Source organism: Cervus canadensis, chromosome 1 (genome assembly GCF_019320065.1).
Source record: "Cervus canadensis isolate Bull #8, Minnesota chromosome 1, ASM1932006v1, whole genome shotgun sequence".
In the NCBI taxonomy this organism is placed as follows: Eukaryota; Metazoa; Chordata; class Mammalia; order Artiodactyla; family Cervidae; genus Cervus; species Cervus canadensis.
In genome coordinates this window covers 67,054,768-67,126,856 of record NC_057386.1, presented here as the reverse complement: position 1 = coordinate 67,126,856, position 72,089 = coordinate 67,054,768, and the positions used below count along the sequence as shown (strand labels likewise).

Sequence of the window (72,089 nt, the reverse complement as noted above, 5' to 3'; positions counted from 1 at the left end):
CTCATCCTCTGTCGTCCCCTTCTCCTCCTGCCTTCAATCTTTCCCAGCATCAGGGTCTTTTGCAATGATTTGGCTTTTCACATCAGGTGGCAAAAGTATTGGCGCTTCAGCTTCAACATCAGCCCTTCCAAGGAATATTCAGGACTGATTTCCTTTAGGGTGGATTGGCTTGATCTCCTTGCAGTGCAAGGGACTCTCAAGAGTCTTTTCCAACACCACAGTTCAAAGCATCAATTCTTTAATGCTCAGACTTCATAAAATGGGTAGGTCTTGCAAATGATTACTAAAGATGAGATCTTTATTAAGAATGTACATAGAGGGATTAGGGTAAAGAACCTAGAATCTGAGCCTCTGTTGAAGGGTCTAACCCTTATAGGAAAGAAAGGAAAACACTTTTTATGCATTTCAAATGCACAATTCACACATTCATTTATTGAATAAATATCTAATGAAAATGTTAAGCACTGTTGTAGAAACCATGGACATACAAAGTAAGTACACAGTCCCTTTCCTCAAGGAGCTTATAGATTCATAGGAAGACAATCATGTAAATCAACAATTACAATACAGTAAGTACAACAAGAGAAATATTAGAGGTATTAACATAAGGGGTCCCGTGAGAGTATGAAGGAGAGAGGACCAGTGTCTGCCTAGAAAGTGCCAGGCAGAAGTTTACAAAGGAAAATAATGCAAATTTTTTCTCAGCCTGAAAATGATCAGAGGGCACCCCAGGTAAAAGGAATGGCATTTGCCCAAACCTGGAGGCATAAAAGACCCTGTTGGATGTGCTGCAAAGAGACTGATGCTGCCATCAAGAGGTTGAAGTTTGGATGGAGAGTCAGAGCTGAGAGAAAACCAGAGTGGGTCAGAGGACACAGGCCAATCATACCTGGCCACAGAATTCAGACTTTAAATGTATATTGCTGATCCTGTTCTTGACACCAGCTGTCTTGCTGTATCTCACTGTGCACCCTGGTAGGCAAGGCGCAAGCAAGGAGGCTGGAAGAAAATGCAAGGAGCCATAGGAACTGCAGCCAAGGGAACTACATTCTCTCTTGGCTAACACAGCAGATGTAGCAGCAGACATAACATAACACAATATAACCGCATGCAACCCTTCAGGGCTTTCCAGGTGAAGCTTACATATGCTTACAGAGCAAAAGTAGCCCATGGCCAAGGGAGTACCTCATGAGGCACATGCACAGTGCCATAAGCAAACTCAGCTGTTACACACAACTGTGCAAAGTCATTGCTTACAGGACGTGGGGCAAGAAGGCATGAGAACATGGAGTGAGAGAGCCTGTTAATTCCCCCACAACAGGTGATACAGAAAGAAGCATTACAAATGCGACCAATACTAACTGATCTCAAAACTGGAAAGGTCACTCTAGCCACAGAATAAAGACCAGTTCAGAGGAGAGGTGGAAGAATCCCAGGCTGGCAATGGTGAGTGCCAAAAATAAAGTAGGTGTCAGAGTAGACAGAAATGAGGGCTTGCTGAAACACAAATTTAGGGGAATGGATTTACAGAAGTTGATCATTGATTGGATTTAGGCATCAGAAAGAGGCAGGAAATGAGAATAATTGCAAAGCTTACTTCTCTCTTGATTAAAACAGGTGAGAGATGAAGTCAGGAAAAGAAGGTTTATGACTTCAGGTGAGTTCTCTGCGGAATTTCCAGGTGCAGATGTTGAATGTGGTGGAGTTCAGGAGAGAGACTGGGGTTAAAGATAGAGCTTTGGCTCTGATGAGAACAGAAGAGATGGATGAGTGAGTTTGCTCAGCAAGAGTGTAGAGATGAAAGGAAAGGGGACCAAAAGGGCAGCATTAGAATTCTCAGGGAAAAGCTGAGTCACGGAGACAAAACAGGAGGAGCAAGTGGTCAACAGTTCCAACTGTCCCCGCCAGCAAGTGAAAAAGCACAGGGAAAAGGTGTCTATCACACGCCCTAACTGAGGAGTCATTAGTCACTTTGCGGGGAACGGAGAGGAAAAAGAGTTGGGTTTTGCGGGCTGAGGATTAAATAGAAACTGAAGCAAGTAGCCATAAGTTGACTCAGCTTTCTCTAGATGAATGCATGCATCTTATTCCACACACGGTGCATACACCGTCACACTTTCAGTCCATGTGTTACCTCCATGCTGGCTTGAGTAGAGTAAGCTACTCTCTGTGTGGTGTGATAGTAAAGATGCCAGGGACCTCCCTGACGGCACATCGGATAAGAACCTGCCTGCCAAGGCAGTGGACATGGGTTCGATTCCTGGTCCAGGAAGATTTCACAAGCCAAGGGGCAACTAAACCCATGCACCACAACTCCTGAGCCTGCACGCCAGAGCCTATGCTCCACAACAAGAGCTGCCCCCACAGGGAGAAGCCCACCACCACACCCAGAGTCGCCGCCACTCATCACAGCTAGCAAAGGCCTGCATTCAGCCACGAAGCCTCATCCCAGCCAAAAACCAAATAAATTATTTTTAAAACGTTTTAATAAAATAAAGATGCCAGGAAGCTCCTTTTTTTCCCAGAAGAATCTTTTCACTAATTGACTAATGCCTGAAAATCTGACAGAACACAAAGCCATTCTTTCACACAATAATTAAAAATAAAATTTTAAATGTAAATTGCTTCAGGAGATGTAAAACATGGAACATTTCAAAGCAAGCTGGAAATTACCTTTACCTGACCCTCTTTTGAAAAGGGGTTTGAGCGGGGCAAGCTGCCAGAAAGAATCTGAGAGAGTCCTGAAGAGACTAAAACAGAGGACCTGAAAGCACTGAAAACAACATTTTACCAGGTCCTTAGTATTACCCCATCCACATTATCATAAACGCTAGGAGGCAGATCCCCAACTGTTGAGAGAAAAACTCTTTCCTTTGATTATAGAAGGGGGGAATTATCATCATTAATACTTTCATTGTCTAAACTTGAGAGAGCTTTAAATAAAAAGTCTGCCCTCATTCTCCAACCCACATGTTCATTTTCAACGTCTACCTAATAATCTTGACATATTTCATTTGGTTTTATGAGGTTTTTTTTTAATATCTCTCTAACATTAGTTAATATTTTAATTGCCAAGAAGGTTTTTTAAATCTATTATGGGTATTAGGATATGGAACTATTAAGTTTATATATATGTATATATACACATGTATCTGACTCTGAGATATTTTTGAAGCCTGTCATAAAGTCTTAACTTTTAAAAAGACTCTACTACTTTCATGAGCTTTCTGCAAAACCACTCATCAGAGCCATTTAGAAAGAAATATGACATTAAAAGGAGGTAAATTTTCCTCATGTTATACTATGATTTAGTTATGCTCTCCCATTAAGTCTAAATCTGTCTTCCAACCGGTGTGAAGTAGGCATGATTTATTTAAGCCTGATGGTAAAGGTCTATTAAAATAATAACTTGAACATAGTCATTGGAGAAGGGGATGGCAATCCACTCCGGTATTCTTGCTTGAAGAATTCGATGGATAGAGAAGCCCGGGAGGCTACAGTCCATGGAGTCGCAGAGTCAGACACGACTGAGCAGCTAACACACACACATAGTCATGGCTAACACGTCACTCCTCAAAGAGACCAGGGCAGGGATTCCATGGAGGGCTGTGGGTCTCTCCATGTCAAGGAAAAGAACAACCAAAGGGACTAAAGATATCAACCCCTCAGGAACTTCCTTGGTGGTCCAGGAGTTAAGACCTTGCCCTTCAGTGCAGGAGGTGTGGGTTTGATCCCTGGTTGGGGAGCTAGGATCCCACATAACTTGCAGCCAAAACACCAGAACACAAACAGCAGAAGAAATATTGTAACAAATTCAATATAGACTTAAAAAAAGCGATGTCATGTACAGAGAACCCCATTCTCAGAGGGTCTCAAGGAGCCAGGAAGCAGCCTGTTGGAAGTGGGGGGCTCCAAATCTGTGCCTGACACAATCATGAACCATCATCACAGACCAGCTCTGCATTTAACAAAGAAAATGTTTGCAGTTGGATAAGGAAAACAACAACAACAACAGAAATCCATGGCGTTTAAATCTTTAAAATAATACACAGCAGTGTTGCTTTACAATGCACCTTGCTGATGCATGGATTTAGACGTTCTAAGGATCAAATTCACATCCCCTGAGGGTTTTCACTATGACTACATCTACAAACTTTCTCACAGTCCTTTAAAATGTTAGGGCTTTTTAGGTACTTGAATCCAACAATGACTTTAATCAGTCATTCCACTTTTTCTACAGCCATACACCTATTTCATCACCAAACTTCTCAAAGGCAAGTTCTATCCTTATACTATCTACTTCTTGCTCTGTCTTCACTATCCACTTCTTCTCAGTACAAGGACATAAATCAAATCATTGCCTCGACACTCTCCTAAAACTGCTCTAGTTAAAATAACCAGTCATATACACACACAAAAAAACAACAGTCCTAAGTATTCCCTGGGGGTAATCACCTTTATCAGTTCTACTCTCAGAAATAAGTCCATTAAATTTTATGAAAATAGCTTGTAATAGCAATAGATGTTAATTCTGTTCCATCAGAAGTTAATGAAATGGCTGATATTCAGAGTATTCTCCAATGCTGCCACAAGAGTTAGAACTCTTGGTGGGAAACTACACAGGTGATTTTTTTCCTCCAGGAAAAGCTTTGTCTCGATCAATGAAAACTTTGAGCCCAGAATCAGAATTGTAGGAGCGACGGAGCATGATTTTATGACTCTCTTTCTAGCCAACCTACATAAAATTCTCATCAGATAAAATTCAACTTACCTGCTTTTTTTAATGAGTTTCTGATTAACTTATTTATTTAGAGTAATTAAATAACAGCAGAATGTTACATATTTTTGATTCTCTGGTATAAACCTGAAAAGCATTCTTCTTTGAATAAAATAGCAAATTAACATGTAGAGAAAGAGGACTGGCTTACCTCCTTTTATGTGGAGTGGTACTTTGCTTTTGTTAAGATCCATTACCAATTTCACTCATCACATAGTAGGCCAAGCTGGGCTCCAGGTGGAAACCCTGAACATTACTAATAGGTAAGTAAGTCTTGGAGCAAAAGACAGCAGAACTCTCCCCATTCAGAAGAGGGAAACACATCAGAGGCTTCCTCGAGGTGAACCAGAAGTCAAAGAGAGTTAATCCATTTGTGATTCTGAACAGATAAGAGTAAGTCAATGAGTAAGCACAAGGAGTAGTAAATAAATCAAGCACCCACTACAGAACACTTCAGGAACAAAGGATGGGAAGCAGAAGATCAGAGTGAGAAGCAAAGTTGTTGGAATCGTTAAAAAGCAAATCTCCAGAGGAGAGCTGGGGGACTCCAACCTGGGAGGACTTCTCCAGTGGTTCAGTGGTCGAGAATCTACCTGCCATTGCAGGGAGCTGGGCTCAATCCCCGGCCCAGGAAGATTCCACATGCCACGGAGGGACGAAGCCCTAGCGCTACACGCCTGCGGGCGCCTGGAGCCGGGGCTTCTTAGCAAGAGAAGAAGCTGCTCATCACACCTGGAGCACAGCCCCCACTCACCGTACCTGGAGAAAGCCCACGGGCAGCAGCCAAAGACCCATGCAGTCAAAAATAAACAAACCAAGAAGATTCAGCAGCTGGGGTTCAAGAGCCAAAATCAGACAGTGAGAAGACCTCATCTTTTAAGCAGCTTGGAAGAATCAAGAATGGCCTCATAAACTTTGTGAAGAGCTTGCCTTATATTCACTGTACTAGACCATCGCTGCCCACCTCTGTTTGGCAACTATTCCCACAAGTGGGCTTAGCAGTTAGCAGGCATCTATAGTTGTGTGGATTCCTATCAGGACCCATTTCCTTGCCTCCTCAGGGGATGTCAGGGGTATTTTTTTTTCCCCAAAAATAGTACATGAATCCTGAATCACCATTACCAAAGCAAACTTAGTTTTCTTTTCTTCTGCCAACATCTGTGTTAGCCTGTTGACCAATACAAAAAATAGTAGCCTTGTCTTCACACATGATCATTTAGTACCATTTTGAAAAACCCAGTTGTTGTCTCCCTTTTGAAGGACAAAGATGCAACATTCTGGAAAGAGAAGAGAAAGAAAAGAAGAGTAACAGGGGGACCACTAGCATGCCAGAGGGGAGAAAAGAAGGAAGTCATTTATTTGATTCATTTCCTGGCAGGATTAATTTATAATTCTTGGAAATTTTTGGCAGGAAAATGGGAGGAAAGATTTCAAGAATTCATAGAATCATTAAAAAGAAGAAGCATGAGGAGGGGGATATACATTGCTTCTAGTCCAGTTCTTTCATTTCACAGATTTGGAAAAATGAAGAAAAGAGGAGCAGAAACAAGATGGTATTTACTTCCATCCCGGTATTTCCCAATTACTTTATACTTGTCATTTCATTTATCCTTTTAAAAAAAAAGTATGAAGTAATGAAATCTCCATTTTATGAAGAAGAAAACTAAGGCTAAGCAAGGTTAACTACATTTTCTAAGGGCACACAATTAGTAAATGAAAAAAGCAAGATTTAATTCAGATTATTCTGGATCCAAAGCTTCTTTCTACAAAGAGGTATTAGAAGGTTAAAGGATTGTCCCAGACAATGTAACCAGTTAACAGGGGCGGCTGGGTCTCCTTCCTCCCTTCCTCCCTGACTCCCAGTTTCTGTTACACTGTGATTTCAGTTTTTTTAACAAGAGACAGATGACACTGTGAATTAAATTATCCCATTCATTCAGCGTGGTGTCCATTATGTTCACCTGCCTAAGACTTGCCTTCCCCACCTTCTCTCCAGTCCGCACTTGGTATCTGTCCCCATTTCATGATTTTACTGCCTGGCCACGGACCCTTACTTTACAATTTCCCTTCTCAGTTCCTCCCCTCAAAAAAGTTTTCCTTTCTCTTACTCCCTGAGGACTCAAGGGTCTTTTAAGGAACTGATACATCCATGTAAGGAATATGTTAACTGATAATGGCTCCATGCCTTACTGTATTATAACTACCCGGACATTAATTACATGTCAATGTCCAGCTACAATGTAGCAGCTCCAGGGATTCCAGTGCCAGAAATTTCAAGGAAGGAAAGAGGCTTGGGGCTTTTTGCAGCAATTTTAAGAGTTAGGCCGGTACCACCTTCCCCTAAATCTGGCTCCAAAAGCAATATATATCATCAATTAATATGTATTTCCTGAGCACCTACAATGTGCTCAGTACTGTGCTAGGGCTTGGGAGAGTGGAAAGGTGAAAATGAAAGATTTCAGACACTGTTTCTCACATTTAGTGGCTTCCATAATAACGCTCTTGAGGTCAGACAAACTGGCACACAGTAACCTCTGAGATGCTCCCTCCTCCATGCCTCCCTGGAAGCACCTCAGACTCGACACATCCTCCCTTCCCCAGTCAAAAGCTGCCTCACCTTCAGCATACACGAACACCTACATACTTACTTTGGTTAATGAACATCTTCCTCCCTACCACTAGATGCAACACCTCTGCTCTTTCATCAGCCAGTCAATTACCTGGTCCTGCTGGTTCTAGCTCAGCCATGTCTTAGCCAGTTCAGTCACTCAGTCGTGTCCGACTCTTTGCGATCCCATGGACTGCAGCACACCAGGCTTTCCTGTCCATCACCAACTCCCAGAGCCTACTCAAACTAATGTCCATCGCGTCGGTGATGCCATCCAACTGTCTCATCCTCTGTCATCCCCTTCTCCTCCCACCTTCAATCTTTCCCAGCATTAGGGTCTTTTCCAAGGAGTCAGTTCTTCGCATCAAGTGGCCAAAGTATTGGACTTTCAGCTTCAACATCAGTCCTTCCAATGAATATTCAGGACTGATCTCCTTTAGGATGGACTGGTTGGATCTCTTTGCAGTCCAAGGGACTCTCAAGTGTCTTCTCCAACACCACAGTTCAAAATCATCAATTCTTCGGTGCTCAGCTTTCTTTATGGTCCAACTCTCACATCATACATGACCACTGGAAAAACCATAGCTTTGACTAGATGGACCTTTGTTGGCAAAGTAATGTCTCTGCTTTTTAATATGCTATCTAGGTTGGCCATGGGCTTCCCTTGTAGCTCAGTAGGTAAAGAATCTGCCTGCAGTGCAGGAGACTGGGTTTCGATCCCTGGGTTGGGAAGATCCCCTGGAGAAGGAAATGGCAACCCACTCCAGTATCCTTGCCTGGAAAACCTCATGGACAGAGGAGCCTAGGGGGATGCAGTCCATAGGGTCACAAAGAGTCGGGCACAACTGAGCAGCTAACACTTACTTACTTACTTTAGGTTGGTCATAGCTTTTCTTCCAAGGAACAAGTGTCTTTTAATTTCATGTCTGCAGTCACCATCTGCAGTGACTTTGCAGCCCCCAAAAATAAAGTCACTAGACCATTCAGGTATGACCTGAATCAAATCCCTTACAATCATACAGTGGAAGTGAGAAATAGATTTAAGGGACTAGATCTGATAGACAGAGTGCCTGAAGAACTGTAGATGGAGGTTCATGACATTATACAGAAGGTAGTGATCAAGACCATCCCCAAGAAAAAGAAATGCAAAAAGTCAAAATGGTTGTCTGACAAGGCCTTACAAATAGCTGTGAAAAGAAGAGACACAAAAGGCAAAGGAACAAAGGAAAGATATACCCATTTGAATGCAGAGTTCCAAAGAATAGCAAGGAGAGATAAGAAAGCCTTCCTTAGAGATCAGTGCAAAGAAATAGAGGAAAACAATAGAATGGGAAAGACTAGAGATCTCTTCAAGAAAATTAGAGATACCAAGGGAACACTTCATGCAAAGAGGAGCACAATAAAGGACAGAAATAGTATGGATCTAACAGAAGCAGAAGAAATTAAGAAGAGGTGGCAAGAATACACAGAAGAACTATACAAAAAAGATCTTCATGACCCAGATAACCCTGATGGTGTGATCACTCACCTAGAGCCAGACATCCTGGAATGTGAAGTCAAGTGGGCCTTAGGAAGCATCACTATGAATAAAGCTGGTGGAAGTGATGGAATTCCAGTTGAGCTATTTCAAATCCTGAAAGATGATGCTGTGAAAGTGCTGCACTCAATATGCCAGCAAATATGGAAAACTCATCAGTGGCTATAGGACTGGAAAAGGTCAGTTTTCATTCTAATCCCAAAGAAAGGCAATGCCAAAGAATGCTCAAACTACCACACAATTGCACTCATCTTCGGTTCAGTTCAGTCGCTCAGTCATGTCCGACTCTTTGCAACCCCGTGAATCACAGAATGCCAGGCCTCCCTGTCCATCACAAACTCCTGGAGTCCACTCAAACTCATGCCCATCAAGTCAGTGATGCCATCCAGCCATCTCATCCTCTGTCGTCCCCTTCTCCTCCTGCCCCCAATCCCTCCCAGCATCAGGGTCTTTTCCAATGAGTCAACTCTTCACATGAGGTGGCCAAAGTATTGGTGATTCAGCTTCAGCATCAGTCCTTCCAATGAACACCCAGGACTGATCTCCTTTAGGATGGACTGGTTGGATCTCCTTGCAGTCCAAGGGACTCTCAAGCGTCTTCTCCAACACCACAGTTCAAAAGCATCAATTCTTCGGCACTCAGTTTTCATGCTAGTAAAGTGATGCTCAAAATTCTCCAAGGCAGGATTCAACAGTACGTGAACCGTGAACTTCCATATGTTCAAGCTGGATTTAGGAAAGGCAGAGGAAGCAGAGATCAACTTGCCAACAGCTATGTCTACCATCTTTCTTTTCTCCATGCTGCTATTACATTCATGCTTTGGTCATCTCTCCACTTGACTATTGCAATGACCTCTTCATCTATAGTTTCTTCCCTCTCAAAGCCATCCTATGTGTTATTGTTGTTCAGTTGTTAAGTCATGTCTGACTCTTTGCCACTCCATGGACTACAGCACACCCCAGTCTCCCCTGTCCTTCACTATCTACTGGAGTTTGTTCAAACTCATGTCCATTGAATCCGTAATGCTATCCTATGTACACACTGGTTTAGTTTAATGTTCTTTAAGTATACCTCTATCCTTGTAACACTGTTGAAAACATCAGTGGTTCTCCATTTCCAGATGTCTAAACTCCTTAGCCTGGTACTCAAAACCCTTCATAATTTGGCCAGGTCCCACCTTTCCAGTCCTACCTCTCATTAAGCGTTCTTTGACAAACTTTGTTGGGCTGTATTCATTGAGCCAATTACTATTTCTTGGAAGACTCCTGCTCCCATGCCTCCATCTATCCCTTACCCTGGCAAGACTTCCATTCCTCTTCCTTTTTGCCTCCCAAAGAGTATCCATTCCTCAAGGGCTCACTCCCAACTCTGCCATGAAGTAGTCAGAAGTAACCAATCTGTTTCTAAATACTCATATAACTTTACCTGATTATCTGGAAAGGTTATTAATCAGCCTCTACTTTGTGTCAGAGTTATTAGCATATATGTCTCCCTCTTCTACTGGTCTGTAAACTCCATGAAATGCAAGATTAACATTTACTGCAGATATAGTCAAAGTGCTTTGTGTGGAAAGAAGTTAGATAAACTTTCCATCTGAGAAAGTAAGAGACAAAAATAAAGAAGAGGTAACCTTTGAATTCAGCCTTGAAGAATGAGGAAAGTATGAAGACAGAAAAGCCCTGCTGATGAGAAGGGGGATTCTTGGAATAAGGCTAACTTATATATGCCATTTATGTGGAAAAGACCCTGATGCTGGGAAAGATTGAAGGCAGGGGGAGAAGAGGATGACAGGGGACGAGATGGTTGGATGGCATCACCGACTTGATGGACATGCGTTTGAGCAAGCTCCAGGAGTTGGTGATGGAGAGGGAAGCCTGGCATGCTGCAGTCTGTGGGGTTGCAGTGTCAGGCACAACTGAGCGACTGAATTGAACTGATGAAGAAAAGAAGGTTTTCCAGTTAGGTTAGAGATCAGAGTGTCTGATAAACTGCTATCAGAATATCTTCAAGGATAGATTTTTAACTTGCATAGCTCTTAAGCACAAAACTTGGGCAAGCACTTCAGAGGAAGCTTGACTAGTGATCTATAGACTGAGCAACTAACACAATCTGTACCTCAAAATGATTCTATTATTAAGCCTATAGAGTAGAAGATGAATGTAACTCTTACCTGGTTACATATTTTTCTGTAAGTTTCTTTAGTTACATTATGAATATAAAGATTTTTATGAGGTATTTTTATTGTTTAACAATGTTAATTTCTGCTGCCCAACAAAGTGAATAAGTTATATATATATATACACATATCACCTCTGTCTTGAGCCTCCCTCCCACCATGTAAAGTGTTTTTAAACATCTACCAAGACTCTTGAGAGTCCCTTGGGCTGCAAGGAGATCCAACCAGTCCATCCTAAAGGAGATCAGTCCTGGGTGTTCATTGGAAGCACGGATGCTGAAGCTGAAACTCCAATACTTTGGCCACGTCATGCGAAGAGTTGACTTATTGGAAAAGACCCTGATGCTGGGAGGGATTGGGGGCAGGAGGAGAAGGGGACGACAGAGGATGAGATGGCTGGATGGCATCACCGACTCGATGGGCATGAGTTTGAGTAAACTCCGGGAGTTTGTGATGGACAGGGAGGCCTGGCGTGCTGCGATTCATGGGGTTGCAAAGAGTCAGACATGACTGAGCGACTGAACTGAACTGAAGCTTTAAAGTCCTGTATGTTGCCTCACTGAATTTGTGTTCCTTCCACTATTTCAAAGAAAATGAAAAAAAAAATTTCATTATTGCTTGGAAAATTGAGGAAATTTTGATTATATCTTCATTCAACAAATATTGATTGCATATTTCCTTTCGGCCAGGCACTTTTTCTCGGCACTGGAAATACAATAATGAACAAAACTGACAAAAAAAATCCCTGCCCTCATGGGGTTTACATCCTAGGATAGGGAGACAAGCAATAAACAAAATTAATAAGTAAGGCACATAGTCATTAGAAGACAGTAAGTGCCACGGTGAAAAATAAAATGGTAAACAGGGAGGGGATGCTGGAGACTTTGTGGAAGTGGAGGGAATAGCAATTTAAGATAGGATGATCAGGGATGTCGTCACAGATCAAGCAATATTAGAAAAAAAAGATTTGGGAGCACTAGCAAATTAGTCATGTGATTGCCACAAGGACCAATGTTCTGGACAGAGGGAACAGTCACGATAAAAGTCATGAGGCAAGAAAAGGACAAACACCATATGATATCACTTATATGTGGAATCCAAAAAAATGGCACAGAGGAACTTATTTACAAAACAGATACAGACTCACAGACACAGAAAACAAACCGGTTACCAAAGGGGAGGTAGGGGAAGGGATAAACTAGGGGTCTGGGGGGAACAGATACACACCGCTACACATAAAATAGACGAACAACAGGGACCTGCTGTGTTCTGTGTGAGCTTCCTCAGTCACTCAGTCGTGTCCGGCTCTTTGCGATCCTATGGACTCTCGCCTGTCCGGCTCCTCTGTCCACGGAACTTTCCAGGCAAGAATCCTGGAGCTGGTTGCTATTTCCTACTCCAGGGGATCTCCCCCACCCAGAATCAAACCCATGTCTCTTGAGTCTCCTGCCTCCTCTTTACCACCATCGCCACCAGGATAGCTCTGGGAACTATATTCAATATCTTGTAATAACCTATAATGGAAAAGAATCTGAAAAGAATAGATGTACGTGCATATTTATGTAAAACTTTGAATCACTCTGCTGTACACCTGAAACACTGCAAATGAACTATACTTCAATTTAATTTAAAAAAAGAAAATGACTTCCCTGGTGGTCCAGTGGCTAGCATTTTGTGATCCCAGCACAGGGGGCACCAGGTTTGATCCCTGGTCAGGGAACTAGATCCCACATGTCACAACTAACAGCCCACATGCCACAATGAAGACTGACTATCCTGTTTGACACAACTAAGACCCAACACAGCCAAATCAATAAATAAACTTTTTTTTTTTAATCCTGAGATGGGAACAGGTAATTGAGGAAGGGCAGAGAGGTCACTGTGACTGCTGCTGCCACTGAGGACCGCAGGCAGAGGGAGGGAAGCCCCTGGCACGTCACCACGGATAGGGGAATACATGGTCTAGAATGATGGATTGGGGTAGGGAAAGCAAGGTGTAGTGAATGGGACTTCCCTGGTGGCTCAGATGGCAAAGCATCTGCCTATAGTGCGGGAGACCTGGGTTCCATCCCTGGGTCAGGAAGATCCCCTGGAGAAGGAAATGGCAACCCACTCCAGTACTCTTGCCTGGAAAATCCCATGGATGGAGGAGCCTGGAGGGCTACAGTCCATGGGGTCACAAAGAGTCGGACACAACTGAGTGACTTCACTTTCTTTCACTTTTCCAGAAAAGAATAGCCAAAGAGAGGAACTGGCCTCACAAAGGAGAAGGGAGGGCATTACATAAAATGAAACTTCAGCCTTCCTCCTGGAAGAGCCATGCCAACTGGGCAGCAAGTCGACACCCGCGGAAGGCATTAGCCCATCCCTGTGCCGCCTGCAGGCCCAGCACCCCACACACTTGTTTCTCCCTGCTGCCTGTTGTGGAAACGACACAAACGCCAACCAAACAGGGCTTTATCAGGGCGCGAGCATTAACCTGCAATCTGCATGCTTCGTCTTTGCTAGGCTGATAATATTTTCCCTGATAGTTTAATGTTCCCTAAAATTTTTGTGAAGGGACATAATGACAATTTAGGTTGTCAGTTTGTCTCTTTCATATAGTAGAAATTCCTAAAGATGCTGAGGGGGAAGGCATTCCGATAAAAAGCACTATACCTAATCTAGGAAACTAAAGGGCCCTGGGGAGAGCTGTACCTGACCCAAGTATTAATAAAATATATAAAAAACTGTCTAAACAAAACCTTGATTTAACAAATGCCTTTACAAGTAGTTGCTTTATTGAACAGCATTCCTCTAGTATGTTCTGATAAACAGTTAATCATAAATTTAAACTTCATATTTAATCCCACTGCAAGCATTGAACTCTTACTAAATATTTTAAGATAGAGAACAAAGACCAAATTTTTAAATTCCATTAACAAGTGTTAAAGATAAGCTGCTAAAGCCCATTAAAATATATATGCTTGAATGCCCCTTCATTTCAAAAAGTTGGAAAACAAAAAATGAAAAACTTTGGCTCACTAAAAATAACCATGCCAAATTGCAAATATGTATGGGGAAGTTGTCAGTTAATAAAAGCCAGGCAAACGCTTTTAAAATACCTGAAACCAATATAACAATAATTATCATTCACTTGAAAGCTCTGAGCTTAGCGTGACTTTCTATATTTGTGTGAGCTTTAGGTGATCACATTTGATTCTGTCTCATTTCACAGTAAAGCAATGTCATATATAATGATGTTATCAACTCAGAAAAAAATGGAACTGTTGTAACAGGATATCTTAATCCTGCTAAATTAGTGGTTTGTCACTAATTTGCTACAGCACTAATTTTGTCAAAGTACAAACACCTTGTATAGCAATTCACCTGCATTTACTGGAATTAAAATCTAAGCCTTTTCTTCAACAACACTGCCACCTTCTGTTTAGTGTGGGTTTACTTTCATTTCTACGCCTTCAAGAGTCAGGAAATTTACTTTGGAATTGTATATTTTGGGGTGTTTTAGGTTTTTTGTTTTGTTTTTTTCTTTGTTGTTGAAGTATAGTTTATTGTATCATGTTTATCATGTATATAGTTTATTATGAATACAACATTGTATTCATTTCAGATGTACAGCAAAGTAATTCTGTGACTGATTAGACATTCTTTATGGCCTCTTCCAATTTTCAGACTATACGAATATTCTATAGATGAGAAGACTGAGGCCCGAAGATATTAAGCCACTTGCTCATTGTCCTACAGCCATTTTGTCCCAATTAAAATCCATAAGGTATCGATTTTATCTGATTCCCTTGCCATCTATATATCTATTAAATCGAACATAGTGGAAATGTTTTATCAACTGCTTAATAATACTTTTCTCCAAGTATAGAACTTGCTTACTTATGTTTCATAAATTTTGTACAGTAAGAAATACAGTAATAAATAATTCCAAAAGATGTATATTTGTTCAGTGTGTGGCTTCAAGGTAAGCAATTACTTCAGGCCAGAAAAGCAGGGCTAAAAATTTTCGTTTTACTTACCTCTGTTTTTCTCCTCCTCAGTTATGAAAATTTTGTATAAGTGGGGCACAATACCAATGTTAATGGGAAGGTTCTAGAAAAAAAAAGGACAAGAAATATATCACATGGATTGAGAAGTAATTAAGCAAGAATTGTGTTGTTAAACTTTAAACTTGTAGATATATTTTAGAGTAAGCCATTTTAAAGTTAGCAGGGTTTTTTTTTTTTTTTTAAGCTTTACATCAATTTAAATATCTCATTTAGCTAGGTTGGATGTAAATAAGATAAGCATTTCTGGTTTAAACCCAGTTAGTCATTCTAACATATTTTGCTGCATTGTGCTAAGTCGATTCAGCCATGTCCGACTCTGTGCCTCAATGAAACGTAGCCTGCCAGGCTCCTCTGTCCATGGAATTCTCCAGGCAAGAATACGGGAGTGGGTTGCCATTTCCTCCTCTAAGGGATCTTCCCGACCCAGGGATCGAAACCGCATCCCTTATGCCTCCTGCACTGGCAGACAGGTTCTTTACCACTAGTGCCGCCTGGGACGCCCTACTCCTCTGTCCATGGGAATTCTCCAGGCAATAATTCTGGAATGGGTTGCCATGCCCTTCTCCAGGGGATCTTCCAGACCCAGGGATTGAACCTGGGTCTCCCCCATTGATTCTTCACCATCTCAGCCACCAGGGATCCCACTCTAACATATTGCATATTTGTTAACATTTTAAGTATTTTTGTGTTCATATATATAATTTTTTAATTAATTAATTTATTTATTTTACTTTACAATATTGTAGTGGTTTTGTCATACATTGACTTGAATCCACCATGGGTGTACATGTGTTCCCCATCCTGAAACCCCCTCCCACCTCCCTCCCCATCCCATCCCTCAGGGTCATCCCAGTGCACCAGCCCAGAGCACCCTGTCTCATGCATCGAACCTGGACTGGCAATTAGTTTCACATATGATAGTTTATATGTTTCAGTGCCATTCTCCCATATCATCCCACTCTCGCCTTCTCCCACAGAGTCCAAAAGACTGTTCAATACATCTGTGTCTCTTTTGCTGTCTCACATATAGGGTTATCATTACCATCTTTCTAAATTCCATACATATGCGTTAGTATACTGTATTGGTGTTTATCTTTCTGGCTTACTTCACTCTGTAGAATAGGCTCCAGTTTCATCCACCTCATTAGAACTGATTCAAATGTATTCTTTTTAATGGCTGAGTGATATTCCATGGTGTATATGTACCACAGCTGTCTTATCCATTCATCTGCTGATGAACATCTAGGTTGCTTCCATGTCCCGGCTATTATAAACAGTGCTACGATGAACATTGGAGTACACGTGTCTCTTTCAATTCTGGTTTCCTTGGTGTGTATGCCCAGGAGTGGGATTGCTGGGTCAGGCAATATTTTAAGTATTCTATATTCATAAAAAAATACTGACCTGTAGGTTTTTCTTGTAATAAAATAATGTTGGCCTCATAAAATAAATTTAGCTTCCTCCTCTGTTTTCTGGATGAGTTTGTAAGATAAGGAATATTTCCTTCCTGTATGTTTTATAGAATTCACCAGTAAAACTATCTGGGCCTAAAGTTTCCTTTAAACCAAAGTTTCTATTTATGAATTCACGTTAATAAATATAGATATAGGTCTATTTTTATTTTCTATTTTTTTTACTTCATGTTGGTAATTGGTGTCTATCAGGGATTTGTCCATTTCAGCACATTGATTGGCATAAAGTTGTCCATAAATAACCTCTACTATCTTCTCAAAGGATCTGTAGTGATATCCTCTCTTCCAATCTTAATATTGGTGATTTATTTCATTTTTTTCATGATTAGTCAGGTCAGAGGTTTATCAATTACATTCATTTTTTCAAAGAACCAGCCTTTGATTTTTATCTAGTATTTGTCTGATCCTTATCTCACTGATTTCTTCTCTTATTTTCTTCCTTCTGTTTACTTTGTACTGTTCTTTTTCTAACTTCTTACTGTGGACGCAGAGATCACTGAATTTAAACCGCTCTTATTTACTAATATAAGCATTTAAAAATACAAATATATTTCTAAGCCTTCTTTTAGTTACATTTCATAAATTTTGATGTATTATATGTCCTTTAACATTCAGTTCTACTTTCTAATTTCCCTTGTTTTTTCTTCTCAGACCTATGTGCTTTTTTAGAGCACGTTGTTTCCTTTAAAAGTAGTTCAGAACTGTTTTATAGTCAAGCAAATGATATGTCTCACAGAATTTCTATGTGCACTTGAAAAGAATGCATATTCTGCCATTGTTTAGATGTGTATTCTATTAATGACAGTTCAAGTTGATTTATTTTTTAGATCTGCCAACTCAATAGTCAATACCTTTACTTTCAAAATTTTGTTTCAGTAATTTTTAGATCATTGGACTCACCCAGGAGGATTACCGAATTGGAGCTGAATATCATTGCCTAAGGCAATTAATTAATCAGTGTGAAAGCTAGTGACCACATGATTTACCATGGTGCCTCATTGCTCTAAATTTTTGTGATTAAGCACAACACTGGAAAATGTAGACTGCTTTATTGAATGGTCACTGGAAACTTGCTCTAAAATAAAACATTAGGAAAAAACAAGGTAAAATTAAGAATTATTCATACTTTTACAAACTAAAATAAAATTAAACTGCACAGTGGCCAGCTAATTTACCCTCAAGGGGTTAATTCTAATTAATCTAGATTATGTGATAACAATTTAAGAGCCTTTGCTCCAAAACCAGTGGATTATTATGATTCTTTACTTCATTTTCCTAAAGGCAATTGAGCCTTAAATTCTTTGTGCTGTGGTTTCTTGCATATTACACTCCATAGAATCTAGACTGTAAATTAGGGTTAGAAATGACTGAGTTTCTCAGAGATAGCATAGAAACAGAGCTAAGTATCCTACTGGAAAAAATACTTTCATTTCTGTATCACAGCTACTCTCCCCATTCTGCTAATCAACAATCATGGCAGGACAAGTTTTAATTAAGGTTAAAAAGCCAAGTGTGATTCATAAAGTAAGAATTTCAATGTATTTACTCCTAGAACTTCAATCACATTATAATTAAATTATTGCACACTAATGAGTCCTTACTGAATTGAGGTGAGAATATTCCAGATATTCTTCCTGTGCATCACCCCTACTTATATGACTTTATTTCTGGGACAAAGTTTATCATTGTTTAATAGATAAAGCACTTCGTAGGCAAGCTTTTACCTCCTGATAAATAATGAGGAACAATTAATAGCAGAGCAATAGAAATTGTAATTGGCTCTGACCAGTAACTTAAAGGAAAATATATATAGATAGTAAGGATCCACAAGGTAATATGCAGCAGCTTTTTGCCATCCATTATTTCACAGCTGAGAGGGGAAAAACTTGTCTCTAAAAATGCCAAGATTTCTCAGTATAGAAATAATTGCTTTCTGTTGGAAATTGGTATGTCCTAATTAATAGAAGCGGTTTGGGAAAATTGAAAATTACTGTATAATGACATGGAGGAATTCATCAGCTTTCAAACTATTAGAATACACAAAAATACACTTAACACCAAAACTCTACTGAACATAATTTAATTGTTTTCTGAATGTTGAATAATTTCAAAATCTTGTGCTTCTCTGTCATTGTTATGAAAGCAGTGACCATTAGATTATTCATAAAGAAGGAGTTAGAGATTCTAGACTAACTCATCTGATCAATCACGGTGCCGGCCATGCCTGCAGCCGTGTAAGTTTCAAGTGGAAACTTCCCATTCCTACAGCTTCTTAACAGTGGCAGCTCAAGGTAGCTCGGTTTCAAAGTTAGGGTAGCATCTGCTGGTTGGACTAAAGTGATCATTTGATCCTTAAGAAGCCAATTCACAGTGTAACCAGCAATCTATCATGTGCTTTGACATGAAAAAAATCATCTACTTTAGGAAATTTAAACTTATTTTTTAAAATTATACATCTGTGTAAAAATGATCACTTTGGTCCAACACACAGGACTTCCCAGGTGTCTCAGTGGGTAAAGACCTACCTGCCAATGCAGGAGACTTAAGAGATGTGGGTTCGATCCCTGGATCAGGAAGATCCCCTGGAGGAGGGCATGGCAACCACTCCAGTATTCTTGCCTGGAGAATCCCATGGACAGAGGAGCCTGGCAGGCAACTGTCCATAAGGTCACAAAGAGTTAGACACCACTGAAGCGACTGAGCACACACGCATGCACACACACACACACATGCGCACACACACGCATGCAAGCACACACGCACAAACACGCACACACACGCACATTTGTCAGAGAAAACCAGGGAAGGTTAATGGGAAAATACAGGGTAAAGAAAATTGTGACGGCCAAAATTACAAGTAAATCAAAATTATGACTAAGCAGAAGGCAGAAGGTAAAGAAAAGAGAGAGAGTAGAGGGTGATGAATATAGTAAACAGAGTGAGGAGAAAGGAGCAGACATGAGAAGTAACTGAATCACGTTAACAGTAGAACCCTTGATTCAAAATCAATAAACTCCTATTGTCCAAATGTTTGGAACTGCCTGGGATTCTGAGCTGACATCTAGTTCTGTTTTTCTCTTGATTTTCATATCTTCTGGGGTCCTCCCTTCACCCCAAATGACTTGATAGAAATTGGGTTTCAAATCTTTTCAACAAATCAGTATATGAGAATAAAAGATGAAACCCTACTGCTCCTGGACTTCCCTCATAGCTCAGTTGGTAAAAAAATCCGCCTGCAGTGCAGGAGACCCCAGTTTGATTCCTGGGTCGGGAAGATCCGCTGGAGAAGGGATAGACTATCCACTCCAGTATTCTTGGGCTTCCTTTGTGGCTCAGCTGGTAAAGAATCTGCCTGCAATGGGGGAGACCTGGGTTTGATCCCTGGGTTGGGAAGATCCCCTGGAGAAGAGAAAGGCTACCCACTCCAGTATTCTGGCCTGGAGAATTCCATGTACTGTACAGCCCTTGGGGTCACAAAGAGTCAGACACGACTGAGTGAATTTCACTACTGTCCCCATAGCATTCTTAATTGTATTGAATAAGCCTCTGCTGGTAATTTGTCACTGGTCTTTCCCTCATAAAACATTACGACAGTGATAGTAATAATTTTTACTACTATTTTTTGGATTTCATTTTAAGTAGCATGTAGACTCTCTGTGTGTAGCTCTTGGGTAAAGGGCAGGTTTTATCCAGAAATATATAATTTAGATTGAGAATCAAGGCTAAACTTCCCATGCAGACCAAAACCAGCTCTACAAAGAAAGGAATTCCTGGTACTATTGTTATAAGTACTTTGAAAAATTCAGGTACCATTGGTCTTAGATGTCCAGGAAAAAAATAATTACATTTGCACAAAGTTTTATACATAGCTTATGTTAAGATCATATATCTCTAACTCTAATACACAAAATATAAGTGGATACATCTAATGAAATTGCAATAGGCACAATATCTAGATGATCAAATTTGAGAAATAAATATGGTAAACTAAATGCAACAGAAATGCCAAGAGAGGAGAGGAGAAGAAAAAAGAAGAGCAGGGGAGAAAGGAAATTGTAGGAGGTAAAATTATGATCCAAAGCCTATATACAAATACACTTTAGACTCCACAAGGAACACCGGGCACATTAACTGGACCAAGAGAAAGGCAGGCTGAAAAACGGAAAAGATGGAGACTCCACTCATCCTTTACCCTTGCAGATTCTTTATGAACAGGCAGTGAAAGTTTAGTTCAATGTTACATTTTGACTATAAAGAGAAATTAAAGGAGCATTTATAGTCAATGTTAAAAACTGAAGTATTTTACTCAGGGAATCTTATTTAGACTGTATTGAATTCTGTTTATACACCTATGTATTTGCTGAGAACCTTTATGCTCTCTTTTAATTTTCACTATAATAAGAGTTTCCCATTTGACTTTGGTTTTCTCAGATTATCCTACATCCCCAGGATACATGATGGTTTGTATTCTGTATACACAACAAGGAAAATCACCTCAATGTTATATGTAGCTAGCTGTAACCAGCTGAGATGGCTCGAGCGTGTCTTCATCACGATCCTTCCACACTGGAGTCCAGAGTCATTCTGCAGGGAGATGTCAATGACAGGCCTTGCCAACCGCACCTCCATAACCATCATCACTGCCAGATATCAGAAATAGTGCTCATATAAGAAACGCTATCAAAAAAAAGAAATATTATCAACGGATGTTAGACACAGTGATGTAATACTGACATTAGGGCCAAATGAGCTTTAACAGAACATACCCACCACCCACTTTATGGTTATTATGGGGAAATGCATTCCATATCCTAGTCAATGAGCCAACATTTTAACTTCCAGAAGGTACAAGTTGGTTGCAGCATGCATATGTGCATGTGTATGTAGTACATAAGAAAGACTTCCAGATTTTCCCTGGGAATACAGGCAAAGGTTTTTAAAAATTTAAGGAGCGTCGGGGCGGGCTGGGATGGGGGAAAGCTAATGTGCTAATGCTTTTAGCTTCTCTTCACTCAGAAATATTAACACATTTGCTTTGAGAAGTCAAAGATTTGACCACAATTAGTGAAATGCTGTTTTTACACATTGCCTAGAGGTGAGTAAAAAAAGAAAAGTGCCAAGTGTTCATGTCATTTTAAATGTTTCAAGTTTTGTGGATCTATTACAAAGTTTAGATGACAGGGAAAATACATTTTTTAATGGCAAGAGAGGAAAAAAAACTAGATTCACACTTTGGGAGTCTATTAAATTAAAGTGATTTTTACCACAGTCTGCATTCTCCTTGCTTGAAAGAGAAATAATAATTCACAGACCAGCCCTTTTTTTATCCCTCTGAGAGACATAAAGAAGAATGACTGAAATGACTTTGAGAGGAGAAAAAGAAGCAACAGCCAGCAGGGAGAATGGATACTGCTGTGAAGAAAGGACTTAGAAGGAAAAAAATGTATCTTGGGTAAGGAAGTAAAAGTGGAATGGAAAATGGAGAAACAAGATAGAAGAATGGATGGGTCAGGGGAAATCAGAAATAATACAAAAGTTTTGCCTTCAAAAAACATATAATATAATGGGCACCATATTGGCCAGAAATAAACTCTCAAAAAAAAAGGTTACATTCAGTGCCCATAAAATATGTTCAAATTATGAAATTTTATTAGTCTACTCATTATTTCCAAATCTAGTATCAAAATTAAATAAATGGTCAAATTTATTTATTCTTAACATTGAGTCACATATTCTTAATATTGAAAACTCCAGGTTGCATTTCATTAAGGAAAAATAATTAAATGGGAACACAGTCTGGACTTCTTTAAAAAACCATTTTCTTCCTTTATCCAAGGCATTGCAAGAATTCCTTCATGAGCAAATCATTAAGCCTTGAGAGTTTCCTTTCTAAACTTTTTTCTTGAATATTATAACCAATGCCCAACTGAACATTTGGAAGTTAATTAGCTACCCTTATCTGATACACATTCTCTTTTTTTTTCCATGAAGTAATAAACTGAGAAAAAACATATCACAAGTTTCCTAAAATACAACCTTAATGAGTCCTATTTTATGTGCTAAAAGAAATCCTAAAACTAAGCCCAACAATGCAGTTCCTCTCATTAATCGTAAAGTAAGTATATCTGCATTAGAATGGTTTCTTTTATTCCCTCAAAACTTTGCAATGCTGGTGGCTATTTGTAGTATTAAATGTCATCATACTGCACAAATCCAGAGAAGCATCATTGACTTTGTGACCATATAAATGGTACTTCCTGGAGTAAGTGTGTTTCCTTTTCAGGTTAATAAAGTATTGTCCTAGCACAATTTTGCTAAGAGATTTTTGTTGTTGTTGTCATGGGTAGGAAGAATGTTATCTAATGCTTTTCCCCTCCACCTATACAGTAATCAAATACATTTCCTCTTTTAATCTATTGATGTGATCAATTATACACAATCATTCTTATGTTACTGTTATAAACCAAACATGAGGTTTTTTTAATACACTACTGAATTTGGATTGATATTATTAGGCTATTTGACAGTACATGAAAATCTTGGCAGTATTTACATTTTACACAGTCAGTTTTTCCAGAGGCCTATATCATCTGTTTCCAAAAGTAACAGCAACAAAATTTACTACTTATTACCAAAACTGATTCTCAGTCTTTGTCATCCATTTCCCAGTAAAATGCTGTGAAAAGGACAAGAGCTCTTCTTCATTTAGTTTAAATCTCAAATCTCCCACTCACTATCCCTGAAATTTTGTACAAATTATCCAGCCCTAGGTCTTACTCATGTCTAATAGGATTAGCCATCTCTCCAATAAAAATATAAGCATAGGTACACTTCCTGATATAGAATATGTATCAAACAAATATTACTTGTTTTATCATGCCATCAACATACCACAACTTATCTGTTTGGACTATAAAAAATTCCAAAAGCTAAAGGGTTCAGGATTTATGTTGGGGCTTAGAATTTAAAACTATACCCCTGGTTAGATATATTCATGACATTATATATCTTTATATTTGTGTGCTATACATGTGTCATGGATTGGTGCATTTTCATCTTCACATGCACAAATAATCCTCTGTAACAAAAATTTAAGTTCAGGGATGTTAATATATGTAACAGAATCTATTAAAAGAAGTTCATTCATGAAAAATATAACTGTAGGTTCCATGACAAGAAGTAAGTTGGAAGCGGTAAGTTCCACCAAACATTCAGAAAACATACAGTCTTATACAAATTATTTCACTAACTTATAAAGCGACATGGTGCTGGTGTCCAACTCTTTTAATGAAGCTAACAATAACCTTTAAATCAAAATCAAGATATTTTAAAATAGAAAATTCTAGTTTAATAACACTTATGAGTATAGACATAAAATCCTAAACCTAATACTATCAGTCCAAATACAGCAGTGTTTAAAAAAAGTTTTATTTACTTAAGAATGATTGTGTGACAAAAATATATTTATGTAATTGATCACAGTAGTACATTAAAAGAGGAAATGTATCTGATTATCTCAATAGGTAGAAGGGAAAAGCATTAGATAATATTCATTCTACCTATGACAACAACAACAACAATAACAATAACCTATTGGCAAAATACTACTAGGAAAACATTTTATTAACATAAAAAGGATATACCCCAAAAACTTAGAGTGACTGTTACACTTACTAACGGGAAGCCTGAGGCATTCTCTTTAAGATAAGGATGTTAATTCTACTCAGCCACATCCTGGAAGTCTTAACTAATGCAGCAAAATTAAATAAAACAAAAGATTTCAGAATTGAAAAAGAGTAAGCGTAAGTGTCATTGCTTTGAAGATGTTTAGCCTACAGAACTCTAAGAGACTCTACAGACAAATTATAATCAGCAGACTTAGGAGGTGAAAAAAGCAATATATAAAGTTTATAGTATTCCCACACACCAGCAACAATTATAAAATGCAGCTTTTAAAAGACTTCATTTATAACAGTAACAGACATTAAAGATACACAGAAATACCATTTTTAAAGACCTTTTTTAATTTTAAAGTTGGGTTGCATTTATATGGAGAAAACTTTCAAAACATTATTGAAAGGTAGAAAAGGATGGCAAAAATGGAAAGAAAAAATACATTATGTTCATGAATAGAAAGAGTAAAACTATAAATATTTTTATTTTGTTGAATTTCATACATTAATTAATGTAATTCCAATCAAAATTCCAACGGAGATTTTTATGGAAATTGAAACATTGATCCTAAATTTTACTTAGAATAATAAAATCTAAGACAGTTTTGGAAACAAAGAAGAAGCTGGGGTAACGTGACAGAGGAGTAAGAAGGCAATTGTATCACAAAACTCTAATAATTAAGATAATGGGGTCTTGGCAAAATAACCCAGTGGTAAAGAACAAAGGGCTTCCCCTGTGGCTCAAAGTAAAGAATCCACCTGCAATGCAGGAGACACAGGTAGGAGATGCGGATTCAATCCCTGGGTTGGCAAGATCCCCTGAAGAAAAACCTGGTAGCCGACTCCAGTGTTCTTTTGGGAAAGCCCATGCACAGAGGAGCCCGGGGGCTACTGTCCATGGGGTCACAAAGAGTCAGATGCGACTAAACAACAACAAAGAACAAAAAACACACACACAAAAAACTATTCAATAAACAATCACGGGACAGATAATTATTTAGACATGTGGGAAATAAATCAGGCCAGCATGTACAAAGACTGTGGTTTAGATCAAAAAATGAAAAACAAGTTTAAAGCATGTATAAGAAGGAGTAACAATCTTTATGTCTGCAGGATAGAAAAGCTTTCTGAAACAAGGAATCAAAAGTATAAACAATAAAGAAAATACCTCTACTACTGACTGTATTCAAATAATAAAACTGAAATACAACAAATGACAACTTGATAGGAAAAGACAAGCCACATACCAGAAGAAAATACAACAAATAAAGCCACCAGCAGATGGAATCCAGAATTTATCAAGAATTCTGAAAAATAAGAAAAAAAAAGTTCAATGGAAAAATAGCCGAAGGATATAAAGAGACAAGTCAAAGAGAAAGTAACAAGATTAATGAATAAATGAAAACATGTTCCTCCTAACCAATAATCTAGAAGAGGCAAGTTAAAACCACAATTCAAGACTATTTTATACTCATCAAGTTTGCAATAAATTAAAAGTCTGACAGTCCCAGGTGCTGACAAAAATATGGACCAATGAACTCTCATAAATAGCTGATGGAGTTATAAATTGGTATGTCTTTTGAGAAAAATTTGACAACATCTAATAAAATTGAAAATAAGCAGAATTTTTCATCTCAGCAATTTCACTCCCAGGTATATGCTCTAGAGAAACTTTTTTTTCTGGGGGGAGGGGGAGAATAGCTACAGAGACCTGTACACAATATTCTTTATACTCCTATTTATAAAAACAAAATATTGAAAATAACCTATATACCTATCAACATAAGACTGGGATTGTAAAATTGTTATGTAGTTAAACTGGAATAATATTTTATTATTAGATTTTTTATGTTTTTCTCTATATTTGCAATATTTCCATCTTTAAAAACAAGCAGAGAGAGAGAGAGTAACTATATTTGGGGGAAAAAAGGGTACTTCTAGATATTTCAAGTCTATGTGCCAGGCTAGAAAACTGCTAAAAGAAACCATTACACAATAAATTCACAGACACTTAGAAGGCATCAGATTGCATCATCTGTATGGAGCAGTTCTCATCAGACTCATCTAATTTTGTAAGATGAAAAAATAAGAGATCTCTTGGATCCAAAGGAAGAGATAAATGCTATGTCCCAACCTTAGCATCTTAGCAAGAATTCTAATCCTGTGCCATATGATATTCTCATGAAAAAAAAAGAGAGAGAGAAGAGGAAGAAAATTTAAAACAAAAGTGGCGCTAGCATAGTCTAGACCTAGACTCAAATCAATAGGATAAAATTACACAGCACACAAGAAGATGGATAACCCTTCTTAATGATCATTATCAACCTCTGGGAGCAAAACGAGAGGCAATCTGGGTTCTCGTGTCTCTTGGCCTCGGTGGTAAAATAAAGACCACAGGCCTTCCATGTGCAGTTGACATCTATCTTAAGAGGGTTTGAGAATTCTGTCATATGGAGATGCACTTGTTAAAAAGTGGCCCACACCAGTCTAATATTCAAAAGAAGATACCAAAGAGGAGCACCATCTGAGCAAAAGAAAGTGGTATTCTACGCGTAAAAGATGAGGGCGAACTGAAGCTCCAACTTGGAAGCCCCCTTCAGAGTCCTTCACAAGCGAAACAGCTTTGGCAAAGACAGTGGTGATTTTCTATGAAGCGATTAATTTGGCGAGAGACGCAGGATGGTGCGGGAGGGCTGGGCGTCCACACAGGTACCTCCCACTGGCAGCCTGATGAGGCCAGTCCACCCACAGTGACCCCTGTGTGGGCAACCAGCCGGACGGCCTCATGTGCGGGGACAGGGCCGTCGAGAGAAGAAATCCATGTAGAGGTCAGCCTGGACGCCAAATTGACTTCTCAACATCATGTCACTATGATCTAAAAATCAATCACAATGGTGGGGTCCAAAACCAGGAATCCTGACCTGAGCATGCGCACAGGAACTCTTCTCTGTTCCATGATGCGTTCACTTCCACCTCCACCACTTAGAAGAAATAGGGGGATAGGAAGACAGGCAGGGCGTGTGTGCGTGCTAAAAGTCACTTCAGGCGTGTCTGACTCTTTGTGACCTGGTGGACTGTAGTCCGCCAGGCTCCTCTGTCCACGGGGATTCTCCAGGCAAGAATACTGGAGTGGGTTGCCATGCCCTCCTCTGGGGATCTTCCCAACCCAGGGATCAAACTGGGGGCTCCTACGTTTCCTGCACTGGCAGGCAGGTTATTTACCACTAGCATCACCTGGGACGTCCCAGAGCAAGTTGTTATTACAGCATGCCTGTCAGAAAAGAAATGCTTCCGTTCATGTTAAGAGAGAATTTTAGCTGGCCATGTAACACCCGTGAAAGGCCTTACCCAGAATGTGGTTCCTGGCTCTTCTTCATTTTAGGAAAAATAAAATAACAGCTTGGATGTACAACGTGAGATATTTAGATCAAAAATGAAAATTAACTTTCTGAAAGAGCAGCTGAAAAACTTTACAAAGGGTCGATAAGAGAAGTTATAGAATTTCCTTTTAAGGAGGAATTCTTTAATAAAATGTATTTCATTCTGCTCTCAAGCTTCTTTCAGTCCTGAAAGAGTCTTTCTAGAACAACCCCCACTCCATGAAAAATTACTAAAAATTATTTGAGGAAATATTTTAACAGAAAAAAAGTCATTATAAATTAAGTACTTGGCAAGGTAAACTTTGCATTCTGCAAGGAAGGTGTTTTATCTTAAATTATACACCCACATCCCAGAAGAAAGATCAGCATTAATGCTTTTAAAACAGCTAATGCCTCACAGAAAAAACATATAATTTCAGAAACCATCTGCCCACAGGTCTTATTTTCTTTGTTACATCTTTCGGTTTTCTAAACTACTTGGTTAATATTTGCATAAAAGCGGGACCTTACTTTCATGAAAGCACAGATATTCAATTGATGTTTATAATATTACACAATTGTTGAAATTACATGGAACAAAAAACACACGTGTAGCGCTGAGGCATTTGCGTGCTGAAAGATTGAGCATTCCCAGAATAAGTGATATGTGTGGACTCAGCATTGTAATTGCTGGTTCTTCTCTATGCCCCCAGCATCTGCCCTCTGTGTGATGAATAGACTCAGCTCTTCCCCTTTTAGGGCGGAGTAGCAAAGAGGAGCGAAGGGGGAAGGAGTGTGCGTGCGGTATGACGATGCCTGTCTCTATCTGGCTCCACCCAGCGCCCGTAAAGGAACCAGGGCAGGTGACTGCAGCACACACATGGGACCGCAATGGAAGGGGTTTTCCCGCTGAGACCGGGGCAGAGCACAGAGCATCCTGAGGCTGTAGACTAAGAATAAACCATATATTAATGCGTGTATGTGGGGTCTAGAAAAATGGTACAAAGGACTTAGCACCAGGGCAGAAATAGATATGCAGACATAGGGACAACCTCCTGGGCACAGAGGGGCAGAGGGAGGAGAGGGTGGGATGAACCAGGAGAGTAGCATTGAAACACACGTTGATACATTACCACGTATAGAAGAGAGAACTAACAGGAACCTGGTGTATAGGATATTTCTCTGAAAAAAAAAACAGAATCCAGGCAGTTGCAGCGATTTAGGGACGAATGGACAGCCCCTTCACAGCCTCCATCCTGAAGAATGAGTTCCAGGCCTGCTCAGCTGCCCCTGTGTCACTCAGGACAAAATGCGGATCAAGGAGAAAGGCTCCATCTTGAGTTTGTGCTCGACCCGAGGACAGAGGAGCACCTTGAGATGCAGTTTGACTTTATTTTAGTTTTTATTATTTTTTGTGGTAACTGTTTTATTAATTCGTTATTGGAGTATAATTGCTGGACAATGCTGTCAGAGTCTGCCGTACAACATGAGCCAGCTGTGAGTATACACATAGCCCATCCCTCTTGAGCCTTCCTCCCCACTCCATCCCACCTCTCTGGGTCATCACAGAGCACCAAGCTGAGTTCCCTTTGGTATAGGGAAACCTCCCCTGGCTACCTGTTTTATACCTGGGATTTGTTTACTGGGCAGCGCTGCTCTCCCGGTTCACTCCACCCTCCCCCCACCACCCGCCTGTCTGTCCTCTGTGTCCGCAGCTCTATTCCTGCCCTGCAAATAGGTTCATCTGTACCATTTTTCTAGATTCCACATACATGTGTTAATATATGATATTTGTTTTTCTGATTCACTTCACTCTGTATGACAGACCCTAGGCCCTTCCTCATCACTACAAATGACCCAATTTTGTTCTTTTTTATGGCTGAGTAATATTCCACCGTATATATGTGCCACATTTTCTTTATCCATTCCTCTGTCAATGGACATTTAGGCTATTTCCTCGTCCTGGCTATTGTAAATAGTAAGTAGGGCCACTTCGAATGACAGTCCCATGACGCTGAGTTCAGCAGGGCAGAGGCCCAGATAAGTTTCTCTGAGAAGAAGTAGGAATGCATGGTGAGCAGACAGAATCAAAGACAGTGTCGGCAGTAACTAGATGCATCTGGGAGGGAGCTGAGGTGAGAAGGAGAGTTAGAAGAACATGCGTCAACTCACTGCAGAGGGCAACAGGTTCAGAGACAACAGGCTTACTTCTTCCCTCCTGGTGACTTGTTGGCAGTCTAGAACATTCTTCAGTATGCATAAATATTGCTTCTCTATCATTCCCCTTTCACCTATTTATATTTCAGCTCTCTCCCATCCTCCTGCCTGCAATCTCATTTCAGTGATAGATTAAGGGAGACTTCTTGGAGGACCCCATGATGTTCCTCTACAACAAATAGACCACTTTAAATATCACTTCCTCACTAATTCACTCCTTCCTTCATTCAATAGCAACTGTCTTTGGTTTCAGGAAGTGTCACTTAGAACTGCAAATGCATGGGCCTCCAGCATCAGCACCTGCAGCAGCTGAATGAGCTGTTTTTGCAAACTGAAAAAGGAAGTGAAAGTGTTAGTTGCTCAGTCGTGTCCAACTCTTTGTGACCCCATGGACTGTAGCCCACCAGGCTCTTCTGTCCATGAGATTTTCCAGGCAAGAATACTGGAGTGGGTTGCCATTTCCTTCTCCAGGGGAATCTTCCTGACTCAGGGATCAAACCCAGGTCCCCTGCACTGCAAGGAGGTTCTATACTATCTGAGCCACCCACTGTGCACACAAAACCCTTTCTAAAGACTCCATGAAATTAAACAGGGTCATGCAGAAAATTTTCAATTTGGAGACAGAGTTTATCAAATATCATACCCAAAAGGAGCATTGAGAGACATTCTAAACAATAAAACCCTTGAAATTTCTGAAAAAGACAACTCTGGAGATTAATACATGTGTCTATGACACTTCCAAATGGACCCAAAATGAAATGTCTTTACAAAAAGCGTATTATTGGGTCACTGTTTATGTGTAAGTATAGACACCAGCCCTACACAGTCACTTGGTTTCAAGTAGCCCCGACCTCACACAGACCACCCACTTTTATTTTCTCTGGCTCCTGTTTCTCTGTAGGAAGTGAATAGAGATGTGTGTCCACATACACACACACAGGTACTTACACATTCACCTACATGACACCCAGCATGTTCTTACACCTGAGGTGGAGACCGTTACTTATAAATGATTCACTGAGTAATAAAGTCCCCTTGACCCTTTCTGAGCATAAAGAGCTCAGAAAAAAAGGAAGAAAATCACCCAAGCACTTGGCAAAAAGCTAAAAATAACAAGAGCTGAGAATAACAAGGAAAATTTTAAGGAGAAAAAAAATTTAAGTATGGTTTAAGAGAATAAAATGTTTCAACACCAGAGGAAAGACATATTTCTTCCTTAGGTTTTCAAATCTGAGGTCAGTATCCAAGTAAATATGAAGAAATATGATGGCTCCCAGGTGGTGTTGGTGGTAAAGAATCCACCTGCCAGTGCAGGAGATGTAAGAGACACAGGCTCAATCCCTCGTTCAGGAAGATCCCCTGGAGGAGGGCATGACAACCCACTCCAGTATTCCTGCCTGGAGAATCCCATGGACAGAGGATCCTGGGAGACTACAGTCCATAGGGTCACAAAGAGTCGGACATGACCGAAGCGATTTGCACGCATGCACAGGCCTCAGCTTCTAGCAGCTGAGAATTCAATGAAATCCGGGTAGACTACCAGCTGGGAGGTCTGCTCTGGAATAGGAATATAGATAATTTTACTAAAACTTTAATGCTGTCAAATATTTATAATAATCCAAGAAGACGAACAAATGGTTAACATGGGGAAAACTGGATTTAATGAAAAGAGAAGCAGAATTTCTTATCTAGCTCTCAAATATTCCTACTGAATATAAACGGATATCAAATTCAAATGAGATTTTTAAAAAAGTATAACCTGCCGCACTGTTCTTTTTTAAGTCTAATCACAGAAAATCTATAGCATAAATGTTTTAAATCCCAAATTCTAATGAATTCAGACATTTGGAGTCACAACACTTTCAAAATTGTGCCCAAAAGATACCAGCTATTTTTGGTTTGAAGAGCTATGAAACACTATATTCCTTTACTGCCAGCCCTTGGACTGTTACCACCATGGATAAAAATTGTCCAAAATACTAGAGCAGGGAAGTCAGAGGTCAGGCCTCCTTTTTAGGAGATGATGCTATTGATTGACTATAGGAAGAACAGGAGGTGTAGGACTTGCTTTAGCCAGGGTATAATTCAGCCCTAATTGAGGAGAGAGCTTTGTGAAACCAGAATGGGCAGTGCGTGTTCTTTAATCCACATTGAATACCTCTCTAGATAACATTTTATTTCTCTAGAACGTTTTTTAGTCCTGAAAAAAAAAAAAATTTCTGGAGAAGTCTGGTTTTCTGCTCCCTCATGGTGGGTTGAGTTGGACAAATCTAATTAAGAATATGGCTTCCAAGTGCAGGAATTGGCTTTGATTGAATAACATGTAGAAACACTATATTTCACACAAGTCTATGTTTTCCTGTTTTTCTTTCTTTTTTTTATTTTGCTTTTATCATTTTGTTTTTTCTTTATTTTGTAATTAAATATATGTAACAGAATTTGTCTTTTTAATCATTTAAAACGTGTATTTTAATCATTTAAAGTGTGGCATGGATAGCCAATCCCTTCTCCAGCAGATCTTCCCGACCCAGGAATAGAACTGGGGTCTCTTGCATTGTAGGCGGTTTCTTTACCAACTGAGCTATCAGAGAAGCCCATATATAACATAATTTGTTATCTTAATCATTTAAAGAGTGTAACTCAGTGGCATTAGTTATAATATGCAGGTAGTGAAAGTCGCTCAGTAGTGTCCGACTCTGTGACCCCATGGACTATACAGTCCATGGAATTCTCCAGGTCAAAATACTGGAATGGGTAGCCTTTTCCTTCTCCACGGGATCTTCCCAACCCAGGATCAAACCCAGGTCTCCGGCATGGCAGGCAGATTCTTTACCAGCTGAGCCACAAGGGAAGCCCAATATGCAGGTAACACAGTTGTAAAGAATCTGCCTGCCAATACAGGAGACGCAGGAGACGTGGGTTCCATCCCTGGATTGGGAAGATCCCCTGGAGTAGGAAATGGCAACCTACTCCAGCATTCTTGCCTGGAAAGTTCCATGAACAGAGGAACCTGACTCGCTACAGTCCATGGGGTTGCAAAAGAGTCAGATGACTTAGTGACTAAACAACAATATTATACAATCATCATATTTACTTCCAAAACTTTTTCATCATCTAAAAGGGAAACTTCCACTAAACAAGAACTCTTCATTTCCCTTCCCCTCAGCCCTTGGTAATATCTAATCTATTTTCTGTCTATGAATTTTCATACACTACATATTTTGTAAGTGTAATTATTCAACATTTGCCCTTTTGTGTCTGGCTTATTTCATGTAGGATAATGTTTTTAAGATTCATCCATGTTGCAGCACTTATCAGAACTCCATTCCTTTTATGGTTAAATAATATTCCATTGTATGAATAGATCTCATTTTGTGTGTCCTTTCATCTGTTGATGGACATTTGAGTTGGTTTCCGCCTTTGTGGCTATCATAAATAATGCTGCAATAAATATGGCACACAACTATCTGTTTGAGTCACTATTTTCAATTCCTTTGAATTATACCTAATACCTAGGAGTAGAATATTTGGGTCTTATGGTAATTCTGTTTAACTTTTTAAGGGACCACCATGCCATTTTCCACTGTGGCTGTACCATTTTGCATTCCTACCAGCAGTTGTCTTCCCTTTTTGAGCAACTTTTCCTTAACCCTCAAAATAGACAAAAAGAGAAGGAAGGAATGAGGAACTTGCTTGTATCACAAGAAGGCAGCCTCTGTCATCTTTCATCTTGTTAACCTGTCTTGCTGACTTGTATAAATGGATTGGAAAATGGTTCTTATTTTAACACTTGGTTTTGTCTTTGTTTTGTTTCGTTTTCTATGACACGGGGATGTGTAATTAAGTGTGTGTTTCTCCTTCTGATTCATTAGCCCATATTATTTTCATTTTCCATGATCGGGCTGTGGGAAAGCATGGCTTTGGTTGGGTAGAAGGCAGCACACCCAAGGCCTATTATTAGTCCCCCCACAAGCACACCGGGAGTTGTTCTCTGTCCCCCGATTACCCAGAACCTTCTGCCTCCCCAGACTGCGGTTACACTTCCCAACCTTTTCCCTCTCTGAGCAAGTTTTCCCATGTCATTGCCCAGAGCAATTGCAGGCAGTTCTTCCTGCTTCTGGCAGATTGATTGTCTCATTTAGTGGTGTGGTTTTGCTTTGCCTAGAAAAAGAATTTCTTCTGCATTAATCTTTTGTCTAAAAATTTCAAGAATAACTCCACTAAGTATACAATTTAATGGGTCCTCAGCATGTGAACTGCACATGACTGCAACCAAAAGGACCACAAATGGCATTTTTGAAAACTGCACTCTATTCATCTTTTTGGCCCATTACATGTCCCAAGCAGAGGAGTTTCAACTGGTTGATGTATTAATTTCTCAGAGAGCAAAAACCTCACTAGAGGGCACATTCTCAGTGTGCAACCAAAAGGATACCCTCTTCTCAATTTGCCAACTACTTAGGAGGCAGAGAGGACTCACAGACAAGGGATCATTACTGAGTGGCCAGAGGGCCAGAATAGGAGGCGTTCAGTCATGTACTCTCCTTTGGTACAAAATTGAATGGGTTCCAAAACCTCAGTAATCAATCAGGAAACGTAATGTTTTAATCAAACATGTTTTAAAAATAGAAATGAATACAAAATATACATGACAAACACTGTATCAAAATTTTAAATAAATTTTAAAAAAATTTTAAATAAAGATAGGATTAGTATCACTGATTCTTCCTTTTTCCTCTGTCTCCAAATGGTTCAGCACAGTAATAGAAGCTAGAAAGGTTTTTATTATAACAACAACAACAACAAAAAAAGGTTGAATCATTGTGATTCACAGAAATCAATATTTGCGAGGTTTCACTGTTCTGCGGCCTCACATTTCTCTCCCATGTAATAACTCACACAGCACCCTGGGCACATCTGTGGACCAAGGAAAGCTTATCCAGTGGCTTCCATCTGATTCCTTTCCCCACCCCCACCTCCAGATATTCAGTAGGCTCATGCCATGCCCTGACAACTGAGGGCCTTTCACTTGGGCACTTTAGCTATGCCTACTGTCCCCCCAAGTAAGACAAACTCTGCATTTCTCCTAGCCTTTGTGCAACCACACAAAACAAAAAGAATCTATCTCAAATGGAAAAAAAAAAAGTTTGGAATCAAAAAGGTGTAAGATTGTTGAGAGACAAAATTAGGGTCATGTATTTTCAGAATAAGACAGCACCCAAACCAATTCCTTTTATTTTACTAATAAAGTGAGCTTAAAAATGGTTTGTGCAATGAGTTACACTAGAGCATAGCAAACACTAGAAGCAAAGTCTAGTTGCTTACAAAATTGACAGAGCTTCATCTTCACTCCATGGTTTTGACATTCATAGCAGAACATTAAAAAAACTCAGAAATCATTGAGATGTGAAACTATTCAATTTCTTTCTTAAAGTCTATTGCATAATCACCATCATTAATGACTTCAAACATTTATCCAGGGATGATTTTGTATCTGGGGTACTATGCTAAGTCTTGGTCTAGAAAGAGAAATTTCATGTAATCATTTAATAACCAAAAGCAGAGAGCTCATGGAGAAAAGAAATGGGCAAACACAAATGGTGAGATTGAGCAAAATAAGCAGTATATAGGTTTCTACAGTAAAACTGTTTTTTTTTTAAGATGCAGCATTTAAGTGGGTTACAAAATTTGCTAGAAAACTTTTTAAAATATTTCAGTAACCAGAGCATCTTCAAGTTTGACCCAGGAATCCAAATGGATTTTCCAACAAATATGTCCCTTGTGCAAAAAGGGTGTCACAGTATTAGACTTCTTTCTTTTTTAAGAAGCTTCTCATTATTCTCCAAAGTGAGACATAAAGTATGTTTACATACTTTACATATATCAAAGTCAGATGAGAAACAAACATCAACCGTTACCTAGAAAATATTTGTCCCTGAATTTAGTACAATAAACAACTGGGAGTGGGAGATGCTGAGCAGACTCCATCCCATACAGCAAAAAAAAAAAAAAGAAAGTGTCAAATGCAGCTTACAGATTGGGGAATAAGGAGCAGGCATGATTCTTATTTTTCTGAACTTTTCAGTTTTTTTTTTTTTTTCTGAAAATGATTACTCTGAGCCCATACATTTTAATTGACTTTTCTTTCTTACTATTATCTTAGTGATTTTTTTCTCTTCATTCAAGTGGTTGCCTGTTTTCTGTAAACTGTCAAAAACCTAAAGATTCTATATTCTTTGATGATCAGTGATCAGAAGTTTCTATTATTCTATTCAGTCAGTCAGTCAGTTCAGTCGCTCAGTCGTGTCCAACTCTTTGCAACCCCATTGACTGCAGTACGGCAGGCCTCCCTGTCCATCACCAGCTCCCAGAGTTTACTCAAACTCATGTCCGTTGAGTCGGTGATGCCATCCAACCATCTCATCCTCTGTCGTCCCCTTCTCCTCCGCCTTCAATCTTTCCCAGCATCAGGGTCTTTCCAGTGACTCAGTTCTTCACATCAGGTGGCCAAAGTATTGGAGTTTCAGCTTCAGCATCAGTCTTTTCAATGAATACTCAGGATTGATTTCCTTTAGGATGGACTGGTTGGATCTCCTTTCAGCCCAAGGGACTCTCAAGAGTCTTCTCCAACACCACTGTTCAAAAGCATCAATTCTTCAGTGCTCAGCTTTCTTTATAGTCCAACTCTCATATCCATACATGACTACTGGAGAAACCATAGCTTTGACTAGATGAACCTTTGTTGGCAAGGTAATGTTTCTGCTTTTTAATCTGCTGTCTAGGTTGGTCATAGCTTTTCTTCCAAGGAGCAAGTGTCTTTTAATTATTCTATTACTATTTTATTATTTGAATAATTCACTTTTTAAAATCTTAAAAATGTTTGGAAGTAAACAACACTTTCTGTATCATTGCTTCAGATGATACTTCTAAATTTAATATGATGATCATAACAATTGTTAGAGTTGTCCCAATCAATGTCTAATAAACTAACATAAGACAAGATCTGTGGGAGTATGGAAACCAATAAGCAATGCATACATTGAAATTCACCTCTCCAACTCCACCCCCACATCCTGACACCGCCACCAAAAATGGCCAAGACATGCTTTTCCCACTCTGTCTTTTCAATACATTTTCAAAATTCCTAGGAAGCCTACATTTCTGCCTAGAATTCACCCAATGTATTAGAAAGCAGTTGACATTGTTGGACCCTTTGTTTTACAATTTTATGTAGCATGTGTTTTAAATGCTGCTTTGATTCCAACCTAGTACTTTCCTTGGTAGTAATTTTATCTGTGCTTCCTCAAGTTTAAATCTAACATTATAACTGCTTATCCGTGTCCAGTTTCCACATACTTACTGGAAAGAAAACAACATCAGGTAGATGTCATACAATAGGACTGTTCATTACTAAATTGGTATTTCAAGGAACAAATAGAGAATGTTACATACCAGCTTCAAAACATCACATTCAGCTTGAAAATACAGTTTATTATTCAACTTGGCTTTCAAATATTTGATTTTTTCTTGGTGGGCAGGCATTTCCAATCATTATTATTGATACACACCAGGCAGGTGGTAAGGTGGAGCTAAACATACTGTAACTACATGCAAAATGGTGCTTTGACAACAGGGTGCCTGAGTTGTTAAAGGAAAACTGCTTCACATTGCACTGCTTGTTTAAAGCAGAAATGTTAAAAGATGGCTCAGTGATGGTTTCTAGGCAATCAATGTTCTCTAAACTGAACTCCAATAAACAGAAATCATGAGGTCAGTTCACGCACACTTTGACTGGACTGAAAGCATTGTACAAAACAAAAATAAAAATGCATTTTTAGACCATCGTTGACATGCTGATTAATTCTTATTCAGACAAAATGTTCCTGAAAGTTTCTTTCCAGATACTTAGTTCAGAAACTAAATATTGGAATACTTAAATGATCTTTTATGATAACACTTTTGCATGCTTATATAAAAGGAAGATAAGTTTATCAAATAAAAATATGAAAATGTATATAATCCATCCTTGGACATGAAAGATTTTAGTTTTTCAGTCTTTGAATGAAGTATATTGTGACTATGGTCTCTATTCTCACCAAAGTTGAAGAAATATTGAATATAGTGGAAGCAATAACAATCTTGGAATTATGATATCAAATCAAAACAAGTAAATATCAAATAAAATTTTATTATCATAATTGATGATAATTATGATTATCATAACTAGCTTAAGAAAGGAGTAGGGCTTCCCTGATGGTTCAAATGTTAAAGAATCTGCCTGCAATGCAGGAGACTCAGGTTCAATCACTGGGTCAGGAAGATCCCCTGGAGAAGGGAATGGCTACCCACTGTACTCTTGCCTAGAGAGTTCCATGGACAGAAGAGCCTAGCAGGCTACAGTCCATAGGGTCGCAAAGAGTTGGACACAACCAAGCAACTAACACTTCACTTCACTTCAAAAAAGGAGTATTTGCTGAATGTGTCTTTTGGGTCCCATGCCAAGGAACATGGTGGGTCTTGGGAAAACTGGGCCCAGGGACTCAAATCCCATTAGGAGGTTGTAGTGGCTGCTTTTCTGTGTGCAGCAGTTTCATCTATCTCTCTCTCTGTCTCTTGTCTCTGTCTATCTCTCTACCATTCTTTGGTTGCCTTTACTCATATCTTCTGCCTACATACCTGCAGCCATGAACAACTCCCAACCTTCTCAAAATTAGACTCTTGAAGAGAACCAGTCACCTCTGTCAATTTCCAAACTTCTCAGGGAAGGATTCTGATGCTTTCAGCATGTGTCAGGAGAACAACATTGAACCAATCAAATATGACAAAGTAAGATCTCATTCAAGTGATATGTAATGAGAAGAGGCAGAAATGATAGAGAACATTGCACCGAAAAAAACAAAGAAGAACAAAGGTGTTGCTGTGCAACATTACTTTGGCCACCTGATGCAAAGAGCCAGCTCACGGGAAAAAGATCTTGATGCTGGGAAAGACTGAAGGCAGGAGAAGGGGACAACAGAGAATGAGATGGTTGGATGGCATCTCCAAATCAGTGGACATGAATTTGAGCTAACTCCAGGAGATAGTGAGGAGAAGGCAATGGCACGCCACTCCAGTACTCTTGCCTGGAAAATCCCATGGACGGAGGAGCCTGGTAGACTGCAGTCCATGGGGTCGCTAAGAGTCGGACACAACTGAACGACTTCACTTTCACTTTTCACCTTCATGCATTGGAGAAGGAAATGGCAGCCCACTCCAGTGTTCTTGCCTGGAGAATCCCAGGGACGGGGGAGGCTGGTGGGCTGCCGTCTATGGGGTCGCACAGAGTCGGACACGACTGAAGTGACTTAGCAGCAGCAGGAGACAGTGAAGGACAAGAAAGCCTGGCATGCTGCAGTCCATGGGGTCACAAAGAAACACAACTTAGCAACTGAACAACAACAGCATGCAACATTACAGACACACACCTACAGTCATGAACCTTTAGATAACAGCACAAAGAGACCCAAAGTGCTCAGATGTGTGATACACGCAAGCATAAGCCAGAGAATTTAAGATTTAATGAGCTTGAAGTCAGTAGAGAAAAACTTTCTGAAGGATAAATGATACGAGTTGTCCTCTGAAAGAGGACTTATTTTGTTTTATTGCAAAGAGTCAAAAACTCAAAATGCTGAGCTGTTACAAAGGAAACATTCAAACCACTCAACAAAACTTTGTCAGGGACCTGTGCTGTGTGAGGGAGTGTACAAGAAACCAAGGGCCGAAGATGACCATAAAGGGTTAGGGAACAGTCTGATCATCCCTACTAAATTGTGCTTAACTGAACAATGTGCTCAAAGAATGTGTGTGAATTTTTATCAACATTGACAGAAGTCCCTAGCAGCATTTTATAGAATATTATGTTAAATTCTGACTCAAACATTTTATCAACTTGAACGAAGGCATTTAAAGTACGCTTACAAAATTTGCCGAGAATACAAATGTGAGAAAATTTAATAAATCAAAAATACTTCAAAACACTAAAATATAGATTGAAACCAGCATCATAAAATGTAATAGGAATCACACACACACACAAAAAAAACTGCAGCAAGGAGCAAAGTGAAAACTGGTTTGATGCTCACAAGGTACAGATTGGGTAAAAGAGAAATATTGTGGGGTAAAAAAAAAAAAAAAAACCTATAATCTTCTGTTAATTGAGATGTTGCTAAAAGGCAACCTCCTGATAAGACAATAAGGTACCAGATGAAATCTTTAGCAGAATTCGTAGAATTATTGTGTCGAACAAGAATATCCGCAGTGCCACTGCTGGATCTGATTTACTGTTAGATGATTCTATTCAACTCTGGATTCTGCATGTAAGGGAAGCATTGGCAAACACTTCCAACGAAGGGGACCAGAACCTGGAAGGGTCTGGAAACCATATCATAAAGAATGGCTTAAAGCATCTACAGGGGAGGAAAAAATGAAGCCAAGCAAGAAAAGTTTTATGACAGCAAGAACTTAGACTAACTCTGAGGGTCTCTAGTGAGTGGAATAAGTACCAATGAAAGGAAATTACCAATAGGCAGTGTTGGGTTCACTTGGAGAAAGACATCAGGAAGAATTACTGCTGTCCCACAAAATTGCCTCTTAAAATAGTGAACAGGATAAATATCTGCCAAAGACCTTATCCTTGCAGTGGGGAGGAGGTTGGGCTCAATAACCTAATAATCTTCTGACATTCTATATTCCATGCAATTATTTTTCTCTACATATTTACATGCAAAGGTGGGAGCAGCTGAATAAAGGAGCTAGCCCATGTCCTTCATCTTCAACATGTTAAGAGCTTAAAAGCTAACATTCGCTTAGGTGAGATATTTGCCAGACTTATTTTATTCTAAAAAACTCAAAGTTATCCAGAAAATGGATGCAATTCTATCAATTCGTGGGCTACTTACGTAGGAGGGGGGAACCTGAGGGAGCCAAATATACCAGTGTTATAACTCATTTCAGAACAAAGTGAGGACTCCTACATGCTCTTCCCTGGAGCATCCGTGCGCTGATGGTGACAAGAGAGACAGGAGTACCAGCTAGTTCACTCACTGGCTACATTAACTAAGGCATGTCATTAGCCTGCCTGAGGTCCCGTTTTTCACCATGAGAACAAAGCTATTAATGCAATAATACTTCCCAAAGATCTTTTGAGGTGTGTGTAGAGATCAAACTAGATAATACATGTGAATTCATAACTGTACCTATTAGCTATTATTTACACATAGGGAAAACAGCATATATTCAATTATGAATTTCTGTAGCTGGGGTTTCTTGCAGTGAAACATTTCTAATGTTCCATAAAATCCCTCTTCCACCTACAACTTTGCCTGGTTTTACTACACCAAGTTACATTTTAAAGATATAACCGATCTCTAATTACAATGGTTTCCTATATTGTAAGATTAACTGTTACACTTAGGCGCTGAGTTTAGCATCTGGCCCAACTTTTATGCTTTTTACTCAGACCACACACTGTGGCATAATATGCTTTCACTTTATTCCAGTGTTCCAAATAAATTTTACACTTCTTAATTGTCCTTTACAGTAATTCTGTCTTCTAAAAAAATTGTGGCATCAAATGAAACACATTGTGGAGCCACAGGCCACCACCCAATCAAAACTTCAATTTTTCCTAATGAGTCACCTAACAATCTTATAAAAGATAAAACTCAGTAAAAGATAATGAAATTGCTCAACACCAAAGCTGATATTTTAATATAAATTATTTATAAAGCAGAAGGGAAGAATTAGATATTGCTGAAACAAAAGGAGTTTGCACTTGAAGTATTTTAAGTGATTTTTACATGCACAGTGTGTTTTTAAAAGTGTTCTGATCCCACATTTAGTAATAAACTCCATTGGGTGTCTGGCAGAAATTCCCTGCCACAACAGTTTACATCGACCATCTGTGTCTACAAGAAGCTTCCAGATATTCTGCCACCTGATTCACTGTCCCAACTCTTCTCACTTCTATTCACAGGCTTCTTTTCATTTTCATCATATACTGTATCTGCCCTGAGAGGAAGAAAATATTACCCAAACAATACAGTGTTACATATTCCTGAAACAAAACTACAATTGAAGAATTTTTAACAACCAACTTAATCTGAAGTGGATTGATGAAGCTCCAGGTCTTGAGAATGAGGTTACATCAGCATCAGAGAATTTATAGAAGGAGGGGTCTTTAAAACTTGTTTAGTCCACTGCCTTCTTTTGCTAGATAAGGAAACAGGCCCAGGAAGTGGGAGGCTGGCCCAAGGCCCCACAGACCGAGGTAGGGGCAGAGAGAAGAACTCGGAGTGTGGCCTGTGCCCTGCTCTACACACCACTCAAATCCAGCCATTCATCATGACAAGTAACTCCTCTGCTCCAGATCCAAAGAGCAGCCTCCCACTCACCAATGTGGCTTTGAAGAGTAGACCTATTCAATAGGAAGGAGAAATATTCCAAATAGGTAAAGTCCAGCTGCTCTCAAAGACCTCATTCTATTATCAAAAATAGGGTCCAGCTGCTCATGGCTCAAAAACCAATACTCAAAAAGGCAAGGCTGGTTCTAAGGAAAGTTTACTTTAATCTGGAAACCAGTAACTGGGGGAGAGTGTGGACTCATGTCCAAAACCCAACTGCCCCTGACAATCAGAGGCAAGAGCTTATAAAGGAGAGCTTCAGGGGTGAACGGGTGGAGGGAGGGTTGCAGACAGCAGTCAGCCCTCTCTGTCTTCTTGAAGCCGGTCATGCAGTGGTCTGATCAGCGTCATCTTGATTGTTTTCCATACAGTTAGTCTTCAGTTCCAGGGTTAGTTTGTTCCTATTGCCTTGAGGACAGTTCTCACAATTTGGCAACTCATGTCCTGGCTTCCACCTGGCGGGGGTTTCAGTACCTACAAAACAGCACAGAGGAAATGGCTCAGCATATTACCTGTAGCCCTTAAGGAAGAACTAGAGACCCTTGACATTGTTTAATGACCAAACTATTATTTTTTGTCCCATTTGACTGGTTTTCTTTGCTTCTGTGCTTTCTCACTTCTCTGATTAAAACTTATTCTTTAGCTGAAGTTTTTCCATAGACAAAAGGCAGGCAATGGACCTGGTGGGGAAGGACCACAGGGTCCTCCTCCTTTTCAATTTCATGACCCCCCATGGCCCTACCTCCTTTCACTCAGTGTCCCCAGATATTTTTTTAATTGAAATATAACTGACAAATAACATTATATTAGCTTCAGGTGTACAATACAATGATTTGACATTTGCATAAATTACAAAATGATCACAATAAGTCTAGCTAACATCCATCACCATGCACAGTCACAAACTGTTTCTCTTATGAGAATATTTAAGATCTACTTACTTAACAACTTTCTAATGTACGATACAGTGTTATTGACTTTAGTCACTCTTCTGTACATTATGTTCCCCAGAACTTTCATTAATTTCAATGAGACATGTTTTTGGATATCATATTGATATGTAGGTACTTTAATAACCTATAGTGGCTTTAATGGAACTGTGGGATTGAAATGGACATTAAGGAAGTGTCTGATTCAACTCTAAAAGTTCTAAAAGTCTAAGAGAGTTCTAAAAGTCAGTCACACTGCTCCATCCTAACACAGAGACTCTGCAGTTTCACATGGTTTTCTCACTACTTACCACTCTCTACTCCACTGTTCATTTACCTAAAGGAATTCTAGCCTTTATATGCCAAACATCTGCTTGGGAAAATAGCAACTCTTTGCAAGACTGCTTTTGTAAATAACCATCTCCATGTAGGAGGAGCAGATGAAGTCGATACACAAGTTCACATCTCATCTGTTACTATCTAGATATTTCCCAGGCTACTCTATTATCTTAGGCTCTTGGTGCATGCATGCATGCTAAGTTGCTTCAGTCATGTCTGACTCTTTGCGACCCTATGGACTGTAGCCCACCTGTCTCCTCTGTCCATGGGATTCTCCAGGCAAGAATACTGGAGTTGGTTGCCATATCCTACTCCAGGGGATCTTCCTGACCCAGGGATCTAAGCTGTACTTCTTATATCACCAGCATCTCTTTCATCTCCTGCATTGGCATGCAGGTTCTTTATCACTAGCGCCACCTGGGAAGCCCAGGGTCTTGGGAAACCACAGTTATTTACAGGTTGCTCAAGTCTCTTAGGGCCACGTGTATAAGAAGGTAAGTCTACCGATTCTCTATGTAATTCACACTGCAGTCTACAGTTCTTCACTTTAAACATCTATGTAGCATGAGAAGGGGAAAAATAGTAATTGCTAAGAAAAGTAAACTTAACCTCAACCTGCCTATATTCAAAATAAATCCCACCCCATCACTCTAATATTCCATCTGAAGATATGTGGGGCTTACAGGTTTAAGAGAAGCTGGGTGAAAAAGATGGATTTGGAAATTATCAGTTAGCATCTGCTTCACATAGCATGGTAATTAAACATAGTATAAAAGCAATTCTAACATTCTGCTGTCTTGAACTTTACAGGTCCCTGGATTTACTGATTAAGATTTAGCCACACTGAGAAATGTGGTAATGGTTGTAACAATTCCAAATTAAATTAATGCAAAGACACTTAAGAGAATTGGGGAAAGCGCTAGCTAGCTAATGAATAATTTTATAAAGTGTCAAAAGCATCTGACAAGAAAATAGTAGTACTAATTAATACCAACTGGCTTCTCAAAAAATATCTAGCAGCCCCTCTCAGGAAATCTGATTACTGGGTCACAGTTCACAGATTCAGGGCATTTGGAGTGAGTCCTGCATCTCTCAACATTCTGGATTGTGAATAGCCCTCAAATAGAGAAGTGATCTCACTGAGCATAAATCATGCCAGGCCCTCAGTAACTCCCCCATCTTGTACCCTCTGGAAAGATATCACTTCCCAAAAAAGCTGTGGGTTGTAATACATTAGGAGGAGCGGAGTGGGGTGGGCTTAGGTTTTCTGTGTTAAGATGTTAATGTGAGTATATGATTTCAGTGTTTTAAAAAAGGCAATCAGAACTTTTCGGTGCAGGTTGATAATCTCTTTTTAAAAAATCTTTAACTGCAAAAGTAATACCTATTTGTTACATAGAACTTGGAGACGATAGAAAAGCACAAAGAAAAAAAATTAAATCCACAGTCCTCTGGAATGGGCATTGTAACAATTGATGGTAAAGTTTACAATATAGATATTGTACCAGGACTATGATGGACTTCTCAAGTGGCATTAGTGGTTAACAGACTGCCCGCCAATGAAGGAGACATAAAAGATTGAGAGAGCTAATTCTTAGGTAGGTTGATAAGGAGTCCAGGGTCCACAAGAAGGAGAAAGAGCTCCAAGGCCCTCAAGGAGGAGAAAGGGGTCCAGGGCTCTCTAGGAGGAGAAAAGAACAAACTTTTTTTCTACATTGCTTTGTCTTAATCACATAAGATGCTTTTTCTTAAACTCTGAGTTGTTAAGACAACAATCTTTAAGACTAACAATCTTTAAGACTAACAATCTTTAAGGCCAGAGCTAATGATTACACTGTACAAAGAAGATCTTCATGACCCAGATAATCACCATGGTGTGATCACTCACCTAGAGCCAGACATTCTGGAATGTGAAGTCAAGTGGGCCTTAGGAAACATCACTGCAAACAAAGCTAGTGGAGGTGATGGAATTCCAGTTGAACTATTTCAAAGCCTAAAAGATGATGCTGTGAAAGTGCTGCACTCAAAAATATGCCAGCAAATTTGGGAAACTCAGCAGTGGCCACAGGACTGGAAAAGGTCAGTTCTCATTCCAACCCCGAAGAAAGGCAGTGCCAAAGAATGCTCAGACTACCACACAATTGCACTCATCTCACACGCTAGTAAAGTAACGCTCAAAATTCTCCAAGTCAGGCTTCAATAGTACATGAACCGTGAACTTCCAGATGTTCAGGCTGGATTTAGAAAAGGCAGAGAAACCAGAGATCAAATTGCCAACATCCATTGGATCATAGAAAAAGCAAGAGAGTTAAAAAAAAAATCTATTTCTGCTTTATTGACTACACCAAAGCCTTTGACTGTGTGGATCACAATAAACTATGAAAAATTCTTAAAGAGATGGGAATACCAGACTACCTGGCCTGCCTCCTGAGAAATCTGTATGCAGGTCAGGAAGCAACAGTTAGAACTGGACATGGAACAACAGACTGGTTCCAAATAGGAAAAGGAGTACATCAAGGCTGTATATTGTCACCCTGTTTATTTAACTTCTATGCAGAGTACATCATGAGAAACGCTGGGCAGGAGGAAGCACAAACTGGAGTTAAGATTGCCAACAGAAATATCAATAACCTCACATATGAAGATGACACCACCCTTATGGCAGAAAGCAAAGAAGAACTAAAGAGCCTCTTGATGAAAGTGAGAGAGTGAAAAGGTGGGCTTAAAGCTCAACATTCAGAAAACTAAGATCATGGCATCCGGTCACATCACTTCATGGCAGATAGACAGGGAAACAGTGGAAACAGTGGCTGACTTTATTTTTCTGGGCTCCAAAATCACTGCAGATGGTGATTGCAGGCATGAAATTAAAAGACGCTTACTCCTTGGAAGGAAAGTTATGACCAACCTAGACAGCATATTAAAAAGCAGAGATTACTTTGCCAACAAAGGTCCGTCTGATCAAGGCTACTGTTTTTCCAGTGGTCATGTATGGATGTAAGAGTTGGACTATAAGGAAAGCTGAGCACTGAAGAACTGATGCTTTTGAACTGTGGTGTTGGAGAAGACTCTTGAGAGTCCCTTGGACTGCAAGGAGATCCAACCAGTCCATCCTAAAGGAGATCAGTCCTGGGTGTTCATTGGAAGGACTGATGCTGAGGCTGAAACTCCAGTACTTTGGCCACCTCATGTGAAGAGTTGACTCATTTGAAAAGACCCTGATGCTGGGAAAGATTGAAGGCGGAGGAGAAGGGGACGACAGAGGATGAGATGGTTGGATGGCATCACTGACTCAATGGACTTAAGTTTGAGTAAATTCTGGGAGTTGGTGATGGACAGGGAGGCCTGGTGTGCTCTGGTCCATGGGGTCCCAAAGAGTTGGATACGACTGAGTGACTGAACTGACTGAATGGTTACACAATAAAACAATTCACCTTACTCAAAGGTGTGATTTTCCTAAAGCTCTCTACTAATGATTATATAACAATGTGTCTTGTTCAAGGACATGTTTATCCTTCTTAACAAGAAACTTTTGACTAATCTAGTTATCTTAAGATATATGTTGTGGGAGTGGGTCTGGCAAGACCTTTCTATTGTTAGTAACCAACTGATAAAGAATATAAGGCCTTGATAAGGCTAGTGGGGCACCCTCTGTCCCCTTCCCGATGTCTATGTCAGACGCTTTCTTTGTCCTTTTTCACAGTAATAAAACTTCTGCCACACAAAAGCTCTGAGAGATCAAGCCTAGTCCCTGATCCTGAAGCTAAATAGTCTTCTTTGGGGACCTGACATCTTTCACCATAAGCTATCAAAATGCAGGTTCGATCCCTGGGTTGGGAAGATCCCCTGGAGGAGGGCAAGGTAACCCACTCTAGTATTCTTGCCTAGTGAATCCCATGGTCAGAGGAGGCTGGCAGCCTGCAGTCCATAGGGTCTCAAAGAGCCGGACACACCTGCAGTGACAGAATGCACACACACATACCAGGACTATGACAACTGGACTACTGGGAAAGGGGAAATTTGGGCTTAGCCAGGCATACAATGATGCTCAGGGCAAGAAACAGGGTTAAAATTTATTTTTAAAGAAAGCAAACCATTTGCTTAAGCAAACCGTTAGATAGAATACTGCAAGAGATACTTCCACACTGTGACTGTCACACTCAGCCAGCTCACAGGGACAGAGACTGCTCACCTCTGTGTCCTAGCACAGCTGGGAGGGAGGGAATCCCTGCTCTTCCTCACCCTGCACGGCCACCCGCGTGAGAAATCGCTTGGTTATACATCAGAGAAGCAGAATGCCCCTCCTTGGGAGTTTTCCATTTAAGAGTCATGCCCTACACCACATTTGCTCTCTCTGGTCACAGCATCTTAACAGACAGAATGTCTGTCCTTAAAGCAGCCCCATCGCCCTCCAACCAACCCTCCGTTGCAGACAACAGCTCTCTCTTTGAGGTATTCCCCCGTAATCGAATGCTGAGTCTTCCCTGTAATTGAATGTTGTGTACATCACACATTCCCTATTTTCTGTGAGAAAAACACAAACCTACTCCCAAGTTGAGAAATATTTGTTCAGCCGTTTTTTTCACATAGAGTAACACAGCGAGAGAAATAGTAAATGGTGGTTAAGCTCAGTTCAGGGCAACAGATATTGATTATGTGTTATGTGCTGGCAACTGTCCTAGTCACGTGCATAAAAAATCAAGACATTCTCCCTGCTCCTGCAAGTCTCACAGTCTGAAGTGGGGAGAAGGGCACAGAAATTATTTCTATGCAATCTGTTAAGTGTAAATGTCTCTGTACATGTATGGTAAAGAAAGACACTGTGTTAAATACCTCCAATTAACTTTCTCCTATTTCTACAACTTGTTCCTCAGGTTCTTTGACTTAGGAGGTTTTTTTTAACTTTTTTTGCATTTTCGAACTTTTTATTTTGTGGTGGAGTATAGCTGATTAACAATGTTGTGGTAGGCTCAGGTGGACAGCACAGACTCGCAGCCACACATAGACATCCTCGCCCAAACTGCTTTCCCACCCAGGCTGCCACATAACATTGCACAGAGTTCCCTGTGATGTACAGTAGGTCCTTGCTGGTGATCCATTTTAAATACAGCAGTGTGTACACGTCCATCCCTAACTCCCTAACTATCCCATCCCCTCCCCCCCGCATCCTTCCCTGATGTGGGGAATTTTGGTTTGAAATTAATTTTAATTCATTCAACACTTCTTACATCTAGCAGACATTGTGTTAAGTGCTTTATAGAAATTATCTCAATTCTCAATAGCCCTGTGAGATGGACATTACTTCCACATTTTAAAGATGAAGAAACTGAAACAGAGATTTAAGTCACTTGCCCCAATAATGAAATTAGGAAAGTGAAAAGGTTAATATTAAATAGTAATCTGTCTCCAAAATTTATCATCTTTCCCCAGAAACCTAATACTTGAGAATATAGCTGCAGTGGATCATGATTATAACTGCAATTACCACTGTCTGAAAAAGTGGCAAGTTTGACTCCAATAGCACAGTCCTCAAACAATATAACTTTTTCAGGATTATGTTCATTTAGGTCCAACAAATGCTCTCATGCATTCCATTTCTGAATGTACACTCATGTTACAAAGGTAGTTAACCTTGGGGACATCAAAATAAACAATTTTAGAAGAAAAGTATACATAGTTTCCTTTGATTATATGTGCTCAGTCACTCATTCACGTCTGACTCTTTGCAGCCCCAGGGACTATAGCCCACCAGGCTCCTCTGTCCATGGGATTTCCCAGGCAAGAATACTTGAGTGGCCTTTGATTATATGATCTCCCTTAATTAATAATTTCCAACAATTGCCTTTAAGGAGATCCAGCCAGTCCATCCTAAAGGAAATCAGTTCTGAATATTCATAGGAAGGACTGATGCTGAAGTTAAAACTCCAAACTTTGGCCACCTGATCCGAAGAACTGACTCCTTGGAAAAGACCCTGATGCTGAGAAAGATAGAGGGCAGGAGGAGAAGGGGACAACAGAGGATGAGATGGTGGGATGGCATCACCAACTCAATGGACATGAGTTTGGGTGAACTCCGGGAGTTGGTGATGGACAGGGAGGCCGGGCGTGCTGCAGTCCATGGGGTCACAAAGAGTTGGACACAACTGAGTGACTGAATTGAATTGATGGAATGACCATCGCCTTTAAGAAAGATTTCCATCCAAAACATAAATTCTGGCATTCAAGGTCCTGTCATAATATCTCCCACCTCCACTGTGGAGTCTGTCTTTACAAACCCCATTTTGAGCTTTCTTCCTCCTTAAATAAAACTATCAGGAATTTCTCATTTATCAGGCAGTGCCCAATAAAGACAAAGCTCTAGTTTCCAATCATTGGAATTACTGGTATCAATATAGAGGGACAATTTTTTTGGTGATGTTACAAAATAACAAAAATTATTGTCATCTTCATTTCAACCAACTATATTTAATTAATTTAGGAGGAAAAAATAAGACTCCATTATATTTCAATTTTGTTGTATTCTGCCTCCAGCCTAAAGAAGTTTTGTTTCTGTCTCTTAAGATCAAGTTCAATTATACAAATTTTCTAATTTGACTAGACCAACCATGTGACAACCATGTTACAACTACTATGATTTTGATCTGATCTTCAGTTTTCTTTTATTATAAAAATTTTTTTCAAATGCTGTATATAGGCACTGTGGAACACTAGAAATTACAAAGAAGCAAAGTTAAAATTAAAACACATGTTCCTACCACCAAGAGATTACTATCCTTGACCTTTCAGTGTATAACCATGTTTCATGTGAGATATTTTTTCTCATAATTTGCTTTCTGAACACTCAGATTTTAAAAATGTGATTTTTCCTCTATTAAATGAAATCTGTTAATCATATTTTATGTTAAGTCTCTGTTAATGAGAAAGTACTCTCTAGCACTTCCCAGGTGGTGCTAGTGTTAAAGAATCCTTCTGCCAGTGCAGGAGATGCAAGAATACGTGGGTTCAATCCCCGGGTTAGGACAGTCCCTTGGAGTAGGCAGTGGTAACCCACTCCAGTACTCTTGCCTGGACAGAGGAGCTTGGTTACAGTACATGGAGTTGCAAAGAACTGGACGCGACTAAGCACACTGGTGCTGCTGCTGCTGCTGAGGCCTTTCAGTCGTGTCCAAGTCTGTGAGACCCTGTGGACTGTAGCCCACCAGGCTCCTCTGTCCATGGGATTCACCAGGACTGCTGGAATGGGTGGCCCTGCCCTCCTCCCGGGGATCTTCCCAACCGAGGGATCAAACCCAGGTCGCCTGCATTGCAGGCAGATTCTTTACCACTGAGCCACCAGGGAAGTCCGACTGAGCACGCACGTGCACGCACACACACACACACGCGCGCGCGCACACGGACACACACACACACACACACACACACACACACACACACACACACACACACACACACACACACACACACACACACACACACACACACACACACACACACACTACTGTAAAGAGAACACCCCAGAGAGGAGACAGATGAGAAGAAAAAGAGTTGACCTTCTAAGGAGACACAAGATCACTTGAGAGAGAATTTCTGTCTTTTAGAGATAATTTCATGACCATTCACAGTCAGGTTAGCAACACAGCTGGAAGAGGTTGGTTCAGACAGGTTGGAGGGGCAATGTCCAAACTGCTTCTTAGTCAAAATGGAAATGTTTTCCAATACTGAAGAATAGAAAGAAGGCTAGAAAAGGCATGAAAGCAGCAGGTCTAAAGCAGAAAAGGAAACCATTTATTCTCTAGTTCCTGTTTTTAAACAACAATAGAGTAAGATTTTGCCTTTTTGCCTGGCCTTGTACTAAGCACCTTAAAGCATTAACGCATTTTATACTCTCTTAAACCCCATGAGATCCGTACTATTATGTCTTCTTTCACAGATGAGGAAAATGAGGCACAGAAAAGTTAAGTGACTTGCCCAAGTTCACACAGCTAGTCAATAAAGGACTCAGGGATCAAATTCTGGCAACCTGACTCTACAGCCTAACCTCTGACAACTGCTTTTTTGCCTCGTTCAATCATCAAATCCCCTAAGGTCAAATAGAGGAATGGGAAGAAGAAAATGCCTGCAGGGAAATAGGAAAAACCAATGGAGCTGTGTTCTCCAAACAAAGGGGGCAACTTTGAAATGCAAACCCTACCGACATTTGTTGGGGAGCTTCCTGAACAGACAATAAACAGAGGAGGTGGTTTCAAATGAATAATCTCACAGGTATGTCATCTTTGCAAGCCTGCAACTCTGGAACATAGCCTTGAGTCCATCATACAAATCTCCCATGAAGAGCTGATACAAGGATATCTCTGGCAGTCCAGTGGTTAAGAATCTGCCTGCCAATGCAGGGGACACAGGTTTAAGCCCTGGTCCTAGAAGATCCCGCATGCCGCGGGGCAACTAAGTCCATGTGCCACAACTATGGAACCTGCATGCCTAGAGCCAGAGCTTGGCAACAGGAAAAGCCACAGCAATGAGAAGCCTGCACATTGCAACTGAAAGTAGCCTGACTCACTGCAACCACAGAGAAGCCACACAGCAGCAAGGACCCAGCGTGGTCAAAAATTCACTCATTCATTCATTTTTAAGAAAGAGGTGATTCAAAACTAATCTTCCTTATTCAAACTTTATCAGTAGTTAAAATGTGTCACCACAAGATTTGTACTAAGGTACCACATTTTTTAAAATGAAGGAAGTGGTGTGGGAGAAAGCTAAATAATATCAATAAACATAAAACATATGAAGCTAAATAAAATAGATAAACCAAAATAATATAGATAAACCAGATAAATATAGCCACAGAACAAATGGAAATTGTGACCAAAACTCTGTATGACATAAAAGGAATCTTAAATAACTATTAAAGACTTTTATAAAATAAGAATGCAAAGCAAAGACATAAGAGTTTAGAATAACTGGCAAGATACCAGAAAGAGACGAAAGTGACCTGGCAGATCTTGGAAAGAAGAAAAAGAAGAAAATAAATCACCATAGAAATTAGACTCATTTTGAGACAGTAAAACACTGCTGGAAATAGTAAGGGACACAGAAGAGAGGAATGAGAAAAAAGAAAAGAAAAATGCAAATAAAGAATTGAGAGAAAATGACTAATCATAAACATAAGAGAGACTCTACCATAGGTGTTTGGTGTCTCTAAATAAGAGAAATAAAGTAAATTTTTACAAAGTTATATCAAAAAAGCAAAGAATAAATCAAAGAAAATTTAAATCTAAAGATGGAGTGATATGACCACCTAAAAAATATTGACACCCAAAGCTTAGCACCTAAACATATCTGAGTAAAATGAGAGGACTTCAAATAAAGAATCATTTAGGCGTGAGGGCAGGAAGGAACAGGCCATCTGTAAGGGGAAAATTCAGGATCAACTTAGACTTCTCAGCAACATTCAACACAAATACATAATTGAGAAACACCTGAAAATTCTTCAAGAAAGACAAGTGACCCAACGACTTAATTTCCAACCAAACAAATCTCAAATGTAAAGATAAGATAAAACATTTTGGGGGGTTTTAAAACCTCAGAGAATACAGCTCCAGCTTACAGGTGGCTCTGGCTCTAGTCCCTCCGTCTGCAGCCACACCACCTGGACACCCTGGGTGAGGGTGAGACTTGTGCTCACATTAGATGCAGGGTCCCACCGATGCCACGGGGAACACACAAGACTGAACAGAGATGCTCCCACACAAGGACATCACGTCAAGACAGGCATAGTAACTGCTTCACCTAGTTTCACATAGACAAAGTTAAAATGAGAAGACAGAGAAATTTGTTTCAAATGGAAGAACAAGGAAAAAAAAAAAAACCTGGTAAAAAAACAAATGAAATAGAAATAATTTACCAGACAAAGAGTTTGAAGCATTAGTAATAAAAATGGTAATTAAATTAGGGAAAAGACTAGATGAACACAGTGAGAATTGCAATAGGAAAGTAGAAAATATAAAGAACCAGTCAGAACTGAAGAATGCCATAACTGAAATGAAAACAATAGAGAAGGAATTAACAGGAGAGTAGGTGATATAGGAAAATGCATAAATAAGCTTAAAAGCTTCTGAATAGCAAAGAAAATATCAAAATGAAAAGACAACTGATGGAATGGGAGAAAATATCTGAAAATGATATGATAAACAAGGGGTTAATATCCAAAATATATAAACACCTGATACAACTCAATATCAACAAAATCCATAACCCAACAAAGAAAATGGACAGAAGACCCAAATAGAGATTTTTCCAAAGAAGACAAACAAGCACAAGAAAAGATGCTCAGTATTACTAATTATCAGAGAAATGCAAATTAAAGCAATGAGATATTACCCCATACCAACCATGACTATCATCACAAAGTCTACAAACAGCAAATGCTAGACAGAATGTGGAGGAAAGGGAGCTCCCCTACATTGTTAATAGAAGGCAACTTGGTGCAGTCACTAGGGAAAACAGTATGGAGCTTCCTCAAAAAACCAAAACTAGATCCAGCATAAAAATATGATCCAGCAAACCAACTCCTGGTATATATCTGGGAAAAAAAACTGAAAGCACCAATTTGAAAATATACCTGCACTAATGGCAGCACTATTTGCAATAACCGAGATATGGAAGCAACCCAGTGCCCATCAACAGATGAATGGATAAAGAAATAGTGGTATACATATACAGTGGAATATTAGTCATAAACAAGAAGGAAATTCTATCATTTGCAGTAATGTGGAAGGACTTACAAGATATTACACTTAGGGAAATAAGTCAGAGAAAGACAAACACTGCATGTTATCAATTAAATGTGGAATCTTAAAAAAAGGTTAATATAACAAAATAGAAACAGACTCACAGATATAGAGAACAAACTAGTAGTTGCTAGTATGGAAGGGGGAGACAGGTATTGGGAATTAAGATGTACAAACTACTATGTATAAAATAAGCTACAAGGATATATTATAAAACTCGGAATATCAATAATATTTTATAATAACTTAAAATATTGAATAACCCTGTTGTATATCTAAAACTAAATATAATGTTGTAAATCAAGTACACTTCAATTTTTTAATGATAAAATATCCACCACCTCACACAGTTACAATTTCCTGTTTATTTTGAGGCATTATTGACATACAACATTAGTTTCAGGTTTACAACATAATGATTCAAAATTTGTATATACTGCAAAATATTCAACACAATGTGTAGTTAACTTCTGTTACCAAATAGAATTTTAAAAATCAACATTTATTAAGCAAAACTACAAGTATATGATAAGAAAAAGTACACTTATAGCAGTAGTTTTCAATTACTCCTCCAGAAAGCTAAGTGAGCAAAAATTAGTAAGAATTTAGAAATATTCATTATATTTAGAAAATAACTCTATAACCTGGAAAAAAATAATAAACTCATTTTTCAAATATACATGAAATGGTGACTTTTCTATAAAGTCCCTTTAACAGACCACAGAAATAAGTGAGTCAATTCCAAAGGAAATAAAAAATAAAAATAGTTTTCTCTGATCATATTCTATAAAAATAAAACACAATGTCCTGGCATATGAAGAGAAAAATAGAAAGTGAAATAAAATACAATGTCCAATAATAATAAAATCAGTATACACAGAAATAAACAAAGTAACATTCAGAAGTGTGGGTGAAAATGAATTACTTAATAAATACTGTTGGAACAATTGTATACCTATCTAGAAAATAAATGAAGTAGGATCCTGTGGCACAGACTATCAATCCCCCTCAACACCCATTGTTCCCTTCATTCTCTGACTCTTAGCTGGGTACACGGCATCATTTCCTTGACTCCCTCAGAGTTCACTGTGGTCATGCAACTCAGGTACCAGCCACCACTATGTGTACAGAGTTGGTATAGGCAGCTTCCAGTAAGTGTTCTGAAAGGGTAAGGACCTGCCTTTGTTTTTTTCCTCCTTCCTGCTGTCTGGAATCCAGATGTTTTAGCTGGAGCGCCAACAGCCATCTTGAACTATAAAGTAAACTTGGAAATGGAACTTCTTCACAGTGAAGCAATGAGATGGAAAAGGCAAGAAGTATTCATATCATGAAATATGATACAAACTCTGAATCTGTATTACCTCCATGGGAGAGAGATACAAACCCCAGTTTTGTTTAATACACCATTACTTATGTTTATTTACTATTCTCAGCAGAACTCTGTCTAAACCAATGCAGTTCTCGTTGACTTTGTTATCATACCTTACACCAAAATAAACACCACAATTCTTAAATATAAAAAACAGTCTAAAGCCTTTGACTGTGTAGATCACAACAAACCGGAATATTCTTCAAGAGATGGGAATACTAGTTTACCTGACCTGCCTCCTGAGAAATCTGTTTGCAGGTCATGAAGCGACAGTTAGAACTGGACATGGAATTACAGACTGGTTCCAAATCGGGAAAGGAGTACATCAAGGCTGTATATTGTCACCCTGCTTATTTAACTTATATGCTGAGTACATCATGCAAAATGCAGGGCTGGATGAAGCAAAAGCTGGAATCAAGATGGCCTGGAGAAATATCAATAACTTCAGATATGCAGATGACACCATCCTTATGGCAGAAAGTGAAGAGGAACTGAAGAGTCTCTTGATGAAAGTGAAAGAAGAGAGTGAAAAACTTGCTTAAAACTCAGCATTCAGAAAACTAAGATCATGGCATCCAGTCCCATCACTTCACAGCAAATGGGGAAACAGTGAAAACAGTGACAGACTTTATTTCAGGGGGCTTCAAAATCTCTGCAGATGGTGACTGCAGCCATGAAATTAAAAGACGCTTGTTCCTTGGAAGAAAAGCTATGACCAACCAAGACAGCATATTGAAAAGCAGAGACATTACTTTGACAACAAAGGTCTTCTAGTCAAAGCCATGGTTTTTCCAGTAGTCATGTATAGATGTAAGAGTTGGACTGTAAAGAAAGCTTAGCACCAAAAAATTGATGCCTTTGAACTGTGGAGTTGAAGAAGACTCTTGAGAGTCCCTTGGACTGCAAGGAGATTCAACCAAAGGAAATTTCCAAAGGAAATCAGCCCTGAATATTCATTGGAAGGACTGATGCTGAAGCTGAAACTTCCATACTTTGGCCACAATGAGAAAAACTGACTCATTGGAAAAGACCCTGATGCTGGGAAAGGGTGAAAGCGGGAGGAGAAGGGGATGACAGAGGATGAGATGGTTGGATGGCATCACCAACTCGATGGACATGAGTTTGAGTGGGCTCCAGGAGTTAGTGATGGACAGGAAGGCCTGGTATGCTGCAGTTCCTGGGGTTGCAAAGAGTCAGACATGACTGAGTGACTAAACTGAACTGAACTGAAACAAAAGCCATGAGAGCATGAAAAGAAAACATGATAGAACTATTTTAATAAGTTTGAAGAGTGCTTTCTAAATGTAACACAAAACCTAGAGTATGTAAAATGAAAGGTTGTTCAGTTCAAGTGCGTTAAAAACTCCACACAGCAAAAACAGAACAAAGTACCAAAACAAGGTTAAAAGACAAACAGCAAACTAGGAAAAGACATTTGTCACATATTTTGCATTGTTGTTGTTGTTCCGTCACCCAGCCGGGTCCGCCTCTCTGCGACCCCATGGACTGCAGCACGCCAGGCCTCCCTGTCCAGCACCATCTCCCGAAGTGTGCCCGGTTCATGTCCATTGCATTGGTGATGCCGTCCAGCCATCTCATCCTCTGACGCCTTCTTCTCCTGCCCCTGATCTTTCCCAGCAACGGGGACTTTTCCAATGAGTCAGCTGTCCCCATCATGTGGCGAAAGTACTATAGCTTCAGTTTCAGCTTCAGTTCTTCCAAAGAGTGCTCAAGGTTGATCTGTTAACATAGACTGGTCTGATCGCCTTGCTGTCCAAGGGACTTTCAGGAGTCTCTCCCAGCAGCACAATTCAAACACATCAATTCTTTGGTGTTCTGCCTTCTTTACGGTCCAGCTCTCACAACTGTACGTAACCACTGGGAAGACCATAGCCTTGACTATACAGACCTTTGTCAGCAGAGTAATGTCTCTGCTTTTCAATACACTGAGTAGGTTTGTCATAGCTTTCCTGACAAGAAGCGATCATCTTCTGATTTCAAGGTTGCAGTCACCATCCGCAGTGATTTTAGAGCCCAAGAAGAGAAAATCTGTCACTACTTCCACTTTTTCCCCTTCTATTTTCCATGAAGTAGTGGGACCAGGTGTCATGATTTTAGTTTTTTTAATATTTAGTTTTAAGCCAGCTCTTTCAGTCTCCTTCTTCACCCTCATCAAGAGGCTCTTTAGTTCCTCTTTGCTTTCTGCCATTAGAGTGGTATCATCCACTGATCTGAGGTTGTTGAAGTTTCTCCCACCTATTTTGATTCTAGCTTGTAACTCATTCAGACCAGTATTTCTCATGATGTGCTCAGCATACAGGTTAAACAAATGGGGGACAGCAGACAGTCTATTTTGCATTAGACTCGGACTGAATTCCAGAGAAGGCAGTGGCACCCCACTCCAGTACTCTTGCCTGGAAAATCCCATGGACGGAGGAGCCTGGTAGGCTGCAGTCCACAGGGTCACTAAGAGTCGGACACAACTGAGCGACTTCACTTTCACTTTTCACTTTCATGCATTGGAGAAGGAAATGGCAACCCACTCCAGTGTTCTTGCCTGGAGAATCCCAGGGACGGGGGAGCCTGGTGGGCTGCCGTCTTTGGGGTCGCACAGAGTCGGACACAACTGAAGCGACTTAGCAGCAGCAGCAGCAGCAGGACTAAATTCCACTACATACATTGGTCAATAATACCAATCAGTAACCCAGCAGAGAAGCTGGCAATGATTATGAACTGTTGGTTTATACACAAGGAAATACAAACAACTCTAAACATATGAAAAGATGCCCAGTCTTACTTAATAAGAGAAATACAAATTAAATCTACTGAGAGGTATCATTTTCTACTTAGCAGTTTAACAAAAAATTTTAAACTTTGATAACACAGGCTTTGGTCAAGGTTTTGAGGAAACAGGTTACATATTACTAAGTGCAAATTGATACAACTTAAACCAAAAGAAATTTGACAATATATATCAAAAGTGCTGGGCTTTTCTGCTGGCTCAGACAGTGAAGAATCTGCCTGCAATGCAGGAAACCTGGGTTCTATCCCGAAGTTAGGAAGATCTTCTGGAGAACGGAATGGCAACCCAACCCAGTATTCTTGCCTGGGAAATCCCATGGACAGAGGAGCCTGGCGGGCTACAGTCCACAGGGTCACGAAGAGTCACACATGACTGAACAACTCACACACACACACACACACACACACATCAAAAGTGCCATGGACTTGCCCTGGTGGTCTAGTGGTTAAGAATCTGCCTGCCCATGCAGGGAACTAAGGTTTCAACCCAGGTCCAAGAAGACTCCACGTGCCAAGGAGCAACTCAGCCCATGCACCACAACTGCTGTCCCCTCGGGCTCTAGAGCCTGCGTTCGGCAACAAGAGAAGCCACTGCAGAGAGACGCCCACACGCCTCAACCAGAGAGTAACCCCCACTCGCCACTGCTAGAGAGAGCCTTCCTGCAGCAGTGAAGACCCAGTGCAGCCAGAGATTTAAAAATAAATGTAAAAAATTTTGAAGTGCCAATACATATAACTTTGACCCAGAAATTCCACTTCCAGAATTATATCTTACAATACAAATGAACATTTGCCAAATAATACATGTCCAACAATATTCTTCTTTGCCTTTCTTGGGAAGATTGGAAAGGACCTAAATGTTCATCAACAGGAACTGATTAAATAAAATACGTAATATTTATATGCTGGAATCCTATGCAGCTATTAAAAGGAGTTCTCTATGCACTGATACGGAATGAAAAGAGATACCTTTTTTTGTGAGGGAAAACCTATTTATCATAATTCTTTTTGTGTTTGAAAAAGTAAAGAATATATAATTATAGATGCCGTATATAATTAAAATCAGGTAGCTCTTTGAAGTGCACGGTTGTAGCAGAACGAATATTAAACTAATTTGCTAATAATCGAAGCTTGAAATTAAGGAATAGTGTTTATTTCATTGTATGAAAGCCAAAACTGGTGTCGGTGTTTTTTTCTTTTTTTTTTTTCCAATTATTTTTATTAGTTGGAGGCTAATTACTTCACAACATTGCAGTGGTGTTTTTTATTTAAAGAAAATCAGAGAAGTCCATGAATGCAGCTGTTTGCCTTGTTCCTGGCCTTTCTCAGAGCTTGTGACAGGACCCGACACGGAATAGGAGCGTACCAAATATTCACAGAAGGAATTAAAGATTTAAATGGAATTATAACTGAAAGAAACAATGGAAACTGTAATGCTACAATGTGTCACTGAAATTCAGGATGAATCACTAAAGCTGGTATTAGTCCTAGTTTCCCCTGTTCTGATTTTCATGATTCTAGGGTCTCAGTGACTCTTCACCTGGCACATTTACTGGATCGTTAGCTCTGGAGAACAAACTGCAAAGTTTACAATTTCTTGGGCCATTTTCATATCGAGGCACTAGCTCTCTTTTCACACACACACACACACACACACCTCTCCGTTTTACTGTAGTCAGGCTGCTCACTTCTCACACCAGCTGCTCCTCCCACCTGCTCCCCCAAAACATAACATAAACCCTCCATCTGATGCACAGAAGGGACACCAATGAAGATAAGGACACATTTCCAAAGATGGTTCTCTTCTCTCTGGAAGCAGAGGGTGTTGAAAGAGCTTCAGGTAGCAGCAGATAATATGATTTCAGTTCAGACACGAAAGCAGGAAACACGCTGGCCTCAAACAGAAAGCAGAGGAAGTTGTGGCCTCAGGGGAGGATTTTTCCTTTAAGCTGATGTTCAAAATCCCAAAGCCCTCCCTAGAAGGATGGCATTTCTTGAGGATGACTTCAGTCTCTTCTGAGAAAGCAATGGGGTATCTAAGAATTCTTCCCTTAATTGCAGTGTCGTTTCCAACTAGCAATGAGGTTTAATAAGGACACCTTAGGCATGTTTCTCATGACAAAAAGTGACAAAAAATGTGAGCACTCTGGGGTCCTTGCAGAACATGATATAGATGTTTTTTTCTAGAAAAGCCTTCAAAAGTTGCCCAGAGTAGATTCTTTTTGAACCTCAAACTGGAGTATGAAATTAAAACACCAATTCATCTATTTGTAAAAAATCTGCTTAATTAAGATGAGTTACTGATATACAGTTACACTAGGATCTGCTTCTTGGTTTTCTTTGGTAGGAGTATAATCTGCTTCTTATTTTTCTTTGGTAGGAGTATAGCTTAATTTCATTTAGTTAAATTATTTTTATTTTCATTGGAAGCCCTCTGCTATGGGAATTTAAAGCAGAAAAGGTGAAGGAAGACCCAGCCACATCATTGACAATGTCAGGAGCCACTGCTAAGAATGGAAGCAGCAGAAACTGGGAGAAATCAGGTTAAGTATTACTCTTGCCTGGAGAATCCCTTCCACAGAGGAGCCTAGCAGGCTACAGTCCATGGGATCGCAGAGCTGGACACGACTGAAGCAATTTAGCCTGAGCAGAGGGTTAAGTGTTGAGAGCCAAAAGCAAAAGCTGTGGTGGAGAACCGGGTTGACAAAGGACAAATAGAATAATCTACAGAGCTGAAACTCAGGGCTGAGGCAAATCAAAATAACAATATGAAAAGCACTCCATTAAAGAGGCGAAGTGAACATAAGCATAGAGGTGTTTACTCAAGGGCAGCACTGCCAAGTGGAGGAAAAAGAAATTACCATTATTTATCCAAGCCGACTGTCTCTTGTCTTCTTTCACACATGATCCAACAAATATTAATTGATGACATTCTCTGTGCAAAACACTATGCTGAGTGAGTACTGGAATGAACAAGACGAACATGGTTCTCTAACCTTGTGGAGCTTACATTATGGGGGAGGAGCGTAGATCAAATAAATTAATTAGTAACCTGATTAAAAGGTAAGCAAATTAAATATTTAAGATGATACTAGTGCAATGAAGGGAACAAGCAGGATGCTGAGAGGCAGAACAGGAAGAGGGGACATATTTTAGAAAGACTGGCCAGGAAAGGCTGCCTGTAGTGACGCTGAGCTGAAGCATACAGGATGAGAAGGAATCAGCCGTGAGAAAAATGGAGGAACAGGTATCTAGACGAAGAGCCCAGCACATGCAAAGACACAGAGGTGAGATAAACTCCATCTATTCAAAGAAAACCCATGTGGCTGCAAACTGGTGCTTCTCGCATAGCTCCCCTCCCCTTCACGGGTTACCCCGCAGCTCGCAAGCATCTTGAAATCACAGCCGCCTGGAGGATCTAAGTTACTCTTTCATTTCCCCTTGAGAAATGCTGTCTAAACCATGCTCTCAAACCTGGTGATAAATAGGGAGGAAATTCTCTTCAAAAGTTGTTCTTTGTTTTGTTTTAATGATATACTTCAAATACTAAAAGCCCACCGGGAAGTTGTCTAATCCACGCATATGTATTTGAATGTGTCTCCACAAAGACCCACCCACCTAACTCGGAATCACTGGCCTGTTTCCATTGTTACCATGGCACCGCCTTCCTGGAGCTTGGAGCTCACTGAAACCACCTTGCTGGGTTTTGCATGTAGGTCTCAGTGGGGAGAGGTGTCTGTAGGGAACCACACGGCTGAGTCAGAAGGCACTCTAAACCTGATGAGAGAGAAAAAAATTAATCATGTGGTCTACTCCTATCTTGAAGTGGTGGTGCTAATGCTAATATTTAGAAAATAAATTATTTTATGTATGAAAGATGTTTGAATCTTGGTTTACAATCCAGGAATATAAAAAATGTCACATTTCTTTCTTTTCTTCCTATGAACCTAAATAAAATTCAATTTCTGTCCCACCAGGTGGTGGGAAATTCAATTTTAGTCATTGTGGGATTTCTTTTCCTCCTACTTGCTGCCACCTCCAACTCAAGGTCATGCAAAGGTCTCCCAGTCTCATTTAGAGAGGTCAAAAATGACATTCTTTGTTGGCTCTGGAATACCACTACCTAGATTTGTATCTTGGTTCTGCTACTAAGTACTATGTTACTTTGGGTAACTTACTTAACCTCTCTGACCATTAATAGAGCTAATGATAGGAAGTACCTCATAAGGTTATTGGACAGTTAGATGTGTTAGTATGTGCAAGTTTCTTAGGATGATGTCTGGCACGTTAGTATGCAGTATATATTTGACACCATCATCATTATCATTTTTACATGATGTGAAAGTATCTGGAAATTTCCTCCAAGAACTGGCTCATTCTAGTTATCAGAGATGCCTAGTCTCTAAGGATTATCCTCATATCCTGAGGCAGTGTTGTTTCTGACTGGAAGAATCTAAGCCTCTGAAATGTTTTCCCCTCCCAGGACACCTTGAATAAGCCACAAGTCCCACCAATGTTGGAGATATTCCCTAGGAATCTCTCTGTCAGCATCTCCCATCTTTCCTCCTAGGACCCTTGAAGGTCTCTCCTCCTTTGCAGAACACCCAGCAAAATGCATTCAGTGAGTTTGGTCTCATCAACAAAAACAAAAGTAACCTTCAGAAAACTTGAATCAATTTTTGTGGCTTGTATAAAGGCTGGCTATCTGCTGGCAGAGGATTCAGGGAGATGGAACAATACAGAGAGAATAAATAGGCTTCCATGGTGGCTCAGCTGGTAAAGAACTGCCTGCAATGCAGGAGACCTGGGTTTGATCCCTGAGTATAGAGAAAATAAACATGAATCTTTCTTTTCCTGGCACACTGACTGTGTCATACTTGCTTAGATGATGCACACTCCAAAAGGTTGCAAATACGGGGCAGTTGATGGCAGTTTCACAAGTGTAATTCCTCTGCCCTCAGGAATAGCTGATGGCTCAGGCCTGATTCTCATCTGGTAGTAGTCAGGAGGATAGGTCCCAGTGATGCCCCTGGACAGAAAGGCAGACAATGAAGAAACAGCACTCCAGGAGCTTGAGAAGCACCAAACGACTGGGCGGTGTGGTTTGCAACTTCACTCCAACGTGGGTGCCATCAGAGTTTGCAGTTTCACCCACATGCAAAACAACTCCTGAAACAACTGCAGTAAAGATAATAATGAGATATGCGGTCCAGTAGGGGACAGGAGCACCTGGCAGATTCAGAAGAACCATGATAACAGGGAGCTTAGGTTGGGGAATCAGCTTAGGGAGAGGAGACGTGAGTCCTGCCAGTGTAGGCAGGACAGTCACCCCGACCATCTATTTATGTGCAGAGTCGGGGAGGGAAGCCACTCCAGGTGGGAATCAGAATGAACCACAACACCGAGAGAAAAAAGGAGACACAAACCTCAAACAATGCCTAGAAACGCAATCACAGATGTAGAGAACAGATGTATGGATACCATGGGGGAACAAGGGCTGGGATGAAGAGAGAGATTGGGGGTAACATATACACACTATTTATACTATGCTTCCTGGTGGCTCAGATGCTTAAGAATCCATCTGCCAATCAGAAGACGGTTTGATCTCTGGGTCAGAAACTTCCCCTGGAGAAGGAATGGCTACCCACTCCAGCATTTTTGCCTGGAGAATTCCTGGACAGAGGGGCCTGCTGGGCTACAGTCTCTGGGGTCACAAAGAGTCAGACACGACTTAGCGACTAACACTTTCACATAAAATAGATAACTAATGAGAACTACAGAGAACCCTCCTCAGTGCTCTGTGGTGACCTAAACGGAAAGGAAATCAAAAGCTGATTCACTTTGCCGTGCAGCGGAAATTAACACACCTTTGTAAAGCAACTATACTCCAATAAAAATCAATTAAAAATTAAAACAAGAAACTAGATTAATCCACCTACAACACTGATACTTTGACTTCTGCTATTATATTCTTTTGTCAATTTTCAGCTCCAGAGACAGTCTCTCGTTTTCTCGTATGATTGTCTCTAGCAATGTCTTCAATAGTGCTGGGAACGTTGCTTTCCAGGTCGACATCTCCCTCACATGTTTGGGAAGACAGAGAAGGGAAAACAGAGAGAAGAAAATGGAGCTATGAAAAAGCAGGATCCCTGCCTGTTTCCATAGCTTCCAGGCACTGGGGTACCATTGTTCTTGGTACTTCTCTGAGCCCGGGCAGAGATCCATGCACCTGGAGAGGGAGATGGGGTTGGAGGAGGAGAGCCATCTGTTTCCTCTGCCTTCTTTTCTCCGCCCTGATCCCCCATCCCCAGGTGCCTCTATGACTGATGACCCACTGAAGGCATGAGGTGTTGGCAGTGGAAGGACAGAAGTCCACTTCCTCAAGAGCGTATGCGTCAGTTGGGACAGGAAGGACTGGCTTTTGTTCTAAATGGCAGCTATAGGACGTGCCTTTCAACCTCCGTGTTGGCTTCGGCACAGGAGTTCATGAACCCTGAGATCATACACACCTGCAAAGCGTCACATCCTTCTGGGTGGAGAATAACTTCTTGCTCAACTAAGGTGACTTCCTAGTAAAGCCCAGCCCATGCCTTTTTTTATAACTGACTTCCAAAGTTTTTAAAATAAACTTTCTTGTCCCTTCCATGCACACATAGCTGCCAGACGAACCATGCTCGGTGGGATCCACCCACTGCACCCTGGCCGTATGCACACACACGGCACCCATCCCATGTGCCCCATCCCACGTGAAGGCAGGAAAAGACACAGATGTGAGCCCCACACACACCAAGAAATACTAAGTTATTGGAAGATGAGGCACAAGGCCTTGTCGCTATTTCTTACAGCAACAGTGCACCTCACTGGAACCCAGAAAATATTTCAGCTTTGGATACTCTGAGATGTGGTGCAGACAGGGTTGGTCAGGCTATTTGCTCTTTTACCTTGCAGAGGTTACTTAAATGAGTTTTATTGTATATAAAATCAAGATAAATAACATAATCAAGGACTTCCATGGTGTCCAGGGGATAAGAATCCACCTGCCCAATGCAGGGGACACGAGTTCGATCCCAGGCCCAGGAAGCTTCCACATGTGGTTGAGCAGCTAAGCCCATGCGCCACAACTACCAAAGCCCGCATCCTAGACCCTGTGTTCCCCAACAAGAGAAGCCACTGCAATGAGAAGCCCACACACCACAACTAGAGAAAGACTGCGCAGAGCAGTGAAGACCCAGTACAGGCAAAAATAAAGTAATTTTAGAAGATAATAATATAATCTATTTCACAGGGGTGGTGTTCAGATTTAATGAAATCATGTATAATGCTTGCAGCAAAATGTCTAATACAGAGACAAAATGTCTAGCACTCAAAGAATACCAGCTCCCTGTCTTCACTTTTCTTTTCTATAAAGAGACCACCATCTTTCATTCTTTCTGACTTTGTCTTATAAAAATCACTCCTTTGAATTTAGGCAAAGGTGTGATCTGGAGAAGGCAATAATTAGATGCAATTGAGTAATTAAAGGCAATTAATGAGATGCAAAAGGAAGGAAAGAGGGCAGGGGGGCTTAATCTTTTCCAGAGAACACATTACCCGAGATTTGGTTTTATTAAATAAATGATTTCTCTACTATTTATCTTCCTAGTCAATTTTGAGGAAGTAGCAAGAATTGCCCAGGGATGATGGGGCTTGAGACCTGAACATGTGTATACTTGCAAGCTGAGGAAAGGAGGATGGTCCAGTAGGCTCTAAGTGACAAATATCAATCCACAAAGGGAAGAATGAAGATGTAGTTTTCTGAGTTTTCTGAATTCAGAATTCTGCCTAGAATCAGCCCTGGTAACCTGCATGGGAAAATGAAATAAAATAATATAGATCACTAACTATATCTCAGCAAGTAGATATTTGAATCCACTCTGCTCAAATATGTCAATAAGAACTTGCAAGCAATACTTCTTGTCTTATGAGAATTAACTATATTCTGTTTCAATGACAGACTTTCTCTAAGAGTAGAGAATTCAATTCAATTCAACCAGCATCTATCATGCCCCTATTATATGCCCTCATACTACAAATCCTTACAGTGACAGGGAATCAATCTTATCTCCACTAAAAGTCAACTCTGAAAGGCCTACTCAAAAAGACCAGACAAGGGTTCAAGAGTAATGTACTGTTCACAGAACTTTAGTGATATTTACACAAAATTCATTGGTTGTGTTCCAATTACAATTGGCTTACAACATGACCCACACTTACAGCTGTGTGTCACACTGACAGGGAAATAAGCTCTAGTAACTAACACAGTGAGGTTTTTACATAGTATCTTTTCTTGAGGTAAAGTTGGTATAGACTCTCATATTGGTTTCACGTGTACAACATAATAGTTCAATCTTTGTATTCACTATAAAGTGATCACCACAACAAGTCTAGTTATCATCCCCCACCTTCCATAATGATTAATCCCCTTTAGCCATTCACTCAACATCCTACTCCCTTCCCCTCTGACAACCATCGATCTGCTTTCCACATCTATGTTTGTTTGGTTTGTTCATTTGTTTTGTTTTAATATTCCACATATAAATGAAATTGTAAGATATTTGCTTCTCTTTGCCTGACATTTCACTTTGTGTAATATCCTCAGGATCCTCAAGTTGTTGAAACAGCAAGATTTACTTCTTTTTCATAGTTGAGTAATATTATATATATATAGTGATTTCCATATCTTGGCCTTTGTAAATAATGCTACTATGAATATCAGGATGCATATACTTACTCAACTACTGTTCTTCAGTTCAGTTCAGTTGCTCAGTCATATCCAACTCTTTGCAACCCCATGAACCGCAGCACGCCAGGCCTCCCTGTCCATCACCAATGCCCAGAGTTTACTTAAACTCATGTCCATCGAGTCAGTGATGCCATCCAGCCATCTCACCCTCTGTCATCCACTTCTCCTTCCGCCCTCAATCTTTCCCAGCATCAGAGTCTTCTCCAATGAGTCAACTCTTCGCATGAGGTGGCCAAAGTACTGGAGTTTCAGCCTCAGCATCAGTCCTTCCAATGAACACCCAGGACTGATTTCCTTTAGGATGGACTGGTTGGATCTCCTTGCACTCCAAGGGACTCTCAAGAGTCTTCTCCAACACCACAGTTCAAAAGCATCAATTCTTCGGTGCTCAGCTTTCTTTATAGTCCAACTCTCACATCCATTCATGACCACTGGAAAAACCATAGCCTTGACTAGACGGACCTTTGTTGGCAAAGTAATGTCTCTGCTTTTTAATTTGCTGTCTAGGTTGGTCATAACTTTCCTTCCAAGGAGTAAGCATCTTTTAATTTCATGGCTGCAATCACCATCTGCAGTGATTTTGGAGCCCAGAAAAATAAAGTCAGCCATTGTTTCCACTGTTCCCCCTCTATTTGCCATGAAGTGATGGAACCAGATGCCATGATCTTAGTTTTCTGAATGTTGAGCTTTAAGCCAACTTTTTCACTCTCCTCTTTCACTTTCATGAAGAGGCTTTTTAGTTCCTCTTCACTTTCTGCCATAAGGGTGGTGTCATCTGCATATCTGAGGTTATTGATATTTCTCCCGGCAATCTTGATTCCAGCTTGTGCTTCTTCCAGCCCAGCGTTTCTCATGATGTACTCTGCATATAAGTTAAATAAGCAGGGTGACAATATACAGCCTTGATGTACTCCTTTGTTTTTCAATTAGTGTTTCATTTTATTCAGATAAATACCCAGAAGTGGGACAGTTGGATCATAAGGTAGTTCTATCTTTAATTTTTCTGAGAAAACTCTATATTGTTTTCCATAGTAACTGTACCAGTTAGCATTGTCACAACAGTATACAAGGGTTCCCTTTTCTCAACATCCTCCCCAAAACTTGCTATTTCTCATTTTAATAATGTGAATAAAATGTGTTATTTCTCACATTTTAATAATGTGAGAAAAGTATTGTGTAAGTTTAGTCATCCTAATAGGATGTAAGGTGATATCTCATTGTGGTTTTGATTTGCATTATGATGATTACTAATGCTAAATATCTCCTCATGTCTGAATGTCTTCTTCAGAAAAATATCTGTTTAGATCTTCAGCTCATTTTTAAATTGAGTCATTTGGTTTCTATACTACTGAGTTGTTTGAACTCTTTATATGCTTTGAATATTAGCCCTTTCTCAGATATATGATTTGAAAATGTTTTCTCTCATTCCATCTATTGTCTTTTCATTTTGTTGATTTTGTTTTTTGGTTTTTTTTTTTTTTTTGCTGTGCAAAAGTTTTTTTAATATTCCGTAGTCCCACTTGTTTATTTTTGCCTTTGCTTTAGAAGTCAGGTTCAAAACTTCAATCCAGGACTAACGTCGAGAAGCTTACTGCCTATGTTTTCTTCTAGTGGTTTTAGGTTTCAGGTCTTACATTCAAGTCTTGAATCCATTTTTAGTTAATTTTTGTGAATGGCATAAAATGGTCCAGTTTCACTCTTTTGAATGTAGCTGTCCAGTTTTCCCAACACCATTTATTGAAAAGATTATTCTTTCTCTACACAGTCTCTTACATTGCCCAAGGCCAAGAGCATTCTCCAGGTAACTTATCTCTTTAACAGCAGATGGTTGATAATGTTGGGATGCTCTAAAGCCCATAATGCACTTCAGAAGAAAAGTCAACACTGTGATAACCTGAGTCTAGTAAACTGAATAAGCCATGAAAAGGTTTGGAAGCTGAGTGTGCATAGAGAATCAGACACAGGCACGAATCACATGAAAGTCTTCAAGAACAGGTGACGTGCATAATAACAAATCCAGAGGGAAAGCTTGCTGATTATGAGGGTCTTCGTAGCGGAGCAGAGGAGTAGAGAGAGAGCTGAGTGCTCATAACCTTTGAAGACATATATCCAAGAAAAAAGTGCCTAGAAACTAATTCATTCCACCAGCCTACCTTGGAATCTTCACATTTTGATATCTTACACTATACTTTGTTGTCATTTTGCCCCAGTACATAGTATTCATTTCTTTTTTATATGCTGGAGTCTTAGTCTGTATTAATAGTTTGCATTTGTCCTATAATTTTTGTGTATACTGCTTCCAAGAGAGTGGCTTGCAGATAATAGGCTCTCAGTAAATATGTATGGATTGATGACTGATTGATACCCAATCACTGGAAGATGGATCATCAATTGCTTACCCCTACTCCCTTCTAGTTTGAACCCATCCATTTTATGTTCTAACCTGACTGTTGCTCTGAAAGTCATACTGTTAAACTTGACTTCATTACTTTACAGATTTGGTTACATTGGAATCACCTGAGATCCTGCAGCCTGGTTTCCACCCTCAGAGATTCTGATAATCAGGGCATGACCTGGGCATCAGGATTTCTGAAAGCTCCCAAAGTGATCCCTACCTGAGGTTGAAAACCTCAACTTTACAAGCAGATATGGACAATAAAGAACCAAAGGCTAATAGGGAAAAGAGAGTCTGGAAAGTTGTCTTACCTATCTAGAGGTCACTTATCACAATATTACATTGGCAAAATTTAGTAAGCAAACATCAATAGAAATGTCTTTGGAGTAATAGGAGAAAAGTATTGTGTAAGTTTAGGTCATTATTATTACCTATTAATACAAGAAATTTTCATGTTTTAGATTAAATGAAACATTTTCTATTGTTAAAATATTTAAATATATAGTATGCTGTTTTAGCATTTGGGCCAGTTTAATGAAGTATATATGAAATTTTCAAGCATGAATTCTTTATGTCTCAATTGTTTCAAGAAATATGCATATTATTATTATACCAATTAATTATACCTAATTATATACTATTATATCAACTAATTATACCCAATTTGTATAATTAGCTGGTATAACATATATTACTATACAACTAATTACACCTGCTTATTTAACTTATATGCAGAGTACATCATGCAAAATGCCAGGCTGGATGAAGCACAGGCTGGAATCAAGATTGCTCGGAGAAATATCAATAACCTCAGATATGCACCCTTATGGCAGAGAGCAAAGAGGAACTAAAGATCCTCTTGATGAAAGTGAAAGAGCAGAGTGAAAAAGTGGGCTTAAAACTCAACATTTAAAAAACTTAAGATCATGGCATCTGGTGCTATCACTTCAAGGCAAATAGATGGGAAACAGTGGAAACAGTAAGAGACTTTATTTTGGGGGGCTCCAAAATCACTGCAGATGGTGACTGCAGCCATGAAATTAAAAGATGCTTACTCCTTGGAAGAAAAGCTACGACCAACCTAGACAGCATATTAAAAAGCAGAGACATTACTTTGCCAACAAAGGTCCGTCTAGTCAAGGCTATGGTTTTTCCAGTAGTCATGTATGGATGTGAGAGCTGGACCATAAAAAAGGCTGAGTGCCAAAGATGTGATGCTTTTGAACTGTGGTGTTGGAGAAGATGCTTGAGAGTCCCTTGAACTGCAAGGAGATCCAGCCTGTCAATCCTAAAGGAAATAAGTCCTAAATATTCACTGGAAGGACTGAAGCTGAAGCTTAAGCTCCAATATTTTGGCCACCTGATGCAAAGAGCTGACATTAGAAAAGACCTGATGTTGGAAAAGATTGAGGGCAGGAGGAGAAGGTGACGACAGAGGATGAGATGGTTGGATGGCATCACTGAGTCAATGGACATGAGTTTTAGCAAGCTCTGGGAGATGGTGAAGGACAGGGAGGCCCAGTGTGCTGTAGTCCATGGGATCACAAAGAGACAGACATGACCAAGCAACTAAACAGCAACAATACCAACTAAGGTAAAATATCTCTGTATTATGCATCAAGCTGAATAACTGTGCTAGGTCAATAATAATAATATCATTTATTGAGGTAAAGTAATAAGCTCTTTACAACCACTGTTTTATGTATATGTAACAAGAACACTATTTAATGAAGTTCAATTTATTAATTTTTCCTTTTATGGGTCATGCTTTTGGTGTCAAGTATAAGAGCTCTTTCCCTAATCCTAGGTCCCAAAGACTTTATACTGTTTTTTCTAGAAATTTTATAGTTTTATGTTCTACGTTTAAGTTCACAATCCATTTTGAATTAATTTCTGTATAAAGTGTGAGGATACACTGCTTTGGGGATTTTCGTCTTTGCCTATGGATAGTCAATTGTTCTAGCACCACTTATTGAAAAAAACTATCACTCTTCCATTAGATTGCTCTTGCTCCTTTGTCAAAAATTAACCGGTCATATTTGCATGGATATATTTCTGGGTTAACTATTCTGTTTCATTGACTTATATGCATCTATCCACACTGTAGCCATAAGCCTGAACATCAAGAATGTTTCCTCCCACTTAATTCTTATTTTTCAAAACGATTTTGTGCAGTCTAGAACCTTTATCTTTCCATTTGAATTTTAGAATAAGCTTATTTATGTCTACCAAAAAAACCTTGTTTGGGTTGATAGGAACTGGGTTAAAAAGTATTTGATTTAGGCGGCATTGGCATTTTTACTCTGTTGAGTCTTCCAGTGCATCAATATAGTATGTTTTTCTAAATACTTAGGTCTTCTTTGATTTCTTT

General features: G+C 39.8%; 1 long non-coding RNA gene across 1 annotated transcript; it reads right to left on the bottom strand.

Moving 5' to 3' along the window:
- Positions 1–41,688: 41,688 nt before the first annotated feature.
- Positions 41,689–63,566, bottom strand: LOC122453509. Its single transcript, XR_006273095.1, has 3 exons — positions 63,419–63,566; positions 62,160–62,318; positions 41,689–42,789 (listed from the first exon to the last, which is right to left on the bottom strand). It is a non-coding gene; the product is annotated as an uncharacterized LOC122453509 (long non-coding RNA).
- Between the last annotated feature and the right edge of the window lie 8,523 nt (positions 63,567–72,089).